The 69,525-nt window shown below is 41.8% G+C and overlaps 3 protein-coding genes across 3 annotated transcripts; 1 reads left to right on the top strand and 2 right to left on the bottom strand.

The window, feature by feature from the left end:
• Positions 1-5,238: 5,238 nt before the first annotated feature.
• Positions 5,239-33,307, top strand: jph1b (junctophilin 1b). The gene is made up of 7 exons (XM_080778386.1): positions 5,239-5,891; positions 13,902-14,649; positions 19,978-20,096; positions 23,840-24,085; positions 24,402-24,829; positions 25,223-25,319; positions 26,597-33,307. The coding sequence occupies exons 1-6, from the start codon at positions 5,513-5,515 to the stop codon at positions 25,301-25,303; spliced, it is 2,001 nt and encodes a 666-aa protein (XP_080634512.1). The 5' UTR covers positions 5,239-5,512; the 3' UTR covers positions 25,304-25,319; positions 26,597-33,307.
• Positions 33,308-46,107: 12,800 nt separating this feature from the next.
• Positions 46,108-47,970, bottom strand: LOC308326330 (transmembrane protein 70, mitochondrial-like). The gene is made up of 3 exons (XM_080779136.1): positions 47,686-47,970; positions 47,181-47,304; positions 46,108-46,945 (listed from the first exon to the last, which is right to left on the bottom strand). Exons 1-3 carry the CDS (start codon positions 47,869-47,871, stop codon positions 46,512-46,514), a joined length of 744 nt encoding a protein of 247 aa, XP_080635262.1. The 5' UTR covers positions 47,872-47,970; the 3' UTR covers positions 46,108-46,511.
• A 7,287-nt stretch (positions 47,971-55,257) lies between these two features.
• Positions 55,258-57,082, bottom strand: LOC308326331 (transmembrane protein 70, mitochondrial-like). Its single transcript, XM_080779137.1, has 3 exons — positions 56,818-57,082; positions 56,312-56,444; positions 55,258-56,071 (listed from the first exon to the last, which is right to left on the bottom strand). Exons 1-3 carry the CDS (start codon positions 56,986-56,988, stop codon positions 55,647-55,649), a joined length of 729 nt encoding a protein of 242 aa, XP_080635263.1. The 5' UTR covers positions 56,989-57,082; the 3' UTR covers positions 55,258-55,646.
• Between the last annotated feature and the right edge of the window lie 12,443 nt (positions 57,083-69,525).

The raw sequence follows: 69,525 nt of genomic DNA on the forward strand, positions 1-69,525 counted from the left end.
GTGTGGCGGAGGGCGGGCCAAAGCTAAACTCATTGTGTACAACTCAGCCTGTAACTTTCTATTCCTGCAGGACTCATTTAATGATTTGAATGCTACTCACGTTCTATTTAAAGTCTCCTGAAATATTCTGTTGATTAGAAAATACTATTTTTGTCCTTCTCTGTAATGGTATCATAAACTACAATTCATTGTTGATCAAGCCCGCGAATGCAGATGGAGGTTCGAATAGGCTATTTACTGTATATGTCAAATCATATTATCAATAATAATTCTGTGATCTCAGAAGCAAAACATTCCCGGTTGTGTGCGAGCACATTTACTTACTCAATATGACAATCATTGAATCAGAACGCCCTCTCTCATGACAATAATGACAGCAGAAGTGCACAAAAAAATTATGGTATATTTGACCAAAAAGTAATTAAAAAGCCAACCCTAGAAATGCATTACTCACATGAGTTCATAACCTCTTTGCGTGTCTGATTTTAGAGAAACATGATTTGCTGTGTGCGTGCGTGCGTGCGTTCGTGCGTGCGTGCGTGCGTGTTAGAAGACCCAGATTTCTTTGCTACCATATAAAGATAAAACGCACACACGCACACACACACACACACACACACACACACACACACACACACACACACACAATTTACATACATACGGAACATGCATACACACAATTACAGGTGTAATAGAGTGTGTGCACAAACATACGAGCATCAGCAATGTACAGTACAGCATGCATTTTTGACTGGGTAATGGCTGTAGCTAGTGGGAATTTATAGGGCAGAGCATCAGTCAGGAGACAGACTGGGATGACCTGCTAAAACAACAATCTGCACAGGCTGCTCATACTTAACCTTATACTTTCTAAGCTGGCATCTGATGAGATTCCATTCACCATTGCCTGGACTTTTTTGAGCTCGCCGGCACCCTGGCCGTTGTCCTGTGTGTCTGTGTGTCTGTGCACCACTCACTTCACACGGGTGTGTTTCTGTTAGTGGTTGTTACGGACAGGCCAAGAGAGAATGAAGGGAGGGAGAGACACAAAAATAGAGTGTTGGAGTGTAGAATTTAAAACATTGGTTCTCAAAGTGGTGTCAGGGGTCCTTGAGGGTGTTTCAGGAGTCCCAACAAAACAAGGAACAGTTTAAACCTGTAACTTACATGTAGCTTAATTTGCCCAACCTACAAGCTCGTGCCGAAGGTCGTAGCGTGTAGCTCACGCTGCAAGTCGTTTTTGAAAAGGCGTTTGTGCTGACAAAACTTCTCTTGACAGATCTATTAACATGGGGTCTGGGGCTCCAACTACATTGATTATTTGATTTGCAGATCCTGACGGGCAAATATTTGAGAAGCACATTGTGTGTGTGTGTGTGTGTGTGTGTGTGTGTGTGTGTGTGTGTGTGTGTGTGTGTGTGTGTGTGTGTGTTCAGCTTTAACAATAGCAGGCTGCTGCAACAACAACATGTGACATAATGGTAATAGCCCTGCTGAACTGCTGAAATCACTCTTTCTATAAAAGTAGATGACGCAACTCACAAATGTTTACACTAGCTCACACACCAGGTCTGATAAGGGAGAGAGAGAGAGAGAGAGAGAGAGAGAGAGAGAGAGAGAGAGAGAGAGAGAGAGAGAGAGAGAGAGAGAGAGAGAGAGAGAGAGAGAGAGAGAGAGAGAGAGATGTAAGGGTGCGAGCTGCGCCTTTCTCAGAACTGTTCTCCAACAACTGACGTGACTGACGTGTGTGTTTTTCTTTTCCCTTGAGCTTGTACAGTATTTTCCTACCATTCTTAGCGTGGCCCCTGCCGCCAAGTGAAAGTGAAGATAATTATCACCTCCCTATTGGTTACAAAACAATGACCGGTTTAACTGTACTATAGCCAGATTAATACCTTGATAGAGCTGCAATTTTCTGTCATTGTAGATTAGTTATTTTATTTAGCCAGCGGATATGAGCAACAGTGTAACGTCCCAGCTATTAAAATGGCATACAGTACAGGGATTCCCTAGCATGCCTCGGGCACACAAATTGTGGTTGTTTGCTTATTGCTTATTTCTATTGTTACTTATACCATGACAATGTGTTGGGATTTGTTATGTCATGTTCGTTGTGTCAATTATTTTGAAAGTGTTGACACCATTGGAGGACAAGGTTATGGTTCATTTTGGGGATCACCCATTCACAGGTTGGTGTTGCATTATGAATACAAAGAGTGTTTATGGAGAAGATCATCATCATCAAAGGTTCAGGATTCTCCTTACAGGTACATACGAGTAAAACGTATATTTGTTCAGTTTCCTTCAGACATTGTAGCAGCATAGGTAATAATATAGCATAAATACGCCAGTACACATTGGTAAAAGCCTATAGTTTAGCTGATTTATAGATTGCTGGCATGGGAAATGCCTTAGTAAATATAGGCTACAATTGTCTGTGTTACCGAATTGAGTTATATGGCTCTGTACAATTATAGAAGTAATCTTTATGTCCACTTTGTCCTGGAAAGTAAATGACAATTAATTCAAATATTTTGACTGATGACTTTCATCCTCACACAGTGAGACAAGGCACATGGAAATTGTTTCTCCCAACATGATAATGGCTCCACCTGCAGGACTTGATTGGTCATTGAATGAAAGGGGTCAAATTAAATACTGTATCACCATATGTGCTTCTGTGCGAATGAATGCTGCTACAGCCCATGAACCCATACCATGGCATCTTGAAGTGGTCTCCTACTAATAACTGAAGGTTAATCTATTCTTGCATCTGCGTCAGTAACTCTAATACAGGCTCTATATAAGAATATCGGCATAATAGATACCTACAACAATGTCAAAATGTAAATGTGTTGCCTTTATTTTTAAAATGGCAACAGTAACTGTTATGGATCCCAGGAGCAGCTATATTTATGGAGGTGTATTTGTTTTGTCGCCGTACATTTGCACATACGTGAAATTTGTCCTGCATTTAACTCATCCTGGCTATTTAGGAGCAGTGGGCACCATGTGGGCGCAGTGGGAGCAGTTAGGGGTTAAGTCTTGCTTATAAGGACACCTCAACACATAGACTGGGGCCTCAGGTATAGCTATATTAGATATATTCTGTTATTGGCCTAACCAATTGTAAGAGGATGGATGGACAGACTTAATCCATGTGAGGAAAATAAATATCACAAGTTGACAGAAACAATAGCCTAACTGCTTATAATATTGGCTACATTCAATGTCTTATTTACACTAGGAGGTGGTGCAAGTTCAAACATCACCAAATCACCCTGCCGAGACACAGGATATGTTTTCTCCCTTCTCCCTGGTAGCTGTGGCAGCTAGTCCATACACACACACACACACACACACACACACACACACACACACACACACACGCACACACACGCACACACACACACAGTTTTACATTTGATTTAGTACAGTAATCCAATACAGTCCATGTAGTGACGCCTTGCGGTGTTACATATATTTATAGAGCTATAAATTTGTACTCTGGCACCTCTGTTCTTGGCTTATACTATGTGACGAGTAGCATATGTTTAAGCCCTGCAACCACAGAATGTGGTCAGTGGTAACGTAATTGCATACCGGTAATTATAATTTTGCATATGAGGCCTATATATATATATATATATATATACACACACACACAGCAGATATAAAAGTTGAATCATAGTGCAAATAGTAGACCTTAATGATCATAACACCACAAAATAAACTATAATGTTTGTTATACTTCAAATCTATTGAAGTATAGTAAAAACCAGTAAGACGCCCTGAAGGCGAGAAGCGGCATCGCCTGGGTGACGGCAAACTGCTGGGCGAGCGCTGGCGCTTTGGCATGGGGGGTAAGATCAACATATGGAATGAATTCTGTAGTGTGTCTTGACAGTGTACAGGGTTTGATGAGGTCAGATCAACATATGGAATGTTAGAACAGGAAGGACGAGTGGGGAAGTATCAACATATGGAATGTCAGAACAGGTCAGCTCCATATATGGAGATCTAAGGGTTTGAGGTTTGATCTAGGACGATGATCCAACCTTCTCCATGTATGATTATCCAGGGTTAGATGAGGTCAGTGTCGTGATATTCATATATGGAGATGGCCATATACAGTATGGTGGTATGGCGTGTCACAAGCCGTGATGTCACGATGCGTGACCAGAATGCCACAGACGAAAAACAGTCTAAGTCCACACTATTGATCCATAATGTATAAATGATAGGTAAGGAATGTTCAGGACAACGAGGCCTTTTCGTGGAGGGGTCAGAATGAAATTTGGACTTTCTCATGGAGGCGTAATGTGTTTAAAGGCGTGTGTTTCTGCAGCGATCTAGCATTAATTAGGTCAGGTCTTTTTATATTAGGATTAGGCTATACACATTATACATTGTATATTAAATTGCATTGTTTTTTTATGCTTTGATTTTTTTGGGGGGGGGGGGGCGCTAGCCACAATGTATGTGTATTAATTTAAACAGGATTTATACAAATTACATGTTGGCTTCTTGGTTTTTAAATTCAACATCACAAAAGGAATAAACTTTGTAGGCCCTACTATAGGCTCCATCTGGTGTCTGTCCAGAATATCTGGACTAAGACATGGGCATGCATTCAAAGCAGTACTAATTTTGCGTATGTCTCAAGTTTCCTAACCTGACCATGTCGATTAGAAATGAGAGCGAGCAGTCCCACCCAGTACCAGAGGATGTCGCTAATATGCAATTTATTCTATTGAGTCTTCAGCAGTCAGCACAGCACACCTGTTTGATCCAATACAAGTGTTGAACTGACTGTATGTTATTAGTAGGCTACATTACAGTAGGCTATTTTATGACACTTTTGTAAATCATTTCTAACTTGATTGTCTCAGCGGGTAGTTCTCCCCCTCTCCGAACCTATTTCTTTCTCCTTAAAAAAAATCCATACCACTATATTATGCTGATTGATACAATAGTGGGTTGTGGGTGGTTGTGGGTTTTATAAAGCAAGCAATTATACTATCTGTATATATACATAGGCCTAAATCATCTTATTATCAATATCATCATCATATTTTGTGGATAATGTGAGTGTGACCCACATTGCTTAGTCAATGCTCGCTTATTGCTTCCGATTCCTCCACCACCACCATCATCATCATCTCTGACTCTCCTCCCTCCTTCTGTCAGGCAGACATAGAGGGGGGTGTGGGAAGTCATAAAACACACGTCAGTGGAGCGATTCTGGCAGCCGTGGCGGCCGCCTCTCACCCTCCCACGTCCCGCTCCAACAAACCAACCACCAATGCTCCCAGCGACCATCACTCATCGCTTGTCGGTGCCTCAGACCCCCGCCGAGGTCGCTCTCTCACTCGGACGCCCACTTTCGTTGCGCTCGCCGCACTTTCCCACCTTCGGACTTCGACTTGGACCACGGGAGGTATTATAACCTGCAGAATCCCCCCGGGCGCCGCGCAACTAGTGCTCCCCCTCGAACATCCTCGTTTTCTGAATGACGGGCGGCCGGTTCGATTTTGACGATGGTGGCACATACTGTGGAGGCTGGGAGGACGGCAAAGCCCACGGACACGGCCTGTGCACCGGGCCCAAGGGTCAGGGCGAGTACGCGGGCTCGTGGTCCAACGGGTTCGAGGTGGTCGGCGTGTACACCTGGCCCAGTGGGAACGTGTACCAGGGCTACTGGGCGCAGGGGAAACGCCACGGGCTCGGCGTGGAGACGAAGGGGCGGTGGATTTACCGAGGAGAGTGGACGCATGGATTTAAGGGTCGCTACGGAGTCCGACAGAGCCTGAACACGCCGGCCAGATACGAGGGGACGTGGAGTAACGGTCTGCAGGATGGATATGGTGTGGAAACGTACGGGGATGGAGGTGAGAGAGAGAGAGAGGGAGAGAGAGAGAGAGAGAGAGAGAGAGAGAGAGAGAGAGAGAGAGAGAGAGAGAGAGAGAGAGAGAGAGAGAACAGCTAGAGCAACAGTAGTGCAACATCTCAGCTGCTGCCGCCCACAGGCTCAGCTCAGCTGCATGTGGAGCCCACGCTTTTTTAATTTATATATATATATATATATATATATATATATATATATATATATATATATATATATATATATATAATGAAATTAAATAAATTGCATTTCATATTAGTTAATGTCATTTCACATGGTTTGTATTTGCTTTGGGTATTGGGTTGTAGCCTACACTGAGACAGCTTGCACTTGCACCAGCTAGTTATAACCTATAGGCTAAGTTTGTTTCCATGCAAGATTGTAACTGAACTGGTTGAGAGCACAGAGGTCATGGCTTAAAATAGAAGACTCATCGCTGAACATGGCTAGGTAGAAATAAAGTACCAAATTATTTTGTAGAATGCCATAGAGGGATTTTACACTGATTAGCATTGATCAGGTGTAGCAGGAGAATCATTTGTTTGAATTATTGGTATTTTATACAGTATCCTAACAGTAGCCTATAGAATAATAAAGTAGATCTGGATTGTTTTGTAATCAAATTACTATTCTTCAGGTTACTATGCTGTATACATGTTTGCCAACTCAATTCAAATTGTATTACAAAAAAACATGAAAATGGAAGTAAATTGCTTTAGTAGCATCTCTGACTCTGTATCAAACTATTATAGACAGTTATTATGTTGTCGTGGACATATGGTTAGGATAAGATCCTAAGGAAAACTTGCAGAAGCAAAGATTTTAAAATGTTTACTTTCATATTTTTCATGATTTTTCAAAATTGCCACAATGTTAGGCTATATATATATATATTCAACCATGGCACTAAACTCTAAAAGTAGTCTGTCAAACTAATTAGACTCTGGGTTGGGTGTGTTAGTGACTACACACCGTGACACCTGTGTGCATCAATCTAATCAATGCAAACTGCCATTCCCACACATCCTCAAGAGAAGCGTTAATTAAAGATATGCGATATAGGATTACCGGATATGTCAATTGAAGACAAGTCGAGAGCTAAACATGCAAGATACCAGAATGGTCCTTTAAGGAAATAATTTGTGTTGATAATTGACTATGGTATGTAGCTAGAGCTAGACGAAAGTTGACGTTTCCCAACAACACAACCTGCCAGAGCTTTCTCACTATGGAAGGGGGGGAGGGGGGGGCTGTCTCTCTGTCACACATTATGTCATTTCTGTCCCTGTCACTCACCTACCTCCAATCAGTATCCCCTTATTATTAATTTTTCTAGTTGGATGTGGCGTGATGCATAAACATCTTATCGGCGTTGGAAACCTCATGAACCTGGTTTGAATGGGGGTTTTTTTGGCCTCTTTACTGTACAGCTACAGCTATTAAAACCAGGAAAGCATCTATGTCATTTTAGATTTGAGCTACGGGTATATGCTATTCAAAGTTTGAGATATACCTGTGCAAACTCATATCGCATCACTGCCATGCTCATGAAAATCTCTGCAAATCTTTGAATATATATATTTAAAGTGAACATTTCAAATCTTTGCTTCTGGGGGATCCCTGGAACAATTTAATATTTTATTCCTTACCCGACGTTGATCATTGAACAATTCTAAAATATGAAATGGATCCAATCTGTGAAGCCTGCCACAGAATTTGATGGCAGGTGTCACTTTTTTGTTTTTAAATTGTGGCTACCTCATTTTGGAACGACCATCTTCATAGTTTCCAGTCCATATTTTGCCAGTAGATCTGTCCAACCTCCTGTAGAGTCTTCTAGAAGGAAAGGAGACAGGTGTAAGAGATCTGTCAGAAAGCTTATCCCCATGCAGTACCATGCCTACTTTGCCTAGTGGGAATCATGACGTCAGAGAATATGTAGTATTTATTGACTCCGCCAGGCCGAAGGCGTGGCAGAGAAGTTGTTTTGGCCTCTGTCCATCCATGTGTCCGTGTCATTTCTTCTGTGAGCAGCCAATATACGGCACTCTTGGACCACTCTACATGGTGAGTGTGGAATCGCTTTCGCGTTTGATTAAGGACTTGCTGTTATTGGCCAGTAGCCACTTTGAGTTAACCTGACTCTGCCAGATTGCGGCAGTATTTAGTTCACCAGTTCCCTCCTCCTGCCTGCATCTGGTCTCTCTCAAGCAGAAACGATGAACTAGAAGCAGTGGGACAAAAATCTGATATCTCCATAATAATTTTGAGTTGTAGTTTTGCGCCGTTGCAGCGATTCAATACGTCATCAGTCTCGCATTGCTCCCGCCTCTTGCGGCCGCATATCGCTCCGATCAGCATTTGCTGATGTTGTGCAAACATCACACAAATCACTACACATTATCTATAGTCATGTGATCAAGATCGATCTGTCTGATGTTACACATTTTATCCTGATTGGCTAAAACTGGCATCCAAAGTTTGCAGGAATGGCCCATTTTGAACAAAGTGTCTCAAATCATTGACACAGCGTTTGATCGCCGTGAAATTTTGCACGCACATAATCGCACTAGGCCAAGGAGGAAATGCCACACTACAAATTTCAAATCAGCCTCATGCATGGTGGCGCTATAACAGGCCAATTCACGTTTTCGCCTATAACTTGAACCATAAGGCATAGAATCAAAATTCCCTTTGCCTTGGATTGCTTAATTCATTACAGAACTCCCCAAATAAGCCACGCCAATTTCCACCTGACAGGTTTCCACCATGTCGCGTTTTTTCACAGTTTTTGCTACTTCTCCTACTGATTTTATCTAAACCTCAACCAAAGTGGTACACATTATCTCTGGAGTCATGTGAACAAAATGTATCTGATTCTATTCCGATTTCAAACTTTGCTGGAGGGGCCTGTTTTGCACGACATGCTACAAGCACCGCTGGACCGATCAGTGGGAAACCATGCACGCACACTCCCAGTAGACCAAGGAAGTTTTCAAATCGACCAGCACCACCATGAGACAGATTTGTAGTTATGTGATCAACACTTTTATCTGTCACATTCCATTCCGATTGGCTATGATTGGTCTCCAAAGTTTGTGAGGGTGGCTGTTTTTTTTGCACAAAATGCCACGCATCATGAATGCAGTGCCCAATTGAATTTTGCACACACATTGCCACTAAGCCAAGGAAGAACTTACAACCCAAATATGTCAGATCTGCTGATGGTGGCGATACAACAGCCTACTTCATGTTTTGGCCTATAAATCCCTAACCACACCAAAGGCGGGTCACCATGCAACTCCTTGGATCCAAACAGTTAACATTAAAACCGTCTCGACCCTTTGGTGTGGTTTGGGCCATTGAATTCCATGCGTTGAATCACTAGGGTCAACGTGCAACAGGACATATCACACCGCAGGGACAACGCTAAAACCGTCTTGACCCTGTGTTGTGGTTAGGGCTTAACTCTTGAACCGTAGGTCACACAATCAACATATTTCTTTCCCTAAACTCCTTGGATCACACAACGTAAATACAGTATAGGCCCTGTTCGTGCCAGATTACTGCCATTGTAATGACGATTTTGACCGTTTCCGTGGCAACAGCCATAATGTGTTTTCTTCAAAACACCGTTTTTGTTACTACTGCTACAGATCTTGTCCAAAACTCACACAAATTGGTACACAAGTTTTTTCACTTAAATGCTGTAAATCTAATTTAACATTGAGAGTATAAATGGACTCATTTTCTGTGTAGAGAAGTGTCAATTTATTCCTTTGCAAAGCATAAAAGCAAAGATTCTTTGTTCCATTATTTAGTAATTTGCTCTCACAAACCAACTTACTTACTAATAAGGGTTGATGAATAAGTATGCATGAACTCTAGTCAAAAAACAAGGTGCAAAAATAGTAGAATCCAGAGTAGTGCCTCTAAAGAAAGAAAGATAGCAGGTTAATAATTAAACTGCATGTGGCCAAGAAAAAAAGAAAAACGATCTGCATATAGTAAACTAGCATCTATCAAAAAGAAAGTTGACATGAAGAGATACAAGAAGAGAGAAGTTTCCAGTTCAAAAGTAAAATGATATTATAAGCAACAGGTGTGTAAGGGCGTACTACATAAACAAGATGCATTTTAGCCAAGCTGAGTACCAATTATCACTGTCTATCCCTCTGTCTGTGAGCAGAGATCTCGGGCACTGCTGGACTGATTGGCGTGAAACTGCATGCACACTCCCATGGTAGAACCTTTTTATTTTTCAAATTTGCCTCATGGTGGTGATATAAACAAGACGATTTTTGCAAAACACACTTTTTGCTAAGTGGCTCTTAGCTCCTTCAGATTTTGACCAAACCTAACACAAATTTGTACACATTATACAGTCTGCCATCATTTGATTAAGTCGTATCGTATCTGTCAGATTGAAACATTTTCATTCCTATTGGCTATATGCCTATCTTCCAGTTGCCCATTTTGCACAAAATGCCATGAATCATGAACGCATGATTCATGGCACGTGTCCAATTACCATAAAACTCTGCACGCACACTCTCAGTAGGCCACGGTAGAACCTCACACCTTTCTAGTTATGTTATGTACAGCAGTGGTTGTCAACGTTTTCAGGCCATAACTCCCAAAAATAATCATATTTAAACTGGGGACCTGCCACCTAAAGTACTTGGAATTGTAGGCAATACATTCAGTTTGACTCGGTTCCACAGATTTGTGAAAATAGCAGAGCTTGTAGATCTGCTATTTTTTGCCATTTTAGCCTCTTTCTAATATTTTTTGTTTGACCAGTTTTGATCTAGTTTGTTGATTACTTTGGATGCAGTCATGGTCTTTCTTTCTTTCTTTTTTGAGCATTAAAAAGGTCTTAAAAGTCCTTAACATGTCACTTCACTGTCAGTGGGGACCCCCTCAAAATCAACCCCTGGATGTCCCGACCCACAGGTTGAGAACCACTGGTGTACAGTATGTGTGTGCACTTGCACTGTACTGTATGTTGGGGATTTGTAGACAGATTCAAAGGACTGTTCTGTTGTGGTGTCACTGTGTATTTTGGTATTTGATTGTGTATTTTTACTTGCCACATTTTGACACATTTCTCTGTGTGGACAAAATTTGTCCACACAGAGTAGACATTTAATCTCTACTGCCGGTACACTGCACAGACAGAAGGTTAGTATGCAGTTTAGTCTATAATATGGAGATGATGGAGATCTATGGGCTAAATTATTTTCCTGTCCTTTTTCTTTTTAATCTGTTGATTTGGTTTCACTGTGAAGCCAGACATTGCGTAATAGATTTGGAATGCCTGCTAATGAATTCAAGTTGTAAAATAATTTCCAGTATGCCTATATGATTTCTTGTTCTTATTCAATGAGACAATAGAGTAGGCTTAGGCTTGGTAAGTGATTTCAGGGGTGTTCCATTTCCGAGTAATTTTTTTTCCAGGGATTTATCCAGCGTCCTCTCCATAGTCATATGCAGAAGACTTCTTTGACATAGCAAGATAGTTGTTGGAGTTATGTTTGGCTGTGCAGGCAGGCTTCCCAGCATCTCAAGTTACTTCCATCTTTTAAAATAGCACACTCTCCCTCCAACTGAAGGCATCAGGGCTACACTGAGAGGCGCAAGCCCTCTGCCAGGACTCTTAACGTTTACCTCAACTGGTCATACCGGCTGGTAGATATAAACATAAGATCACAACAGTTTTATTTCTTAGTTGCCAAAATAAGAATAGAAGCGGTGGCTAGTACTGGACAAAATTCACCAGCTTTGATGAGTGCTGATTTTGATTCCTATAGGAAAGTTCCTATGCTCAGTAAGATGGAACTTGATATTCTCAACCAACCTGGGCTTGAAGTCTCACTCATCAGCTCACTTTGTGTTCAGAAAATGGATCAACAAAAATATTTAAGATATTATAGTCCATGGGGTCAGCCACTATGTTTGTCCTCAGACCAATATCTGTCCAGGACTTTATATGGGGGGCCGGACTGCGGCGCCACCCGTAGAGCGGAGTTGCGAGAAATGTTAACCTTTTTTAACGACCAAATTAGAGAAATATCTCAATTTAAATGAACATAAGACTGTTTTCACCCCCATGCCAGCTGCTCTCCCTGCACTGCCAGGCTCAACATGGAGTATCAGTATATTCTTTTATGTGGGGATAGTTTCTCAATTTGGTCATAATAGCCTACATGTGAGACTGTCTGTCTGATTGATTGAAAAAAATATCGTATTCTCCAAATTATTTCACTGGCCAGATTACGGGTGGAGGGAGGACACACACGTGGGGCTGTCTTGGAATCATAAGGTTCCTGATCCGACATCCCATACTCCTTCTGGCTACATGTCAAGGTTCCTGTGAGAAGCCCCTGAACCCCTAACTGGCTTGCATGGTAGACTTCGCTGTTAGTGTGAATGTGCGTGTAAATGTAATGCACATTGATAAGTGCTTTGGAGGAAGGAAGTGGAACTGTGATGCACCATTCACCGCATGGATGAATGATGGATAGAAGTGTTCTAGGGTCAAAGACTATATTTAAATTGTGTCAGGGAATGAGTAGCTATCATCAGCTGAAAAGGCCATAGGTTAATTATGTAAAGAGTACATATTCTACACACAGCCACCCTGTCTTAGACTAATTCATTATAGAAATAAAGGTAACTAATGGGTCGCACACACCAAGACTGTGCTTTAGTTTTTATTCTTGCGTAATGGATCAATGACAGACGTTTCGGCTCCAGCCTTCATCACTGAAGAAGGCTGGATAGCAAGAATACAAACTAAAACGCAGTCTTGGTGTGTGCGACCCATTACCTTTATTTCTATAATGTGATTTGAACGGGTCAGAGTGCGGTGGTCACAAGAAAAGTTAGACTAATTCATTACATTTAAATTGGATGAGGTAATATGATAGTTGAATATTGCCCTTTTACTGACTATTATGAATTCCAGACTTTTATTTCTATTTTTACTTAAGTCAAACATGTGAGTAGTACTTTCTCCACCACTGGCATTGCACCATCTTTCCAAGCCTGTGCCTGCATGTGCTCATGATTCTATCAGGTTTGAAAGAGGATTGTGTATCATCATCAATCACAGACAATGTGACTGTCACGGAGTTCAGTAATATAATAGTTATATAGCACAGGGGTAGCTCCAGTTTCAGTTGCAAAATTTAACCAGATGTATTTTCATTTTCATCGATTTTCCATTGTCTTGGCTGTGTAGGGAAACAGATCACCATGAATGAATGTTGAGGGAAAAACTGCTTATTGCATTCACTGGAAATTAGGAATATTAGGCCAAAAGCCTATATTCTTGTGCAAACTGATTAAATTATCTTCTCTATAAAAAAAGTTCCAGTTACCTGCCTGTGCATAGCACAAATACGTCCATATGGCCTCACAATCCATATATGGCCATGCCCGACGTCTCAATACTGATGTGTGTTGCTGAGGTTCACATGGCCAGATACAAAGATTCACAGCATATACAGACAATCAGACATGCCATATGTCAGCGCAAATGTGTGGTGTTAAGCTGCTCTGTGTGTGTGTGTGTGTGTGTGTGTGTGTGTGTGTGTGTTGGGGGGGGTCTACATTTTAGTCTATTGGGGTACAGGTCAGCACTCTTACCTCTTTGCTCTCTAGCTTCTGTATCTGATTCATTCATTCACTCCCTTTCTTTTGGTTATTCAATCAGGTGGAAGGTTGGGACCGCTTTTATTTTTATTTATAAGGGGGAAAAAAGAAAAGGTTTTCATCCTCAAACGTTGCCTGTCAAGAAGAAGTTGCCAGCCTTCAATGATAGACAACAACACATACAGTAGTGTCCTCCCTCCCCTCCTGCCATGTGGTTCTGCCCTGGCCTTCTCTGGCCCCTGTCTGTTCTACCATAGGCTGCTACACTGCTACTTGATGTATTCTTACACATTATTCCTCCATTCAACTCATTGCCTAACTTGTGTCCTATGTGCAGGTACATATCAGGGCCAGTGGACCGGTGGGATGCGTCATGGTTACGGCGTACGTCAGAGCGTCCCGTACGGCATGGCGACCGTCATCCGCTCCCCCCTCCGCACCTCCCTCGCCTCCCTCCGCAGCGAGCAGAGCAACAGCACCGCGCTCCAGGACTCCCTGTCCTCCGACACGCCGGCTGGCACGCGCGGCGGCTTCGTGCTCAACTTCCACTCGGAGGGCGAGGGCTCGCAGAAGAAGGGCCTCTTCCGCCGCGGCTCACTCTTCGGCAGCCTCCAGCGGCTGCGCAAGTCTGACTCGCGCTCGTCCATCTCGAGCAAGCGCAGCTCGGTGCGCAGCGACGCCATGAGCCGCATCAGCAGCAGCGACGCCAACTCCACCATCAGCTTCGACGGCGGTGACGACTTCCTGCCCCTGGAGGACAACGTGGACGCCACCACCACGGAGTCGTACATGGGCGAGTGGAAGAACGACAAGCGCTGCGGCTTCGGCGTCTCGGAGCGCACCAACGGCATGAAGTACGAGGGCGAGTGGCTGAACAACAAGCGCCACGGCTACGGCTGCACCGTCTTCCCTGACGGCTCCAAGGAGGAAGGGAAGTACAAGAACAACGTGCTGGCCCGCGGCATCAAGAAGCACCTCATTCCACTGAGGAACACCAAGACCAAGCAGAAGGTGGACCGCGCCGTGGAGGGAGCCATCAGGGCCGCGGCCATCGCCAAAACCAAAGTGGAGATCGCCACTTCAAGGTAATACATCCATCTATGACCTGTATGATCTGGTGCATGCATGGGCAACTGGTGCCCGGTGGCCACATGTGGCGCCCGGGGGCCACATGTGGCGCCACATGCGGCCCCCCACCTACACTTAATGTGGCCCTCAGGTTAATATCCGAATATTGATATATTACTGATTTCAGCTGTTACAATTCCAAACATGACCCACTTTCATTATTTCAGTCTATATTAGTAGCTGAACTAAATAAAGTGCCCCTCGGTGCACAGGTCTCCACCAGGGCAGGTCCGGTTGTGGCCTCCTGGTGGCGCTATAACAGGCCAATGTGAAAAGGGTGGGATATATTCCTCAGCCTAGTCTGTGAAAGATTTAACGTAAATTGCACGCTGCGTTCATGATTTGAGGCTTTTTGTTCAAAACGGGCCAATCCTGCCAACTTTGAAAGCCAATGTTATCGGACAGATCCGGCTTGAACACACAGAAATGTTACTTTTCAGGATTACAATAAAAAAAAAAAAACAGGATTTAAATTCAAATAGCAGATCTTCAAGCTTTGTGCTTGTAGATCTGCTATTTGTGATACGACAGTATATGCAATGTGGACCTCTGCAGTGAGTGTGGAGCAATAGTGGCCCTCTCCATCTTCAACGTTTCCCACCACTACCCTGTATGATCTGGTGTACGTTGTGGGGATATGTATGAAACTTGTGTCAGCTTACATAATTTGTACTGTGTTGAAGTGTGTTCTAGTTCAAACTTCAAAGGCATTAGGGAGCTAGAAAAAAGAAAAAGAAAACTCACACATTTGAAATGTTTATTTATGTCCACATAAACAGTACAAGGATGCCTTGTACAAAGGACATAAACACTGCCTAAGTCCAGTAAAACGAGACAATAGGAGAACAGCCATAGTTACAATTCAAAGTGCATATATTGTTACATACAGTATAGTTTACATACTTGTCAGACACAGCAGACATAAATCATGGATCAAGTAAATGACGCATTCTCCACACGCACGCACACACACACACACACACACACACACACACACACACACACACACACACACACACACACACACACACACACACACACACACACACACACACACACACACACACTTTGTTTCACTTCACAGTCTATGAGTGAAGTAAAATTCTCTGTATTATCCATTTGTTATTTGTTACTGAGAGTGTACATATGCCACCAAATAGACCTGTCCATGTGTAAATGAACACTGAGGATTTGACTGTGTACAGAACAGTCTCTCAACAGTTATCTTTTACAGGCATAACACACACACACACACACATGCACACATGCATGCGTGCATGCGCACACACAGGCACACTAATCCATCCCAGAGAGTCGGGCGAGTCTTTGAAGGTTGCGGTGTGTCCATAGTTGACAAGTGTTGGTAAGAGCTTAGGAACGTGTGGAACGGTTTCAGCTTGCGTCACTTTCCCCATCATCTGGGAGGGGTGGGGAGGGGTGGAGGGGCAGAAAGAGAGAGAGACAGATACACAGAGAGAGAGCGAGAGAGAGAGGGAGAGAGTGTGCAGGTCCTATAGGCCAGAGTACATGTGTGTGAATGTCCATCTGTCTGTGAATGCATGCATGCGTGTGACTATGTTGGCTTGCCACAGCAGCACTATTTGTCTGAGTGTGTCTGGGTGTGTGTGTATACGTGGAGGCGTGTGTATTTATGCATGCGTATGACTGTGCACGGAACGGACGTGTGTGTGTGTGTGTGTGTGTGTGTGTGTGTGTGTGTGTGTGTGTGTGTGTGTGTGTGTGTGTGTGTGTGTGTGTGTGTGTGTGTGTGTGTGTGTGTGTGTGTGTGTGTGTGTGTGTGTGTGTGTGTGTGTGTGTGTGTGTGTGTGTGTGTGTGTGTGTGTGTGTGTGTGTGTGTTTGAGAAGTGGGGTCTGCCTAAATAAGGCCAGGCAGAAGGAGGCTTATGCTTATCAACAGCTGTCAGGAATACTGTCACGCACACACTGCTTCAGTTGGGTGCTTGGTCTGGTACTGCAATGTCTCTGGTTAAATCATAGAAGTCAGTGGTCCAGTCTCAAGTCTTTTGGTTTCTATTGTTGCCGCTGTTGGTTGCTCATTTAAGCCTGTAGTTTTCAAACTTTTTTGTGAAACACCTATAAGCAACATTTGCCAAAATAGTCACACCAGCTTGAAAGTGGTAAAAATGTATTCGGAAATGAGTGCACACAATACTGAGTACACAAGTACTTTTGTACACTGTATATTGCAGTAATAATGTGTGGTTGACACAGTATCCCAAGGCAATCCTGGACTAGTCTCTCGGCACACCAGTGTGCCTCGGCACACCATTTGGGAATCAGTGGTACATCATGTTCGGATTATCACTTAAGAGAGAGATATAAATGGCAGTGTTTGTTTGTTGCCAGAATCTGTGACAGGCTTCTATCTATCTATATCTGTACGTCCCTAAATGTTATGATGAATTGAAAATGGTGGACCCTATTGTAAACGAGTGTAATGCTTTATGGTGTCGTCCACAGTTAACAGTTTTGTGAGAGTTGTGCTTGAAATGTACTGTCATTCTGCAAACTGTTAATAAATACTTCAATCAATCAATCCAAAAAAAATCGCTAATCACGCTATTCCTAAACGGCAACAAATGAACTACAACCATATAATGTCCAGGATATGAAAATGAAATACAGATCATGTTGTGAGAAACATCCAGGTGTCTCATGAGTGTAACGTACCTGGCTGCCCACCACCATGGAGACTGGGATTTGAGTCCCCCGTGCCACCGGCTTGGCTGGGCGTTCCAACAAAAACAATTGAACACACAGCTGCATTTCCCCTGTGGGATCAATAAGGGGCTATCTATCTAATGGACTGTGTCTGTCTCTGTCGCTGCATTAGCAACTCGTACAGGTTGGTGTCCTGTTCAGCAATGGTGGAAAGTAACTAAGTAGCGAGCTTGGAATCCTCTTCGCGTTTGAGTAAGGACGCGCTGTGATTGGCCAGTAGCCACTTTGAGTGGCAGTCGGGGCATTAAACGCTCTTGCCAGAACATGATTTACTATTTTGTCGTACTATCGGGTCGCAACGCGCACAGGGCTGAGTCGGCTAAGCGAACTTCGCAACGTTCGACACGGCAACCAGCGTGCTTTACCGCGATCGGTGACTATCATTGTCTTAAACTGTACGTTATCCCTACTACTAGTAGAAGGGGGTGTGACCAGTTACTCAAATGCAAAGAGGATTCCATGCTCGCAACTAAGTACATTTACTCAAGCACTGTACTTAAGTGCAATTTTGAGGTAGGTGACGCGTGAAGTCCAGGGGTGCCGCAGAATACTTTGATAATATTTGGAATTTATCAATATCACCTCAGTTTAACCAATTAAACCCTCTATACTTAGTAGGACCACCAAACCTCCTTATAGGAGATCTGCAAGCTCTCAACACATCACAACATGACGTGTTGAGAGCTTGTATATCTGCTATTATTGGTGAATGTTCCCCCCAGAATAGTAATGCTGGGGTTCAAGTGATTAAATGTCAAGTATGAAGTTATTTTCAATCGGTCGTAATTGAAACATATTTACATACCGTATGACATAACGTAATTCAGGGGAAACAAAAACGTTTGAGAACCACTGATCTATTACCGTAGTATATAACAATGTTATTTGTTCTATTTCTATGCACTGCCACTGACCACACACAATATATGCGCAGCTAATAATGCATGCAGCACAGTAAATGTAGGCTGATTAGTAAAGATGCATGCATAGGCATAGCAGAAAATTGGCTGCCGGTTCTTAGAAATGTAGTTTTAATTCCATCAGACCAAGACGAATTGACTGACCTTCATGAAAAACGAATTGATTTAAGCATAATAGCGTCATACATATCGTCTGTCTGTGGATTGCTTTAATTGGGGACAAAAGTTCTCTATTGTAGCCAAAAAAGCTAGCAGGGTAAATTGTTGGACGCTGAAAATAGCAGTTCAACAAACTCACTATAGGAAGTCCCTCTGTCCCTCTCTTTGTGTCTGGTGTCGTGTCACTTATGTGCATGCTCATGCAATATGTTGTCATGTTAACATCTCCCATTATGCCACTGTCTGATCCATGCACATGTGCACACATTGGTGCCTCATTGTCTCTATGTCTGTGTTGCGGGCTGCATGAAAGAGTGCATGCACAGGCGTGCATGTGCACATCATAGTTAACTCTGTGTTTTTGTCTGTTTGTGTGTTGTTGGTCACTGAGTGTGTGGACTTGTTCCACTCTACGCTGTAGCTTCACAGACATTATGTCCCGTACCATGCATTCACAAACAAATATGAAATAACATAGTTGTCATAACATAGAAAGTTAGAAACATAATTTGGTTATTTGTTATCCTTGACCTACTGTCAGCGTGCACAAATAAATTGGCGTTGCAAGATCCGACAAATATACACAGACACAAATCTGAGAGTCTGCAGAGAAGATTACTACATTACAGTAACTACATTTAATTTGGTGTAAAGCAGCACATTTCCTGTTTCTCTCAATGATTCAGCTCTTCGGTCCATCTGTTGGAGGTGTTTCTGTAGATGGTGGCTTGTTCAATTAATTATAGAGGACAATGTAGTTCCGGCATCTCATTGTCATATTCAACTCCTTTCACAACTGGCATTGATTAGTGAACAAAAAGGTCCATTTCCTGTCTGTCTGTGACCCACACACAGCTCGTTCACTTGTTGTTCGCTTACATGTCTGTCTGTCTGTCTGTCTGTCTGTCTGTCTGTCTGTCTGTCTGTCTGTCTGTCTGTCTGTCTGTCTGTCTGTCTGTCTGTCTGTCTGTCTGTCTGTCTGTCTGTCAGGTTTTTTCCCACCCTACTTTTCCATTGAGAATTTTTAACCCTGGTGTTTGGTAGGACACATGATGGTGCCTGAAGAAGCTAATAAGTCAAATATATCCCCTGGCCATGGAAGGATTCCCTTCAGAATGAGCGGTAGATATTTGGGTTAATTCCCACATAGAAGATCTCGGTTTGAACCCCAGGTGTTAATAGTTGCACTTACTTCTCTCTGTCGGGAGAGGACATAAAAAGGTAAAAAATGCATTTGTAAATATATAAACTGGGCTGGACTGGATTTGCATTTAGAAAATGGTTAATGTTGGCACAAATTGCACATAACAAACCTTTTTAGTTTCTTCTTCCACTCTGCTTTACATTTCCAAACAAATACTGTCTCATGGCTGTGTTGTCTCTTAGTCTATAACACTTGCAGTTAGATAAATGGCAGCCACTGTTGGACATGACATGACGTGTGTGTGCGCGTGTCTTTCACAGGACAGCCCATGCTCGTGTCAAAGGGGATGCTGCAGACCAGGCAGCCGGGTCTGCTAGTCAGGACTCAGACATCTCCAGAGCCGTGTCCAGGGAGCTCTCCCCAAGTTTCCACCAGCCAGGTACGTAACACATGCCATACGTAGAGTAGACCACTCTTTCTATTTTGTATAATCTCCCCCTTTTCTTCTGCTATCTTGTTGAGCTAGCTTTCTTATTTATACATGCAGATTCAGGCAGGCGACATCAGCACATCTCTGCTGTACACTTACTGTACATGCATGCTGTACATACAACATATACAGTACATGCATAGAATAGTAAGAATACATTATGTAGGCTAATCCATTTGTGCACAGTATGAGCACAGGGTGTTATATGTCTATACAAGTATATGTTATACCTTAGAATAGACCTATTTGACACGAGCGTCAACGAGCACTAGCTGAAAACACACACACACACACACACACACACACACACACACACACACACACACACACACACACACACACTGCAGGAGTCTGTCTAATTTCTCTCCAAAAGACCTTGAATATGATAGAATATAATTTAGGATTACTGTCATTATGATAATCTGGCACTTTATATATCGCACACATCAAACCTGTAACTTTCTCTCTTTTTTTTCTTTTTTTTCTTATCCCAAGGGCCACTAGGGGGCCCTTGGGCCGCCAGTTGAATAGCCCTGATATAGCCTATATAAAAAAAACCTGCCACTGGCAAAATATATAGTGTAAATAGAACTTTACCAAAACAAGAGGCTGAGATGTTAAAGGTCACTTCACTGTAATACAAAATAGATATCTCAGCAAGAGCCACTGCAACCAGATCTGTGTGAGCTCCAATGGAGGTCCTGGCATGTTGCCTGGTAGCTCCACATAAACCCGGGTTGGAAGTGGTGGACTATAGCTTTGCTCTGGGCAAATACTGTTGTAATACGTGACAATTACTCACATGGAACGCACACTGGGCAAGACCTACACTGTTGAGTGCCTCAACGGAAGTGCTGGAATTTGGCGGAAGCGGAAACGTGACAACTTCCAGGGGAAGTTCAAACGCTGGCCAAGCCCCGCTTCTGGCTAGGCTAGGCACTCGTGAGACTCGTGACCAGGCAGAAGAGAAAAGCTGGGACCAAGGCTACTTGGAACCCTAGTGTCTTGTGAGCTTGTAGATCAGTTGTTGTTGTAGATTGTAGATGGTTGCTTTTTGACTGCTGGCTGCTTCAGAGGGGGGAAAGGGGTCGGGGGGAGTATAGAGTATAGAGTCTACTCTACGTATATATAGCATAGAGACTCCAGTCAACGCCAAGGAGATGGGGCCAAATCCTTCAGAAAGGAATCTGCCTTCACTCCACAGACTTCATGGTAATCCTAAGGATGCTATCAGTATAATCTTAATGTTTTTTAACATGAACCTTAATGTGTCCTAAAACAGCATTTTGAAATAGGCCTACAATTTGTTTTTACCATGGCAATTGAGATTTTATTGATCAAATTGACAAATTACATTTACGCTACGTCATACGTTTAATAAAGAGTATTGTCAAGTTATCTTGGAAAGACATTTTCTCAAAACGAACTCTGCATTGTGGAGAGCCAAATTTGTCCAGCAGGCCCTACAGTGGGCTCGGTGAAGTTCTGAGCCCAACATGTGACCCGGACCCGGGCTTGGTAACAAGACCTTGCGGTCTTGTTACCATTCGGGTCCTATGCACAAAAATATGGAATCTATATACAGGTGGGAGCAGAAGAAAGTCGGAGGGGGGATAAAGAGGTAGGGGTCATCACCTCCTCCCCCTTTGACCTGCTGACAGGTGAAATTTCAGGCCTGTTTTAAAGGAAGCCAGTGATCTGCTTGTTTTGGGGGAAGGGGTCAGGGGATTCCACACTTGAGTGGCAGTGTTGTGGAAGAGGAATTTACAGTATTTGTTTTAAAAGTGGGTGGCACCAGATCATTGTTCACGCTCCCTCTAATATTGTGGCTGCGGATGTTGCTCACTTTTTTGAGGTAATTATTCAAGTTAATGGGTATTGAAGGCATGAGTTGTACCGGTATTTACAATTTTGCATGTCAGACCCATTTTCAATTGCTTGACTCTATCTTCTACCCGGAGCCAGCATATGCTATCAAAATGCGCTGCACAAAAGTGGGTCATGGGCCCCAGGCCTAGAAGAAGTCGAATTAGTTTGTTTTATGATGTTTGGAGCTTAGTCTTCTGTGCCATTGAGATGTTAGAGAACCAGGATGTGCAAGCATAATAAAAAATGGGCAGTAAAAGGGCTCCTGCTAAAGTCTTGAGAGCAATTTTGTTAACAAAAGAGGAAATTCTGCCCAAGTATCTTGTCATTTGATTTACTCTTGTGATTGCCCTTGTTGCCATGCTTTCACCTGTCAGTTTATTGTCAAGGATACAGCCTAGATATGTAACCTCTTCTTTGCAAGAGATTACTATGTCGTCGACTCTGACCTTAAAATCATTGACCCTACTAAGGGAATGGTTGGACCCAAAAAGAATGGATTCCGTTTTACCAAGATGCAATGAGAGTTTGTTATCGGTAAGCCAAGTTCGGGTTTTGGTGAGTTCTGAGTTTGGTGAGTTCTGGTGATTTGTGAACTGAAAGCCTCCTCAACCCACGTTTCTTTTTGCTTACGGGTCCATTTGGTTTCATTTTACACTCTCAAGAGTTAATTTACAAGAAGTCTACACAATTAGAGAATGGAGAAGAATTGTTATTTTGATCAACGTTTGATATCTCTCCTATGGTACAAACATCAATCCAGCATGGAAATGTGGACATATTCTTTAATTTTGGGTCTGCAAGGCTAAATCTCATCAAATGGTTGTCTGTGGCTCAAATGCAGAATAAATAATGGGCCTTGATATGAAAAGGGTTGAAATCCCCTGTGGGGTATATCAGTGATGTTGGCGGGGTCTTATAGTTCTGGTGTCCGGTCTCCGGTGGTAGGATAGCACTGCTGCGGGGCCTCATCAGTGACCCAGAGCATGCAGGGAATGCCTGGAAGCCTTTTACAGGTTTCATAAACTGAGGGAGGGCCGAGGGGCCACTTTGAAAGCTCAGCGAGGTCGGGCAAATGCCTCCACTGTGAAATCATGGAGGCCGATACCGGCATCCTAACCATGAACTAACTGACAGTGGATAAAACCTTGAATTATGGTTCAGGCTAAAAGTGACAGGTAGACAAACATGATATCAGGTATTATGGACGGGTTAGGTTTAATAATCACATTAAAGTTAGCCTTAAATGACCGTATGACAGTATGACCTAAGAATGGATGGAAGAATGGTAAACGTGTGTACTATCAGGGTTATAAACTTACTTTTGGCCAGCTGGCTTAATGGTCTCAGAATCAATGTAGCCGGCGGGTACAGCTGTTGCTTCTGTCGAAACCGTATTCATAGGTCACCGATTTCAATGTAATGCAACACAGGAACCCCTGCTAGTGTTTTTGGTCGTCCAACAGTTTCTCAACCACTCGGCGGGAGGAGACTCGAAAATAGCAGATCCGGTCTGATAAGCAGCCTTATATATAACTCTGTGGGAGCAGCGGCGATAGTGCTGACGGTGCGCTGAACGCACACTCGTTCATTCACTGGCAAAAAGTGTCACTCTTGATTGTGTTACAAGCGCAAGCAGGGGGCCCTTTGATTTGGTGTAGCTCCACGGCCCTCTGAGGGGTTGATCCGTCACTGCACGCATGCACACACGCACAAAGTTGTGTATATTGATTGACACGGGCACAGCATCAGTGCTTGACAATATATGACAATGCCACCAGCTAAACATTTTCTTTGAGAAAGCCTGTACTTCCATGTTATTCCAGGCCCCGACTACATACGACAGAAATACAATGAGCCATTGGAGGTGCAGGAGGTTCCCGTGGAGAAGGAGAAATCTCCGTCGGGGAGCCCCCATTTCTATCGCAAGGGCACGACACCCGACTCATCTCCAACTCAGACCCCCACTTCATCACCTCCCCCTGCCAAGAAGGAAATCATTGTCGTGGAACCTCCTGCTGTTGTGGCCCCTAAGCCCTCTGCGGCCCCTGCTGCCCAGAACCACAGTGCAGGTAGGCTTCAACTGGGATGTCTGCTGTCAAATGATCTGCTGAGGGAATGAAAAACACTACTCTTAAAGTGATCCTAAATGTCATTGACCTGATGACAAAAACATCAATTAATCAGCAACAAACAATCTTTGTCTCTTTGCCCACTTTACACAGCCTGACAAATCAGTTGGGCAATATTCTTCTGCTAAAAATAAATTATTATTAGAATTATTCTTTTACATTATTTGTTTTTTATGTTGTTTATATATGTCCTTTCGTCTTTTCTCAATTTTCTTCACTCCTCATCCTCTGTCCTTATTTTTGCTCTATGTTGCAGGCCTACCCAGGGTGCCATCGAAGCTGTCTCTCAAACAGGAAGGGCGAAAACCAGAGCCTCCTCCAGCTCCCAAACCAGCCGCCCCTGCCGCCACTAGTGTCCCGAGCAATGGGCAAATTCACTCCCACAGCTCCCACAGCTACTATGTCAACACTGCTAGTGTCAAGCAACCACCGCCGGATGAGCCAAGCGGCGTGGAGGAGGACTTCCACCCGTCGTGCCTCGCTCGCTTACCGCCATCCGCGAAGCTCCTGGCGCCGAGCGCGTCGCCTGCACCGCCCCGTGTGCCGGCACCTTCACCGGCTCCGGCTAAAGAGAGCGTCAAAGCGCCGTTGAAAAAACAAGATTCACACAAACCAAAGAGCCTTGCGGAAACCAAGAAAGCCAGCATGGAAATGACCACCAACGATATTGTGGTGGAGGAGACAGTGAGTGTCATCTCAACCATATTTTTATATAATCAATGTGGGAACATTACCAGTGTGTTATATGTTGACCACAAGTGCCTGCACAGCAAAATCCTCAGTGTTTACCTGAACTAAAATAGGCCCTTATACTGTAGGTCATGTTTTGCACTCGCAGCAGCTCGGACTATCCAAATGTAATTTTTAATGAAAGTGCTGATGGCTCACCAGGTACATGTAGACCACGATACTATTAAGTCATTTAAAAAGTACAGACAGAGGGATAAATTGTCTTGTAAGTTGGAAAGCTTCTTGGGGAGACCATGATGACATTACTGTAGGCTATGTACCGGTATGCATTATCCACACTAATCTAAGAAAAATCCTAATCATGTTAAACTATTCTCCTACTTCCAGGGTCCCAACTCTATCCTGGTGGCTCTTGTCATGCTGCTGAATGTTGGACTAGCAATCATTTTTGTCCATTTTCTCACCTGACCTAATCTGAATGAAGGTAAGGGTATTTTTTTTCTTCAGTAGTGAAAAGCAGACAGATGCATTTGTATTTTAATAATTATAATAATAATAATAATTGCGACCAAAGGCCGCACACTGTATATGGTGCCCAGGTCTCGTGACATCATCAGGGATGGAGATGTGGAGACCCTTTTAGTTTTAGTTCACTGGTGTCATCACTATTGGCCAGCAACTCTACATCTGACCTCAAACACTTAGATCTCCAGAACCTGTTCTGACATTGCATATTTTCCCCATCCATCCTTCCTCTTCGACTGATACCTTTAGACGAGCCTGCCCCAAAGTTATTAGTGCAGCCGCACCCGGCAGCCGGCTTTAGTCGCCCTCAGGCGTCTTACTGGTAATAATAATAATAAGAGGGACATCCATGATGTCTTTATGATGTTGTGACCTTTAAATAATGTAAATAAAACTTTTACACAGTGACTTTTACAGTCATTTCTGATATAGTACATTTCTCTTCTCACTGATTACGATGCCATATGCTAACGTTCTTGTGGTTTGAAAGTTAAAATAATAGCATGTGTCAGCTATAATCGGCTCACTTCTATTTCAATGTTTCATTATCATTTTATCGATTTATGAATATATATTCGACTAGCATTGACTATTGCTAAATGTCAATGCTAGTTGAATACACATTGTTGGATTAGCCGACTACAAGTGATGCGTTGTGTGCTTGCTTATACAAAATACACGTACAGTATATGTAAGGAAATCCAATTCCATACAGTGTTCCATATGTACATTGTGCAAATAATTTCCCAGCATCCAGCATTTAACTAGCCTGACACGCAGTCTGAATTTTCATGTCGTTTCACTTCATTATTCAGAACATATACATTTTTATTTTTGAATGGGTGTGGGTAGCGATTCAGGGCTGGAGCCAGGCTAGCATTTAACAGGAATTCAGTAAAAGTACCACCCTGGCCTCTGCACGCACAGTGCATTCATATTGATTTCATTATATTACTATGTTGAATTATATTTTACTTGACATTTCAGTTATCTAGTAAAATGGTAAGTAGTGTGATGCTAAATATCACTCCAAAGATAAGCTTCACAACTATTTGACATATTTGAGCATGGGCATTGAGCAGCATAGGTAAATATGATGGTCCCAATATTCTGATAATGATTATATTTCCATTTGATTCGTGTTAATTCCCATTCATTCCATTACAGATTTTCAATCGTTCGACCTTGCCTAACATTTGCTAAATATAATTGTGCTCCTGTCTCTTCTCTCTGCAGTGGACTCATCCAAGCTAGCAGCCTAGGCCCCGAACTCTTAGCAGTTACGTCAACCACTGGGGCCTTTAAATATGGCGCCGGTCAGAATGGCAGACACAGGCAAAAAATGGAGGACTGAAAATAGACAGGAGGAGGAGGACGAGGGGTAAGAAGAGGAGGAAAACACATACGGGGGAGGGGGGTGGGGGTGACAGAGGAAAAAGAAAGCAGAGAGAGGGAGAGAGAGAGAGACAGAGAGAGAGAGAAAGATGAGACCACCAGTCCTCCCCCGCGCATGGACTGACTGATTGACTTTCGGTGCCTGAGGTCGAGTCTGATTGGACGGGCCATGATTTGTGACTCCACTCCAGAGGGCTGTGAAAGCTGAAGCAAGCAAGTCGTGGGAAGAGGCAAGCTTAAAAAAAGAGGAAGAAGAAGAAAAAAGCATAGGTGTGTGTGGAGTTGGGTGGGTGGGTAGGAAGGAGGGAGGGAGGCTGGAAGGAGAAAAAAAAGGGATGGAAAGTACATAATATTTGTGTATGTGTGCCAATGTCATGGCATCTACGTCAACTCGTAAGGTGCACATTAGTCTGCGCCTACACGTCTGTGCGTGCGTGCATGTTCATGTGTGTGTGTGTGTGTGTGTGTGTGTGTGTGTGTGTGTGTGTGTGTGTGTGTGTGTGTGTGTGTGTGTGTGCGTGTGTCTGTGGTACTGGTGGTGGATTGGATATGTTCGGAGATGCACTTTTAGCTGATGGAAGCCGACAGCTGCCTTACTCTTTTACTGACTGACGTAGTACCCGGGCAGAAGGGCCAATGGGGGGGGCTGCCTAGGAAGGAATGCGAGGTGATATGGGTGGTCTCTCTCGTTCTCTGAGAGTGCCTCTATCTCGCTCTATCAGTTTATCAATATATGTTGTATCTACCTGTCTCTGTCTGTGGGTCATAGCACTTGTCAGTTGCAGATTTAGACAATGCCAGTTGCAGTTCAGACAATCTCTATTTTATCTTTTTGGTTTGTTTCTGAAACATGAATTGACGTTAGTTGCTGATTATTTTGGAAATGACAGATGATTACGTGCTCAACATTTTGTGTCAGTAGTGTATAGCTCATTATATTGCTGCTCACGCAAGCAAATTCCATAGTCAGTATTACGCTAATGACAGCAATCATTTTTGTAAGAGTAAATTCTTCAAATGGCACACCTGTCATTTTGGAACCAAACTAATTTTTTTGTAATGAATGAATGGAAGAATCTGTTTGACTTGACCCTGCTTGCATGAACTTTGATCTTTAAAATGCTCGATTACAGTTTATTTTTGTATTTGTCAGCTTACTGGTTCCACATTCAGTGCGTTGGCACGCACAGCAGGAGCATGGTTTTATTTGGCACACTTAATTATTCTGTTTGTTTTTCCTGAGTTGGTTTACGTATCCTGTTAACAACCGGTCGGATAAACTTTCATCCAAGGATTATGAAAGCATTATACACCTCATCTGGTTCAAATGTTGGTTTTTGTAGTACTGTATGCCATAGCACACAGTACATACAGCATGCAGTTTTAACGTTAATATGATAATGGAAAAAGCTAAATATTCCAAAGTTGAGATGGTTTACTTTACATCATAACTGTCACTTTTAGAAAGAGTGTGAGTGAACTGGACAACTACAGGTATATCATAGTGCTTTCCTTTGATACGCTAAAGTGGTATTTGAATTCAGAAGATCAGAAGAAGGTTACATTATGGTCAAACCAGATACAACTGCTGCACATGCTTAACGCACAGAGGAAAGATAGCACATTGATGACATACTACTTCAGTCTACTTGACACTACTAGACAGGATGTCACACACACACACACACACACACACACACACAAACACACACACACACACACACACACACACACACACACACACACACACACACACACACACACACACCAAAATAACCACGTTGTACCCTTTTAGGTGCCTTGGCCTCCTGGACATTTATAATACCTAATTATTACTCGCTTTGTGAAAACATCTGTTATTTTCAGTAAGCAATGGTGCCGTGAGATGCAAGTCTAAATTGAGTTTAAGACACTGCAATGAGTAGTTTCAGAACTATGTGTTCCAGCCAAGTAATAGAGTAGCTGGTTAGGTAATGGATCTTATGGTATCAACTTGTCTAGTAACAAAGGAGCTACAGCATTGTCTCCATTGTTTAGTGTCAGATATACTGTACAGTACAGTATACTCTAAACATTGTGTAAAAGCTTTGTAATGCCTTTGAGGATGATCTTTTCTCTGACCGAGTAACATCTTAAATGTAACCTCCAAAGGCCATTCAAGTGTGGAAATACCCACTGTCCCTTCAAGTTAGCGGTTTGTACTGTACAAGGATAGTAGCACTCTCCCTCTGTAGAATATGATGTGATACTATGCAATCTCATGTGAATCAGTAAGTACAGCACAATGCCTACCTTTGGTACTTAGCTTGACATATTGTGTGCAATAATGTGTGATATGAAATAGCTGTTGCTCGGATGTTTGCACCAAAATATGCAACGTTTGGTAAAATAGCTCGGAAACGCCATCAACCAACGTGAATGCCGTGAACCTCCTCATTAGTGTTTAGCAATTGCTCTGTTTTGCCCGGATTTGACTGAGGGACAATTCACTTGGTGCCATCAGACTCAGTCAATCACAGAAGAGTACTTCTGAATAGATTTCAAGTAGTAATTTTACCGGTAAATCATTCTTTAAGCCGTGCTAGCCATCTTAGGGAAGGACATGAGGGACTATTCAGAAACACAACGCAAGGGCCATTATGATTGAATCATTGAAGTATATTCTTGAATGCTGTGCATTAACAGCCACATCAAGGAAACCTCTTTGTATGTCTACTGTATGTAGCTATGGGTTACTGTTACAGTCTCAATCTGGATACAGCTTGCAGATCATTTATGTTGCACTTTGTTGCAGCCTCTGTTTAACAAAGCCGGGTTGATAGTGCAGCTTTCCGAACTACTGCAGGCACCTGTTGACAGAAGCCAAAGTAGCTCCAATCATATATCACACATGACTTTCGCCACCATATATATTTTGCTGTATTTACAATATTTTGTTCTAATCACAATACTTGATTTATTATATTTCTTTGCTATATTTTGTTCGATTTTGCTGTGCTAGAAAGTTTAACTGAGATATTTATGTATGAATGCTATTTAATATTGACGGCAGTAGAATTATTATTTAAAGCTCTTCTCATGAGAAGACATGAACATTTTAATAGTTTAAACATGACAGCAGTAATGTATAACAATGGTCTAATGGTTAATTTCTCATTATTGTCAATAAGATGCCAACACTTCTATTTATTTATTTTGAGATATACTGTTCATATTGGAATTCATAGTCATTAATGAGCCAATGCCTCCATTACAATGTGAATAAATTTGTTTATTATTTTGTTCACATATTGTTAACATTTGAAGCAAGAATACAGGGTTTTCATTTAAACATTTCTTTCATTGTTTTTTTTATTTATTTGATTCGGGCGTCATTTCGTTTTCTTTGTTCAGTTATTTTACACTCATTGGCCAGGAAAAACAAACCTAGTTTTTACAAGGAAGGAATACAAAAAACTACAAAGCCATTTTGTACATCATGCATGCTATTTGTCAATAGAATGACAAATTTTCCTCTTCACTGCATGGTCGAACATAATGAAATATTTCTGATAGTATGAATGTAATGCCTTCCCCAACTCTCACACTGAATGAAGTATTTCATGCTAACTGCATGTTACTCATATAGCCTACAGTATGCTATCACTAATCAAAGCAAACAACGAGGAGGTTGAGGACCTGTGATGCCAGAAATCTTATGTTGTGCAAAAAGAATGGTTTCGATTTGAGAAATTGTTAAGATGTTCTTAGTAGCCAGTGTTGGTAGCCGGCGACTTAAATGACGAACTGGCTTTTGAAATTGCCCACTACTAAGTTTATTTAAGTATTTGGCTGAATGTTTTTAGAAATTATATGAAGACTTAATGAGGATTATAGTTTACTTAAGAGGAAGAAAGAAAAATCATTGTCTTAAATGCGTTTTAACCCTATTTGCTGGATCTAGCATACAGTTTATTTATCTTTCATGTAATATCTTTTTAGTGTCTTGTTTTGCATGCGTATATTGGTTGAAGTTTTGTGTTGTCAACCTGTATTTAGGATGTCAGATTAAATTATGAACTGTATAGCGATTGTGTAATCAACCATCTTATTTATATTGACAGTTTATTAGTGGAAGGAAAATGCTAGTGTTTAAACTTTTTCATCTTATTTATTTCTTGGCTCATTTCTATAATTTGTCCATTGCTTCAGACTGACCTATAGGCTGTTCAAACTATGCAGCACATGATTAGAGTTAACCACTTTCAAAGTTCCATTCCTATAGTTCCAACCCTATCAGCAGACATCCTCTTCATTCCATCGTTGAGAACTTGCTTTTCTGCCTGGAGATAGTTTCCCAATGCTTTTCAATTCATCCTTTTGATATTTGGCAGGGAACTATGAGCTAGAACTGGGATTCACTGTAGGCTACTCTGTTGGACAAATGCTAGGATTGCTAATTGTTAAATGTCATTCCATACAGTGCTCACAGTTTACACTAGTGATACGGAAAATGGTACACTTGGAACATCATCTCCCTCTTGTAACTACTACAGTATACATACTGTAATTCCTTAAATTGGCCTGTGTGTCCTTTTAAAAAATGGCAACATCAACATTACACACTTGCTTGAGCTAGTCGTATTAATTGTATGTTGTACCTACAATTATGTGGCCTTTCTTTGCTCAGTCTGGGTGCATTGGTCATTCTACAGTATAGGTGCATGGTTAATGTGCTACAGTATGAGCACAACACTAGTCTATACGTTTCCATTCATGGTAAAGCTGTCAAGTTCTGGATGTGACCTTTCCGATTAATGGCATAAAGCACAGCAAAAGCTAAGGAGTGACTTAAGAGATCTTGTAAACGGATGTGATACAGTAAAAGAAATAGCAGAGTATTGGGTTAGGATTTAGATTGTGTTGCAAAGACCGTATTGATTGAAATGTATCATCCACACGTTGCCTGAAGTGAAATTTGAACAAGGTTAGTGTAGTGACATCTGATATACACTGGTGAGAATGTTTTCCTTCATAAAATATACCACAGATTTATTTGGATTGATAATCATGATCATGGACATGTTTATTTATGTTTAGGTAGTAACATAATTTAGTGTTTCTTACCCTTTCGCATGGCATAGTCGTTGGTCAGATTAATTATTTGAAAGTGTAGATTTTTCGGAGTTCCAAATTCAAATCTTATATGTCAGACAGTTACCGGTACTTGCATTCTGACAGTAAGATGTACTGTATCAGAGTCGGGCCTGTATTGGATAAGATCGTTTTGGTTGACTCTAGCCAATACAGCAAAGATGATCTTTTGGACAGCTATTCTTAGAAAGGTCTAATCTTAGACAGGTAACCTGAAGATGTTTAGTCAGGAAAATGTCAGGATGTGAGGAAGCATGAGGAAGAAATACATTAAGGTTAGGTGCAGCATGTTTCGAGAGAAAACAGCAATGGACATTTGATTTCAAGTTAATGTTGATTATGTTCTTATTTTTTATGAATGATTGTATCTTGAAATGCTTTGAGAAGAGATTGGGGTAATGATAAACGTTTGGTTAGAGGTAGGTTACAAGCTAGGACTCATTCTGCAGTCACTCATTTAAATATTCTACAGGAGGACAAAGCAGAAATGAATACCGTAAATGTTGAAGAGATGCAGATAACGCTGACAGTAGCTATTTACCTAAAAGCTGGTGTTGAGTCCAGACTTTCACTGAAGGATAGTTTTCAGAATAAGATCAGGATTATAAACCACATTAACCCTGGCTTCCCTATTTTAGGCAAATGTTCAAATATACATTTTGTGAATTTATTTTAAAACACGTTTCAAAAATAGAGAAATGGCATATCTACAAGCCCACACATTATGAGCTTGTACATCAGCTATTTCTTTGCTATATGAATACAACAAAGTATAGGGCTTAAGTGGGTAATCCATGTCTGTGCAACTGGTAGGCCTATTAATTTATTATTTGTATTATTATATATATTATTTTTTACAGTCAAGCTAGAAGATTCAAGCTGCTGTATGCCTTAGGAACTGGCTCTCATAGAGTTCATTTTTATTGTCCAAAATGCATGTGTGCAGCTGTGTATATGGCTATTTTCTACTGGTATCAAATTGTGCCATCATCTGGTTCTGTGCTAAAATGACAAGCTGTTATGACTACTGCTGAGAGAATGGTAGCCCCCCCCCCTTCTGCCCCATGTAGTATTGTTTTGTATTTCTATTTTTTTTTTTTTTTTTTTCTCGAACAATGTGTATGGTTTTTAACTCCTTTTTACAGAATATCTTTGGATAGCCTATTTTTCTAGAATAAAATAAAAGTTCCTTAATCTGTATTTTGGATAGCTATAGCTATATATTGGTGCCAAACACAGCTTGATCATTTCATTGGTTGGAATTGGGAAATGTTAAGGTATAAAGACAATTAACACATCAGTGGTGTGATATTTATTTTAAGACCAGACCACAATGCTCGTTGTAAATGTTATATATTTTTTGTTTTAGTTTCCCCCCCGCTGTCGTTTCCATGGAGATTATTAAAAAGTTTGTTTACATTTTATGTTTCCTGTCTGTGTTGAGAACCCCCCCCCCCCCCCCTCTCTCTCAATTCATAATCATCATCCGCAGACTAATTCGGGTTAAAGGCAATTTCCACCTACACACACACATAGTATCACTTCCACTGGAAACCACCTGAAATCCATTGAGATCATAGTCTTAAAACACATTCCCGGGCCGTAGGTGCACACAGTGATCCAACGGTGGAGACGAAAAGTGAGGAATTCCCCCTTGCTTAAGTTGATCTTGCCCACAGTGGCGGGGCGTACTGTTCCATTAGAGACTCTCTAAGTCTGAAGTGTGAAAGTTGGCTCTGCCCTCTGGGATAGCTGGTGTTATCCTGCGACCAAAATAGTTCTGTGGACCGACAGCTGTCCCTGCTTGCTTGGAGACTGCTGCGTAGGACTGTGTGCACAGACATTTGGGGTTGGGAGGGTCACACAGACGCGTGCACAAAGAGTGCACCTCAGATTATTTTAGACCGGGGACAGAGTGCGATTGTTTAAGTAGGGTTGGTCTTAGCGCTTTCTTCAAAGGGCATCCTATCTTGTCTTGATGTGAAGCTATGTGAACATGATAGTAGCTCGGTGTTTCTAGGAATGTATTCAAGGAGAGCACTCTGTGTACTTACAGGGTGAAAAGGGCCATCTGCCCTCTAGAAAGGGAATTCAAACTGTGTTGGGAATGGGATACTTTGGTCAAAACTGTTTGAAATTGGTAAAAAAAAATAAAAATAAAAAAAGGAACCTGCAATGAAATAAGGAGATACAAGGGTTATTTCTGCCCAACACCGACAATATGCAATTTTCAATGCCAGACTCTCTCACACTCATCCATAATTTAGCCAAACTTGATCACTTCTGTGACAAGATATCACACCTATCTTAAGTGGTTTATCATTATCTTATCGCCGATCATTCCAAAGGTACAGGAGATTAGTTGAACACGAACGGACAGACGGACGGATGGACGAACGAAAGAGGGAGAAAGACCTAGCATGGCTCAATTACAGCTACAGTAAGGTAACAAAAAGAAATCGATGTTCAATGTTCAATTGTTTGCATTGTATACTAAAACAGACTGTAGTAGTTACTGTACATAAAATTCAAGTATATATTAGTGCTGCTGCTTTCATTAAAATTAGAGAGGAAAAAATAAGCAATCAAGTCAATAATCTCCATCTGGTGAAAAATGTAAGCTGTACTATGCAATATTTCTATTAGTCACAATGTTTGACAATAATGTTCTGTATTTGAAACACCCCCCCCCCCCCCCTCCACTTTCTAAAACATGTCAAAATCCATCACGACTCTAAACTCCTCACCACTTTTCGTTCCTCTCCTCAAGCTCCTGACAGATTTGTTGAAACACTTGCTGTTGAAAATCTGCTCAACCCCATGCTTCCCACTATTGTACATCGTGGCAGATTCTCCAGCACAAGATATGTTACTGTAATAATAGCAAGCTAGCATACATATCAGCCCTCATTCACACCTACCAAGTACACCTACAGTACAGTACTCGATTGGCCCCTGAAGAGCTCCAGCAGGTTCCATGATAGGCAACCAGCACATTTCTGAACACAGTTTGGGATAGTACAGTAACTCCCCGGCCCCCATCCAATCACAGTGTCACTCTGCCAGTCAGTCTGTCATGTCAAGAGAGGATTAGGGTAAACTTAGTCCACACTATACAGTTTGGGAGGTATTTCAGTGTGAGAATCGCCAAGGTCAAACAGGCGTTGGTTTCAGGCTACGGTCGGCATGTGAACGAGAGACAGTGTCAAACCTCAAACATCTCCTGATGCACACACCCTCTCCTATTTCACAAGTCATCACTTCTTCAGCCATCACTACTTCATACCATACGCATTTACTTTTCATTCGGTTTTCACAGAACAAAATGCGGCCAAGCAGGACTTATTTTTTATGGTCAGAGAAGTGTGCACGGCCGGTCAGGGCATCCGGGTCCCTGCCCAAGACTGTGGGGCCTGGGGTTTGAATCCTCCACAGTGCCTGCAGCTTGACAGGGCATTCCAAACATCCCCATGGGGGCCCGGGGGGATCTTTGCCGCTGCACTAGTGACTCCTACAGGTTGGTCGAGGGTGCTTGAGAGAGGAACTTTCCTCTGCATGTGTATAACGCCCTTCCAGATGACAATGTGAGACGTCTTGAATACCAATAAATACATCTTGTGACTGGTTTCGTTTTATACAATAACACACTGCATTCATGTCTCGTAACGTATAGTGGCAGTGAATCTAGTGTGATTTTTTGAAAATAGCAGATCTCTGTTGCTTCCTCTTTCTCTCAATACCCCCCTCTCTCTCAGTTCTCCTCCCTCACATGTTTGTCTTTCATGGCTCCCTCCTCTCCTCAAACATGCTCATCCAGTAACACACACATGCAAAAAGCATGATGCACACACCAGCATGTGCACATGCCAGCACAGATACTACGTTACTAACTAGTATAGACACACACACACACACACACACACACACACACACACACACACACACACACACACACACACACACACACACACACACACACACACACACACAGAGAGAGAGAGAGCACACACACTTTGTGTGTCATTAGATGAAGATGGATAGCTGTTCTGGGTCAGGGCTCTGAGGTCAGTGCGACGCGGGGCACCTGCTGCCCTGCGTCACTGACGGCAACACTGCACCAGATAATTTACAGAGTGCCAAAAATAGCAGATCTACAAGCTCGCCACCCAGTGCTTGTAGATCGGCTATTTTCAGCACGCAACTTCTGCATACTGCACACGCACGGGCACGCACACACACACACACGCACACACACGCACACACACACGCACACACACACACACACACACACACACACACACACACACACACACACCACTTTCACCACTTGAAAACTGAAATACCTTAATTAATCCACTAACTAGCATTGATATGAATATGTATTCGTTTATATGTCATTAATGTTCAAAAGTATACTTGTCACTATTAACAATGGGAGCTTCATTCACATTGTTCATTTTAATTAAATGTCTAAAGAACACTGTTTGTGTATACAGCTGTACAGGGCTGTCCATTTAATGAAACCCACATTGATCATTTTTTGTTTAACATTATCTTGCTGGAATATGCTTACTGGACTGGTACATACAATGTTCAAAAGGAGGCCCACACAGCTCTTAGCCACGATGCAAACATGTATTAAAAGGTACAGGAAAAACAAATTCTATATAGTCTTCCTCAGGGTTTACTGGTATGACACTATAGACTAGAGTTCTCATACTTTTCTCTTGACTCCGTATAGTACTTTGACATTTGTGTTAAGAGAGAGCTAGAGATATAGATATGTGAGCAATGCATGTACATTACAGTATGTTTCCTTTGCACTCATGCATCCCTGTCCAGTTGAGGAAGAGTAGTAATCAGATATACTGCTCACAGTTCGCTTAATGAATGACAACACAGAGCAGCTGAAGACGTCCATTCTCACGTCCTGAATAATAACCCCTGACTTACATATATATATATATATATATATATATATATATATATATATATATATGGCTCTTTTCAAGCAGACACCACAGAGTGCTGTCCAAAAATACATTACACAACTATTCTTCCTTCCATCCACCCACCCACCCACCCACCCACCCATCCATCCATCCATCCATCCATCCATCCACCCACCCACCCATCCATCCATCCATCCATCCACCCACCCACCCACCCATCCATCCACCCACCCACCCACCCATCCATCCATCCATCCACACACCCATGCACCCATCCATCCGTGCGTGCGTGTGTGTGTGCGTGCGTGTGCCTGTGTGTCACACACATTGCACTGGTATTTTCTCCCTTGGCAGATCCCACCAATCTGAAAATAATGTCCACATGTTGCACGCCTAACCAGAGTACATGACTCCGCAATTTCCATTTCCGCAATTTCCTCAATTGCCATTTCCGCAATTTCCGCAATTTCCATTTCCGCAATTACCATTTCCGCAATTTCCATTTCCGCAATTTCCGCAATTACAATTTCCGCAATTTCCGCAATTTCCGCAATTTCCATTTCCATTAATTTCCATTTAATTAATGGCAGCTGGGTTTCATCATTCAAATAAAATAGAATTCTGTCCGTTTAGCTATAAAATTATGTCAGGGAATAGGGATACACAGTATATGTCTTTCATTTGCATTGCATCTCCCCCCCCCCCCCAAGCTTTTATTTTCGTTCGAGTAATAGTACAACTCTAATAGTATTACTTATAATAATGTAATTAAAGATAACTTCATTCAGATTTATTTATTTTTATTTCATTTTCCAGATTTTTTTTTCTTCTTTTTTTTAGATTTTCATTGGTGGGCCAGTCATAATGGTCCCGCGGGCCTGATGTGGCCCGCGGGCCTGAGGTTGAGTATCACTGGACTACAACATGGAATTACCAGTTGAAGATGTCACAGAGTGGACAACAACCACACACAAGCTGGAAAGGATTCCAGTTTATTCCATAAAGCATAATTATGCATTTCAGAACATTAGGCAACATATGTGTGTGTACTGTACATACAATTTACCACCGAGTGTACAAATGTAATGAAATGGACCTGTACTGTGCCAGTACAGTGGAGCATGCTAATCTAGTAGTTAGGCCTATTAAAACACATAGTTCAAAATAGTCTTAATGCATTACATAATGTAAAAGAATGTAGCAAGGGCAGTGTACATATACAGTATTATGCAACACGGTAACAAGCTATTAAGAAATATGTGTGTGGGTGAAAGTTTTATATACAAAAGCAGTATAGCTGCCCCACTCACAGAGAAGCCTCTCGCTCCTACTAAAGACTAATAAAGAATGTAAAGAACTAGTAAAGAATGCTTGTACACAGACAGACTTGAATCATATATTGAGAGGCCTATTTTTTAGTAACAATATTCACCAAATTAGGTACACATGCACTTGGGAGTCATGTGACACATGGCCATAGAGAGACAGAGAGACACAGTTTGATGTTACTGCATCAGTGCAACCAACAATTTGAAATACAATAATATAATTTCTGTGCCTCTATCATAGGTTGACAGATTTGCGCTCCAATATTACAATCTACTTGTAATGCGAGTGTTTTGACCCACAACCCACCAGGTTGACCTACAGGTCATTCGGGTTCGGTGGGTCAACCCCCTAATCGCATAACTAACACCTACCTAAACTATACTAATAAGACATATACACCCACCTCATCCCTGCATTCTGCCTCCGACCTACACAGTCCTGGGTAGCCCACCTGGCCTGGTGGAGGTATGCACTCCATGGTTTGTTGTTATCTATGTATCTACAGTACTTTGTATAGGTTTAACGCAGGGCAGTTTATCAACCTTTTGGTGGAGGTACAACAGTGGCTGGACTAACCCAGTGACCTCAGCAATCAACATATGTATAGCTGTAACCAATTTCATTTTATATGATAACAAGTGGCCTTGACTGGCAAAAATTACAATAGCAATGTCGTACACAAAATAAGTTCCCAAAAATGACACCATGATCACACAGATGATGGTGAATGCCCTCCTCTTCATGTTGTTGTCCTTCTTGATCCCCGTCTCGCCTGGCACAGGCTGTCTCAGAGCCCTGAGAACGGAAAGGCTGCAGAACAGCATCACTGACATGAAAAATAGGCATTCACCCAAATGAACATAAAAAGAGAATTCACCATAACCCAACTGCATGTATAACAGCGAAGCTCCAATGATGACCAACCAGGCCAACACAGTGCAAGCCACCCTGTACCTGAGCGGTTTGTACTTGAGGAATTGCACTGGGTGCACCACTGCCATGAATCGCTCTACACAGATGCAGCTCTGGAAGGTGGGTCGGCCAGTATACAGAAAGCCATCGAGGAAGTACAATAAGGGGCTGTACAGTAATTCCTTGATCCAAAGAAGAACAAAACACAAGCTGAAGAGGATTTCGCATACGCTCAGATTGAGTGTGAAGAACTCTGAGGCCATTGTGCCAGCTGCTCCGGACAACACCAGCCACAGAATGCAGCCATTGCCGGGGACCGCAAAGACCATGTTGACTGTTGTGCTGGTGATGTGTAAGATCTCCATGATGCTGAGGGAAGACTCGTTTGACACGTTCATTTTCCTGGAAGCTTTGAACTCCACTTTCTAGTTTCACAATGTAGTAAAGTCTTTGGGTGGGACAGACAAATGGACAGACAGGAGAGTAAAAGACAGAGTCAGAGATAAAGACACTTGACTATACTGTACAACATGATACTAAATTAAAACACCATTACACACACTAGGGCAGTATTATTTTTATTACCAAATACCTCAACATTGTTAATGTGAAAATAAATAATTACGAATCAGAATCTGTTTTGTTTGTCCCATTTTACAGGTGTAAGCAGTGGGTGAATTTAATTTCTTGTGCGTGCTCCATTGTTTTTTTGTATTTCGTGAAAAGAGAGAGGATAGAGGAAGGGAGGTGGAAGAGGTGGAAAATCATATACATTTTGTCTTTTCTTCTTGGAAACATAAAATAAAATGAAAATAAAATATCTACAAGCTCATAATGCATCGCACTGCTTAAGTAATTGAAACCACGATAAGACGACCAGGGGTGTAGCATCGGAAAAGCAATCACTGTGGCCCCACACACATTTCCTTATTGTTTTTATGTGTAATCCAGGCTTTTGAGGTCCCCACACCCTGGAGCCCTAGTAAGTGTGTATCACTTTTCCCTCCAATCCGACACCCCTGAAGACGACACTTATGCTTTATCATGATAATAACACAATATCCAAAATCCCACATAATATCTAGTCACAATATTTATATAATATCAATATATTGCCCAGCCCTAAATCACACATAATGTTAGATATAAATGTGCAATCAGACCTTGACCTGTGAAGTCCTCTTGCCTCTGTGATCTGCTGTAGTGTCCACACATGCAATGTATTACGTACCACCTTTTGAAGGCTGGAGATGCAAAATAGTTCTCATATTCTGACAGGGCATCAGAGACAATTTGAAAACTCTGCGGCGTTAAGAAAATATTGCTATCAGTTACGGTCATGCTATGAGTTATGGCCCCATATCAGAAATAAGAGAAAATCTAAGATGTATTGAAAATGCGAGTATGTAGATCAGTGGTTTTCAACCAGTGGTCCAGGGACCAACAGTGGTCCTTGAGGAGGTTCCAGGTGGTCCCCAGCTAAATGATGGAGAATTGGTAACCAAATGGACCCTTATTAGATCTTTAACTCTTGAGAGCGTAAAATGGACCCCATTACGGTTCCATTTGGTTTAATTTTGCGCTCTCAAGAGTAAAATTATTGTTAAACATCTGCATTATGACATTTACAAGAAGTCTACACAATTAGAGAATGTAGAAGAATTGTTATTTTGATCAATGTTTGCCTGTTATCTCACCACATCATACGAATAATGGAATTGTGGACATAATCTTATCCAACAACAACTAAATATTCTTTAGTTTTGGGTCTGAGAGGCTAAAAATGGTGGTCCGTGGCTCAAATGCAGAATGAAACAATGAGCCCCCATATATGGTGCCCAGGTCTCATGTGACATAATCAGGGATGGGAATAATCAGGGATAAATGGAGATCCCTGATGTCATCAATATATATGGATACTGTATATGTCAGAACTAACTAAACGTCATTCAAACGACATTTAGTAACTGAACTAAATGTCAGTATATGTTGATCCTTCCCCATCCATCCTTCCTCTTCGATGTCTCCCTTTTGACTGATACCTGTCCATTTAAACTCTAGACGGGTCTGCCCCAAAGTTATTTGTGCAGCCTCGCCCGGCAGCCGGCGAAAACTAGAGTTGAAAATTAAGGCCCAGGCCAAACCTGCAAACTTTGAAAGCCAATGTTAGCCAATTAAGATGGAATAGGAAATATCAGACAAATCCGTTTTGAGCACATGATTATAGAGATAGGCCTACTGCTACTGTGAGTAATGATTTGTGGTATTTTTGGACAAAATCTGGAGGAGTAATATAAAAAAATATGTTTTACATTTACATGTCAAAGGTTTGTCCAATTGGCCTCTAGGGAGTGTGCATGTAATGTTTCACACCTATGGTGCAGTTACAGGTAAAAGTGGTGAAAAGCTGCCTGGCCACTCTGGAAAATGTGGGGCATCCAGGGAGAGTATGTGCAAAGTTTAGCATCAACCAGGTTAATGGTGCCAGAGATTAGCTGGTACTGGTAACACACACACACACACACACACACACACACACACACAGAGTGCAAAACATACTCTCCCTAATGCCTTCGGCTGGTGGAGACAAAAATATGTTATTGTCATAATTATACTCCCTGTCAATTTGCTGCGCTCCAAAGAAAGTTGACACACCGTGAATGCATATTATTGGTACACACTCTCTAAAAGCAGGAAGCTAGGCTATAAACCCCCCCCCCCCCACACACACACACACACACACACAGACAGGTGTGTGTCTGTGTGTTGGAAGTAACATAGTGAAATTAACTACTTATAACAATTCCTGATGGAATAGAGTACTACTTCACTGAAAAAACTGCTGAGTCACACGTAGTTAATCTTCATACAACTGCATTGGTCAATTTTCTTTCTGTGTTTAGGTGAGTGTTAGCTCTAAGCAGTAGAAGGCTATGGACCAGAGCTAGGTGAGTGTGAGTTAGGAGTTAGCTACCTACAGTTAGCTGCTTAGCATTAACATTTACATGCAATAGAGCTGAGTGTAAAGTCACTTTTATTATTTTACTTGGTAAACAAAAACTAGTCAGGCTAAAGCGCTTTTGTGTGCTGTGAAGTGAATATGTGGAGCTGTGTTTCATTGTAAAGGCTGGCAACATGCAGGCATGGTAGACTAAAGCATATGTATCTATTTCATTTGTGGTAGGCTAAAAGGAATTGTGGTGTACAGGTAGGCCTAATGTATGCTGTGTTGTCATTTCTTAATTTACCATTATGGCAGTATAATCATTACACAAATTACAGTAAAAAAACAAAATGTAAAATTAGATGTCAATGTCAAAGAAAAGAAAATCCCCCTGCACAATTTAGAGTTAGTTGATATCTCATTTGGTTTAGAAGCAATTGAAAATACAAATTACAAATAAAGTTGAGTACTTTGTTGACAGCTGTGGTTGAATATCTGTCCAATATAAAACTAACTATATACTAGGCTGTACATGTATGCTGTGGCTGCTGTTTTATAGTGAGTTGTTGTGACAGGTTACATTATACAAGTATGTTTTTGTTTGTCTGCTTACTGTTGATGCTAATTTACTTACTTATACTTACTTACTTATGGTGTCCCACCACCCAAACTACTCCAGACAATAGAAGCCATGCAAGTACAATAGCCACCCCAGATGGCAACAGTGAGGAGTTTGACATCCTGACAGTGGTGTTGCAGGCCCAGAGGGACACCCTTATGCTTGCATGGAGCGTACGTTCTGGAAGGCATGGCCAGTGTGTGGAAGTCCAAATCGCCCCCACAATCAAGCTCAGCTTCTTCTCAGCCCTGTAGACTCTGTTCTCCTATACAACTATGAAAGCTGACGTCTGCTCTCCAGAAGGTGACGCCGCTGGAGGGCTCATCCGAGGAGCTAGGAACATGGTAGGAACCCTTTTTTCCTTCTTCCTTGTTGGCTGCTGCTTGTGTTGTATGTTGTGTGTAAGCTGTTAACCCAATCGTGTATGTCTTGGTCACTTCGACATACGTTAGTCCGACATATACGTACCAATAGTCCGACATACCTGGCCGGTTAAGACTCACCCCTGTTGGCTCCGATATGTGTTGCCAGTTAAGACACGTACGTGGCCGGTTAAGACTCACCCGTGGCTCCGAAATGGGCTGCCGGTTAAGACGCATACATGGCCGGTTAAGACTCACCCATGTCTAACGTGTACCGTGTTTCCTAAGAGCTGTTCAGAGCTGTTCAGTATTACTTGACAAACAATGACAAAGGAAAATAAGACATGATGTGGACATGATCCTTTCTTTGCATATAATTCAGCTGAAAACACAATGCAAGTGTACACTGAAATGCAAAAATATCATAATAAAATAGGCTGGTGGAAAGTGATGTATGTCCCTGTCAACTTATGTTGATGCAGGGTGTCAACTGTATTCAAAGTAATGTGTGTGTGTGTGTGTGTGTGTGTGTGTGTGTGTGTGTGTGTGTGTGTGTGTGTGTGTGTGTGTGTGTGTCGGCAGCATCATCAATCATCGTCGTTAACATACAGTAGGCTATACAAGTTACCCTAGGTGGCATTTCCTAACTTCTTTTATTTATTTATTTTGCCAAGTTGAACAAGCTAGCAACTGGCTCTCTAGCATAACAGTCTGTGTTTTGGGTGGCTAGAATCTTTGATAAACCTGCTGGCACAATCTATGTCCTACAGTCCTGAATGGAGGGAAGCTCAAATCGAGGTCAGTACAGTTCCCATACCAGGCAGTAATCGGCCAGTAATACAGATGGACTGCATGTCCGTTCGGCTGTCATTGATTTCGATGCATTCCATCGAACGTTGGGCTTCAGTAGTCCAGCTTGCCTACCAGTGTGAGGAATCTGTCAGCTGATGCACATTTCCTTTCCTTCTTTGCATAGCCCCGTTTGGGACCATAGAGCTATGGGTTGGGACTGATGGCTGTGCCGTCATGTGCTTTATCTGTATGGATGTGTCTCACCTGTATCTCTTTATCTGTATGGATGTGTCTCACCTGTATCTCTTTATCTGTATGGATGTATCTCACCTGTATCTCTTGGCTTTAATGGCTGTGAGCCTTCAAAAGGCTGTAATTGTCTCCATCAGGCCGAAGGCATGGGGAGAGAGTAGCCTACTGTATGTTTTGTGTCTGCGTGCGTGTCCGTCCTTCCTTCTGTCCGTCCGTTACCAGCTAATCTCCGGCACCGTTGGCCAGATCCATGCCAATCTTTACACACACACTCCCTGGATGCCAATGTCGAACCTCTGCCCCAAATATTCCTCAACGACCTGTTATAGCGCCATCATGAGGCCGATTTAGGCAAAACACATTTCTGTAGATTACTTATTACACATTTTATCCATACATCACACAATTCGATATACACTATTTCCATAGTCATGTGATCAACACGGATCTGCACCATTTCCCATCTTCCATCCTTATTGGCTAAGATTGGCTTCCAAAGCTCACATGATTTGTCCGTTTCAAACAAAATGCCACAAATCACAAACGCAGTGTGCAATTTCCGTGAAATTATGCACGCACATTTCCACTAGGCCGAGGATGACATGCCACAATTTTTTTCTCCAAATCAGCCTCATGGTGGCGCTATAACAGGGCAATTCCAGTTTTTACCTAACTGCATTGATCTGTATACAACTTATGTATGCGCACTCCCTGGAAAAACATTTTCCCTGCATCCCTCCACATCTGCCGGTTATAGCGCCACCATGAGGCTGATTTCTGGAAAACACATTGTATATGTTTGCACAGATTTCATCCAAATCTCACGCAAATCGGTACACATGATCTCTGTAGTCATGTGATCAAGACGAGTCTGTTGGATTTCTCAGATTCTACACTGATTGGCTAAGATTGCCTTCCAAAGTTTTCAGGAGTGGCCCGTTTTGTACAAAATGCTGCACATGTCCTGCTCATCCAGAATTCTATCCTCAGAGATGCTATGAGTGATCTTGATCTGCATTTCCTCAAATGAAGAAAATTGTTGCAAAAAACAAAAAAACATTTTTATATTACTGCTGAACATTTTGCCAAACATCACACACACTCCTATACTCCTGGTGGAGACCTGTGCCCAGAAGGGCTCTTTTTCTAGTTTTGTCTATTTCTATTCTGTCTTGCATTGAGACAGAGTACAGTACATGCAAGCTTCAACTGGATTTATTGTATTTTTGGTTATTTTATAAAAGCATGGAATTACATAGAGAACTGTGTAACCGCAGCCTGGACCCGTCTGCAGCTTACTGTACGGCAAACTATTTCTACAAACTTGGTGGCCCATTCATGAACATTATGCTATTTTAAATAGCATAATGTTCGTGAATGGGTCATTCACAAACATTATGAATAATATCCATAATTTTCATTTTAATTGAATTCAAATTACTGGATTCAGGGATGCTAATATTAGGGTTGGGTAATCTGTTAATCAGATTCCAAGATTATGCATACTGGCTCTTACAAATAAGAGCCTAACCACTCAAAATGTTTGCTTGTTTCATCTTCTATGGGTTTTGAAAATGAAGTAATCTAAAAGCATCAGTTTTGATCCAGTTGAGTCCGAATTTGATAATAAATATCTATTTGTTAATCAACTAAATCCTCTGCGTGTTACTGAGTGCACTAGAGCAGGTTCCCAAACATTTTATCTTGAGACCCAAAACAGAAATATGATCTCCCTACAAGATCTATTTTCACAACTTCTTCATTATAGATGGCATGGCATGGCTGATGGGAATTACGATTTTACCTTCCTATTATTGCTAGGTCTGTCTGGTATTAAATGTCATGTACAGTATGTTCTCCAATTGGTACACTTTGGAGAGGAGACATTATAATTATCTGAGCTGGGAAATTATAGTTTAAGCCCAGAGGTCATGCCACCCCTGGTGGACAAATATATAATTAGCATGTCACTATGAAAACAATTATGAAGGTATAGTATCTCAAACCAAGTTACAAAACCATAGCAACATTGTTAGAACTGAAAATAGTTTCTTTAATAACTGTTTCAGAGTGACTTGATATTCTAGTTAAGGACCAGTAAACTAGTAACTTCCACTTAATTCCAAAACTTCACTCCAAACATGACAGTAGATTGACACTGTACTAAATGGTTTTGTTCATGCAGTATGCCAATATTATATAGTGTAATGATTTGGCTCATTATCCATATACTGTCTATAGAATACAACATGTGACCTACGGTGGCACCCTGCAGGTCATGTTCAAACGTGCATCCTTTTCCCACAGATAAAATGTTTGAACATCTTGGAACTACTGACAGAAAATACTGAGTAGCAAAAACAATTGATGTGAATTACAGTAAAACCTTATACAAAAATAAACGTATTCGTTGGTCCACATTTATTTAGGTAATTAACTACACACTTTTTATTTATTTGGCTTATTTATCCAAGTCATCATCGTCAAAGCTGAACGGCTGATCATAGCCCATGAGGTGGTTGTAGTCTCGGGGGAGGGGGAAAAGGTCCGGGTTTACGAGGAGTCCCATCTTGTTAGCATAAAAGCTTGTGAACATGCCGGTGACACTCGGCACCTTCACCTGTTTCTGGTGGAACACGGTCTTCTTCTCCATGAGGAGGATGTTGTAGGTGACGGCTGTGTAGGTGTCTGTGTCGGCGTCATGGGAGAGTCGAACCACGTAGCCCTTGGTGACGACGTGTAGAAGGACGGGCGTGATGAAGGTGAATATTCCCACGACGCCGCAGGCCAACGCCTGTATGGCCAGGCTCTGGTGCGCCAGGTTGGTGTTGATCAAGATGTGAGGCATCAGACACAGGCTCACCATGCTGCTGCCATAGCTGAACAGCTTCACCCCTGAGTGAGTGACAGACAGGCAGAGAGACAGCAAGAGAAATGGAATAAAATAAGAGGTGGGAATGGGGAAAAGTAATGTGCATTGTATTACCACCTGTTGCACTGGCATTGCTATAGGTACTGTACTGTTTACTGTAAGTAAACAGGTCACATCACACATTGACGGCTTGTAGATTGGATATTTTGCCACATGACAAAGTATGAAATGGAGTGGTTCAACTTCAAACATACGTACCGCGTACAGCTCTGGCGATGTTGCCTGTGTAAACTAAGTTTCCTTCACTGGAGCAGTGAGAGGAGGACGTGGATAGACAGCGCACAGGGGGCACACACACGGGCTGCACAGAGCTGGCCTGCACCTGTACACACAAATGTCACAATCAGCATCAAAATTTACTGTTTCCCAAACAACAGTTCCATTTTGAGGTCATGGAACCATTTTTTATTTAAGTGTATACATTTCTTTTCACTATTTTTTTAAATAGTTGGAGATACGTTTTAAATGTACTAACTCTTAATAAAGTAATCAATAATCAATCAATGCTACTACTGATCAGGCATATACAATCAATAGCCGATGGCCTGTCAACAGCTATTGACAGCTAAAGCTAAATTAAACTAAGTTAAACCAGCAGTTGCATTCAAATATGCTGGGTACTAGCCTGCACAGAATAATAACAGTCCTCTCGTAAAAACAACAACCTTCAGCTAATTCAATAAGAGTTATAACATCACAATGCCTTGTTGTTGGTCACGTTGAGAATCGACCTTCTTCTGACAGCTGCAGCATGACAGAACGAGTGTCTGTGGTGGCTCTCTGACAGTCCTCTGCAACACGCAACAACATATGATCTTCCATTGTTATTTCTAAAAAGTGACTGAGTAACAGGACGCAGTCCTCCCCGTACAATGCTAAGTGCAAACATTATGGAGTGAATCAGAGTTACAAACTATAGCTCTAGCTGCTGTAGCTAACTGATGGAGCTGAATGAATCGATTCAATCTTGTGCTTCCTCCTACTCCTAGTCTTGTTCTTGTTCGTTTGCAGCTCAGTATAGTATAGATGCATGTGGACGGTTCTGCTGCCCTCCACTGGTTGCATTGGCACATCTCTGATGCTGGTCACTTGTGACGATCGATGAGCTCTATCAGCCAGGTCCGAATATGGAGATTGTGATGTCAGAAAAGATATGACAATTAAGTGATCATATTATATACGTGAAGAATGTGATGTGAGTGACGTGAGTCAGCCTTCGCTACAAACACAAAGCTATTACATCTCTGGCTAAAAATATTTTTAAATTAAATTTTAGCTCACAACGTGTTGCGATTTGACGTGGGCAGTGGAGGTAAACCCCCAAAAATATTTGTTTCTTATTTATTGGCACAGATAGACAGACTATTATGTTAATTATGTTAGTATAGGCTTACAGAACGTTAAATAAAGCTGTAATGTGTTGTTCTCTCCACTGGAGGGGGCAGTGGTCATGTTTATCAGTATTAAAATGTATTTCAGGAAGGGATAATCATCCAGCAGGCATGGGAATCATTCAAGACAAGACTTGACCTATGGTGTGATAAAGTTATGGTGCGAATAGTGTTTTTTATTTACTTTATTAGTCAGAAATGTAAACAGCACGTCGTACAGTCGGACATTAAGGCTAAAAGGATAGGTCCTGGGGACTTGTTTCCATTGTGGTCCTATGTATTCAAGCACCTGTTCTTGCACTTTCTTTATCATTATGACATTGAACATGCACTTTGTGCTAAAGTGTCTTTTTATTTGATCTATAGTTAGTTGCTGAACTCAATTGTCAGGGATTCTGTTTAACCCTTAGTAACCTTTCTTATTTCTGTGTGAGTGCATGTCTGTGTCCTAAAGAAACCTTGTCTGTACTAACGGACAGCTTTTCAACATTGTATAAATATTATCAGTAGACTGGAACAACGCTGTGTCATGGATGAAGTCATGTTACTCTTGACCTTAGGTGGATGAAGTCATGTTACTCTTGACCTTAGGTCAAGAGTAACATGACTTCATCCATGACACAGCGTTGTTCCAGTCTACTGATAATATTTATACAATGTTGAAAAGCTGTCTGTTAGTACAGACAAGGTTTCTTTAGGACACAGACATGCACTCACACAGAAATAAGAAAGGTTACTAAGGGTTAAAGTGAAATATCCCTTTCACACATGTTTGCGGTCATTTTAACGTCTGCTCTGGCGCTTGTGAGGACCCCAAACCGTTTTTTAAGCTGCTTGTTCCAGTATTTACATATTTTGCATTCATTTAACCTGACACGCCCCCTTCCTATATAAAGTTATAAACCCATTGTAACATCAAAATCCATTTTAACCATGATGGATTAATTGAAAACACCCATCCCCACCCATTTCATCATGACTTAATTTATGTGACGTGTCAAACTATAGGGGGGTTTCATGATTCATCCATTCCAAGCATTAGTTTGGCACAAAAACACTCGTTGGCCTATAAACGGCCATAGCCACTATGACCTCATCACATTTGCGATGAGAACTATGGCATCAGAGACTAAAATTTGAAAACTCTGCAGCCTTAAGAAAATATTGCTATCAGTTACGGTCATGCTATCAGTTCAATCAATCAATCAATCAATCAATCAATCTTTATTTGTCACATACATATTTAAAAAAGTAGTATATTTAAAATGCAGTGAAATGTATGTAGGTCAGCCCCACAGAAGTGAGCAGTAAAACAGGACAAGAGGACTAAAAGCTCAAAAAATCTACCATTTAAAACACTTCCAGTTACGGCCACTACACTTCCAGTTACGGCCAGTACACTTCCAGTTACGGCCAGTACACTTCCAGTTACGGCCAGTACACTTCCAGTTACGGCCCCATGATGAGTTATCAGAAATAAGAGTGAATTGTAGGTTGAGGAAATCTAAGATGTATTGAAACTGCATGTAGATCAGTGGTTTTCAACCAATGGTCCAGGGACCACCAGTGGTCCTTGAGGAGGTTCCACGTGGTCCCCAGCTAAATGATGGAGAATTGGTAACCAAATGGACCCTTATTAGATCTTTAACTCTTGAGAGCGTGAAATGGACCCCATTACGGGTCCATTTGGTTTAATGTTGCGCTCTCAAGAGTTAAATTATTGTTAAACATCTGCATTATGGAATTTACAAGAAGTCTACACAATTAGAAAAAATATTCTTTAGATTTGGGTCTGAGAGGCTAAAAATGGTGGTCTCGCGACATCATGTGACAATCAGGGATGGAGATCCGCAATTAAGCCCATAAATGGAGATCCCTGATGTCATCAATATTAGTATATGGATATATGTCAGAACCTGTTGTGACTTTCCATATTTGATCCTTCCCATCCATCCTTCCTCTTCGATGTCTCCCTTTTGACTGATACCTGTCCATTTAAACTCTAGACCAGGGGTGGGCAACTTTAATGATGGCGAGGGCCAATATATTTCCACACTCACTCCAGAGGGGCCACAGTACTGTACATATTACTGTCATAGCAAAATTAGCCGATCTACAAGCTCACAACGAGTCTCAATGCGACACGTTTTGAGCTTGTAGATCAGCTATTTTTGCTATATTTGAATTGAAAACCTGATTTTTTTTTTTGCTATTGGAATCCTGAAAAGTAACCTTTTTATTGAATTTCAAATGCATTTAGTTATAGTTATTGTTATCTTTATGAACTGTTAACGTAACTACATTGGACACAAAAAGATAAACATTTTAATACTAGTCATTTAGTACTAGTCATTTAATACTAGTCATGAAGTCATTAAAGCGGGTTTGGAATTGTAAACAGCTGAAATCAATACTATATCAGTATTCTGATATTAACATGCAGGCCGCATTAAGTGAAGGTGGGGGCCGCATGTGGCCCCCGGGCCGCCAGTTGCCCACCCCTGCTCTAGACGGGCCTGCCCCAAAGTTATTTGTGCAGCCTCGCCCGGCAGCCGGCGAAAACTAGAGTTGAAAATTAAGGCCCAGGCCAAACCTGCAAACTTTGAAAGCCAATGTTAGCCAATTAAGATGGAATAGGAAATATCGGACAAATCCGTTTTGACCACATGATTATAGAGATACGGTGTAACGATATGTTATTTTTTGACAACATTTTTGGAGTAATATAAAAAAATGTGTCTTACATTTACATGTCAAAGGTTTGTCCTTGGCCTCTAGGGAGTGTTCATGCAATGTTTCACGCAGATCGGTGCAGTTATAGGTAAAAGTGGTGAAAAGCTGCCTCATGGTGGCGCTATAACAGGCCAATCTGTCAAATTTGGGGCAGAGGTTCATCGTTGGCAACCAAGGAGAGTATGTGCAAAGTTTAGCATCAACCAGGTAAATGGTGCCGGAGATTAGCTGCTATAAAATCCTGTTTTCACTGCACCATCCCCCCCACCACACACACACACACACACACACACACACACACACACACACACACACACACACACACACACACACACACACACACACACACACACACACACACACACACAGACAGGTGTGTTTGTTTGACACCTTATATTTGGAAGTAACATAGTGAAATAAACTACTTACAATTCCTTTAATTATACAATTCCTGATGGAACTACAGTAGAGTACTACTTCACTGAAAAAACTGCTGAGTCACACAGAGTTCATTCATCTTCATACAACTGCATTGGTCGTTTTCTTTCTGTGTTTAGGTGAGTGTGAGTTAGGAGTTAGCTACCTACAGTTAGCTGCTTAGGAGCATAACATATATGCAATAGAGCTGAGTGTAAAGTCACTTTTATTATTTTACTTGGTAAAACAAAAACTAGGACAGGCTAAAGCACTTTTCTGTGCTGTGAAGTGAATATGTGAAGCTGTGTTTCATTGTAAAGGCTGGCAACATGCAGACATAGTATAAAAGCATTATTTATGTATCTATTTCAGTTGTGGTAAAAGGAAGAAGTATCCTATGTGGTTAAATCTGTACAGGTAGGCCTACTGTATGCTGTGTTGTCATTTATTTTACCATTATGGCAGTAATCATTACACAAATTACAGTAATAAAAACATAAAATGTAAAAATTAGATATCAATGTAAAAGAAAAGACAGTCCCCCTGCACAATTTAGAGTTTGTTGATATCTCATTTGGTTTAGAAGCAATTGAAAATTCAAATTACAAATAAAGTTGAGCGCTTTGTTGACAGCTGTGGTTGAATATCTGTCAATTATCCAATATAAAGCTAACTTTATACTAGGCTGTACATGTATGCTGTGGCTTCTGTTTTATAGTGAGTTGTTGTGACAGCTGGTTACATTATACAAGTTAGTATGTTTTTGTTTGTCTGCTTACTGTTAATGCTAATTTACTTACTTATACTTACTTACTTACTTACTTACAGTGTCCCACCACCCAAACTACTCCGGACAATAGAAGCCATGCAAGTACAATAGCCATGGTGATGACCCCAAATGGGAACAGTGAGGAGTTTGACATCCTGACAGGGGTGTTGCAGGCCCAGAGGGACACCCTTATGCTTGCATGGAGCGTATGTTCTGGAAGGCATGGCCAGTGTGTGGAAGTCCAAATCGCCCCCACAATCAAGCTCAGCTTCTTCTCAGCCCTGTAGACTCTGTTCTCCTATACAACTATGAAAGCTGAAGTCTGCTCTCCAGAAGTCCGCCCTGCATGGCCACTGGGCTGCAGCGGCCAAGGACAGCTAGTCACTCACTGCCATTGACACTGGAAGCTCCCAGCAGGGGGGAAAGTACCTGCGAGCTAGCCAAATGTATGGAGGATCAAAGATGACTGGAGACGCCACTGGAGGGCTCATCCGAGGAGCTATAGGAACATGGTAGGAACCCTTTTTTCCTTCTTCCTTGTTGGCTGCTGCTTGTGTTGTATGTTGTGTGTAAGCTGTTAACCCAATGGCAATGAAACATGTTTTGGCTCTGGAATGCTAATGTGAATTGTTTGTAGTTGTGATTGTAACTGTACCGTTAGGATTTCGGGTAGGGTGTCGGACTATTGCGTGTCGGACTGTTAGTAGGCTATGTTGGACCAAAGATTAGCACCACTCTTTAAAGTCCAAGGTAGAGGTTTTTGGCTCTGACATAACAGAGCCATCAAATCCAAATTTGAAGACTAATGTGTTGAGGTTGAAGGTTGTGAGTTGTGACAGGTTGGATAGTGGTTCACCTCTGCCCGGCCTTTTCCTAAGAGCTGTTCAGAGCTATTCAGTATTACTTGAAAAACAATGACAAAGGAAAATAAGACATGATGTGGACATGATCCTTTCTTTGCATATAATTCAGCTGAAAACACAATGCAAGTGTACACTGAAATGCAAAAATATCATAATAGAATAGGCTGGTGGAAAGTGATGTAAGTGTGTATGGCCCTGTCAACTAATGTTGATGCTGTGTGTGTGTGTGTGTGTGTGTGTGTGTGAGTGTGAGTGGCGGCATCATCAATCATCGTCGTTAACATACATTATACAAGTTACCCTAGGTGGCATTTCCTAACTTTTTTTATTTATTTTGTCCAGGGGAACAAGCTAGTCTATGTTTTGGGTGGTTAGAATCTTTGATAAACCTGCTGCTGTACTTTATACCTCATACTTTAAATGCTTAGTATGAGGTATAAATTACAGCAGCAATTGTGTTCATAAAACACTGAAAGATTGGGTATTGGGTAAGACTGACGTTATGTATCTTTCAGGACCTTTCACTGCTTTGTCTCAGCCACCACGGTGGATATTTTGAGTTTGACATTCCGTTTTTTTTATTTTTTATGTTGCCACTACTGTTGGAGCAGCCATAAACTACACGGGTTCATCCCGATGTTCTGGGCATCTTTGTAATGTTAGTGTTTAGTAAAAAACAGGTAAAAGAGTAACGTTTGAGGCAGACTAACATCAGTTACTCTGCCGTTCACTATAGTAGAAGAGGTGCACCTGGTGAGGGTTAAACCCCGCAGCTATGTCGAGTCTGCCTACAGGAAATACGTAAGCTGCGACCATGAGACCCGCTCCTGGATTCGTCTATCTCATGCAAATCGGTACACATGATCTCTGTAGTCATGTGATCAAGACGAGTCTGTTGGATTTCGCAGATTCTACATTGATTGGCTAAGATTGCCTTCCAACGTTTTCAGGAGTGGCCTGCTCATCTAGAATTCTATCCTCAAAGATGCTATGAGTGATCTGGATCTGCATTTCCTCAACAAAATGAAGAAAATTGTTGCAAAAAACTAAAAAACATTTTTATATTACTCCTGAACATTTTGCCAAACATCACACACACACTCCTATACTCCTGGTGGAGATTCTAGTTTTGTCTATTTCTATTCTGTCTTGCATTGAGACAGAGTACAGTACATGCAAGCTTCAGCTGGATTTATTGTATTTTTGGTTATTTTATAAAAGCATGGAATTACATAGAGAACTGTGTAACCGCAGCCTGGACCCGTCTGCAGCTTACTGTATGGCAAACTATTTCTACAAACTTGGTGGCCCTTTCATGAACATTATGCTATTTTAAATAGCATAATGTTCGTGAATGGGTCATTCACAAACATTATGAATAATATCCATAATTTTTATTTTTATTGAATTCAAATTACTGGATTAAGGGAAGCTATTATTAGGGTTGGGTAATCTGTTAATCAGATTCCAAGATTATGCATACTGGCTCTTACAAATAAGAGCCTAACCACTCAAAATGTTTGCTTGTTTCAATACATCTATGGGTTTTGAAAATGAAGTAATCTAAAAGCATCAGTTTTGATCCAGTTGAGTCCGAATTTCATAATTGATATTTATCTATTTGTTAATCAACTAAATCCTCTGCGTGTTACTGAGTGCACTAGAGCAGGTTCCCAGACATTTTATCTTGAGACCCAAAACAGAAATATGATCTCCCTACAAGATCTATTTTCACAACTTCTTCATTATAGATGGCATGGCTGGCTGATGGGAATTACGATTTTACCTTCCAATTATTGCTAGGTCTGTCTGGTATTAAATGTCATGTACAGTATGTTATCCAATTTTGGAGAGACATTATAATTATCTGAGCTAGCATTTTAAAAGTATTTTCTGATATACAGTAGTGGGAAATTATAGAGTAAAAGTGTAAGCCCAGAGGTCATGCCACCCCCTGGTGGACAAATATAAAATTAGCATGTCACTATGAAAACAATTATGAAGGTATCTCAAACAAAACCATAGCAACATTGTTAGAACTGAAAATAGTTTCTTTAATAACTGTTTCAGAGTGACTTGATATTCTAGTTAAGGACCAGTAAACTAGTAACTTCCACTTTATTCCAAAACTTCACTTCACTCCAAACATTACAGTAGATTGAGTAGTAACACTGTACTGTACTAAATGGTTTTGTTCATGCAGTACGCCAATATTATATAGTGTAATGATTTGGCTCATTATCCATATACTGTCTATAGAATAAAAAATGTGACTTACGACCCTGCAGGTCATGTTCAAACGTGCATCCTTTAATGTTTGAACATCAACTACTGACAGAAAATACTGAGTAGTAGAAAAACAATTGAAGTGAATTACAGTAAAACCTTATAAAGAAATAAACCTATTCTTTCGATGTCCAGTTGTCCACATTTATTTAGGTAATTAACTACAGTTTTCAGTCAAAAGATTTTAACTTTTTATTTATTTGGCTTATTTATCCAAGTCATCATTGTCAAAGCTGAACGGCTGATCATAGCCCATGAGGTGGTTGTAGTCTCGGGGGAGGTGGAAAAGGTCCGGGTTTACGAGGAGTCCCATCTTGTTAGCATAAAAGCTTGTGAACATGCCGGTGACAATCTTCACCTGTTTCTGGTGGAACACAGTCTTCTTCTCCATGAGGAGGATGTCGTAGGTGACGGCTGTGTAGGTGTCTGTTTTGGCAACGTGGGAGAGTCGGACCACGTAGCCCTTGGTGACGACGTGGAGAAGGACGGGCAGCATGATGGTGAATATTCCCACGATGCCGCAGGGCAACGCCTGCATGGCCAGGCTCTGGTGAGCCAGGTTGTTGATCAGGATTTGAGGCATCAGACACAGGCTCACTATGCTGCTGCCATAACATAACAGCTTCACCCCTGAGTGAGTGACAGACAGGCAGAGAGACAGCAAGAGAAATGGAATAAAATAAGAGGTGGGAATGTGGAAAAGTAATGTGCATTGTAGTATTACCACCTGTTGCACAGTTGCACTGGCATTGCTATAGGTACTGTACTCATGTACTGTATGGTCACATCACACATTGACGGCTTGTAGATTGGATATTTTGCCACATGACAAAGTATGAAATGGAGTGGTTCAACTTCAAACATACGTACCGCGTACAGTTCTGGCGATGTTGCCTGTGTAAATTAGGTTCCCTTCAGGTTTACTCCTGAAGCAGTGAGAGGAGGACGTGGATAGACAGCGCACAGGGGGCACACACACGGGCTGCACAGAGCTGGCCTGCACCTGTACACACAAAAATGTCACAATCAGCATCAAAATGTACTGTTTCCCAAACAATGGTTCCATTTGGAAGTCATGGAACCATTTTTTTATTTAAGTGTATACATTTCTTTTCACTATTTTTTAAATAGTTGGAGATACGTTTTAAATGTACTAACTCGTAATCGATAATCAATCAATGCTACTACTGATCAGGCATATACAATCAATAGCCGATGGCCTGTCAACAGCTATTGACAGCTAAAGCTAAATTAAACTAAGTTAAACCAGCAGCTGCATTCAAATATGCTGGGTACTAGCCTGCACAGAATAATAACAGTCCTCTCGTAAAAACAACAACCTTCAGCTAATCCAATAAGAGTTATAAAGTCAATGCCTTGTTGTTGGTCACGTTGAGAATCGACCTTCTTCTGACAGCTGCAGCATGACAGTACGAGTGTCTGTGGTGGCTCTCTGACAGTCCTCTGCAACACGCAACAACATATGATCTTCCATTGTTATTGCTAAAAAGTGACTGAACAGGACGCAGTCCTCCCCGTGCAAACATTATGGAGTGAACACCACGGACCCGACCCTGACCAGTGAATCAGAGTTAGAAACTATAGCTCTAGCTGCTGTAGCTAACTGGATGGATGAAAGCCTCCCATGGCACTGTCTAGTGAGCTAATCTAGTGAGCTAATTTAAGGCTTCCGGTGGACGATCTCTTCAAAATAAGAGTACCTCTAGAGTATTGAAAAAAAGTTTAATTTGCACATTAAAACTACAAATTAAGCATTTAAATGATGCTATAAGACACACATTATGTTTCTGTGTAAAAACAAGTAATTAAATAATAATAATAATAATAATAAAGTTATCTAAATGGATAAATGCTATTCACTGGAGTGCATGGACTTCATAAAGTGGACACTGGACAAAAGACGGCTCCGCGAGGCAACTATCTGGACATACCCACGTGTCCGGGGAGATGTCCTCTACCACACCCCACTCTCCGCTAAGCGGGAGAGGTGTAAAATTCACAGCAGCAGAGCTTCTACTGGGGTCAATGCAAAAAAATGTACCGTTTCCGGACCCAGAATGGACACTGGACAAAAGACGGCTCCGCGAGGCAACTATCTGGACATACCCACGCGTCCGGGGAGATGTCCTCTACCACCCCACAGTCTCCGCTAAGCGGGAGAGGTGTAAAATTCACAGCAGCAGAGCTTCTACTGTGGTCAATGCAAAAAAATGTACCGTTTCCGGACCCAGAATGGACACTGGACAAAAGACGGCTCCGCGAGGCAACTATCTGGACATACCCACGCGTCCGGGGAGATGTCCTCTACCACCCCACAGTCTCCGCTAAGCGGGAGAGGTGTAAAATTCACAGCAGCAGAGCTTCTACTGTGGTCAATGCAAAAAAATGTACCGTTTCCGGACCCAGAATGGACACTGCACAAAAGACGGCTCCGCGAGGCAACTATCTGGACATACCCACGTGTTTAGGGAGATGTCCTGTACCACACCCCAGTCTCCGCTAAGCGGGAGAGGTGTAAAATTCACAGCTGGAGCCCTTCTACTGGGGTCAATGCAAAAAAATTACCGTTTCCGGACCCAGAATGGACACTGGACAAAAGACGGCTCCGCGAGGCAACTATCTGGACATACCCACGTGTTCAGGGAGATGTCCTGTACCACACCCCAGTCTCCGCTAAGCGGGAGAGGTGTAAAATTCACAGCTGGAGCCCTTCTACTGGGGTCAATGCAAAAAAATTACCGTTTCCGGACCCAGAATGGACACTGGACAAAAGACGGCTCCGCGAGGCAACTATCTGGACATACCCACGCGTCCGGGGAGATGTCCTCTACCACCCCACAGTCTCCGCTAAGCGGGAGAGGTGTAAAATTCACAGCAGCAGAGCTTCTACTGTGGTCAATGCAAAAAAATGTACCGTTTCCGGACCCAGAATGGACACTGCACAAAAGACGGCTCCGCGAGGCAACTATCTGGACATACCCACGTGTTCAGGGAGATGTCCTGTACCACACCCCAGTCTCCGCTAAGCGGGAGAGGTGTAAAATTCAGAGCAGCAGACCTTCTATTGGGGTCAACACTCAAAAAAGTGCCGTTTCCAGACCCAGAATGGACACTGGACAAAGAGGCCTCCGCGAGGCAACTATCTGGACATACCCACGCGTCCGGGGAGATGTCCTCTACCACACCCCACTCTCCGCTAAGCGGGAGAGGTGTAAAATTCACAGCTGGAGCCCTTCTACTGGGGTCAATGCAAAAAAATTACCGTTTCCGGACCCAGAATGGACACTGGACAAAAGACGGCTCCGCGAGGCAACTATCTGGACATACCCACGCGTCCGGGGAGATGTCCTCTACCACCCCACAGTCTCCGCTAAGCGGGAGAGGTGTAAAATTCACAGCAGCAGAGCTTCTACTGTGGTCAATGCAAAAAAATGTACCGTTTCCGGACCCAGAATGGACACTGGACAAAAGACGGCTCCGCGAGGCAACTATCTGGACATACCCACGTGTTCAGGGAGATGTCCTGTACCACACATGTTGTACCATATTATACATTTGAGTAACGTTTGCACTTGGTACATTGCACGTCTTACCTTTTTATACATTTGAGTAATGTATGCACTTATAGGTATGTTGCACTTATAGTACCATTTTGTACTTTTGAGTGATGTTTGCACTGATTGACTTTGTAGTTTTTGCATGTTTTGCATGTGTTTGAATAATGTTTGCTGTATTAACACAGATGCGCACACACATGCAGTAAATTGATCAAATCTGTGACTACTAAACTATTAAAGTAGCTTCTCAGTCCACATTAAGACAAATTGTGATGTTTAAAAACAAATATTGTAGGGATTTGGAAACTTTTAAATGAGCGTTTTATTTCTGAAGAGTGAACAAATATTTTTTCTTCTTCTGTGTAACAGTGAATGAGAAACACCGTAAGCAAACTGTATGCCTTTTTCTTTCCATTGAATTGATTGATTGAATGATTAATTAAAAGGTATTTATTTCTAACTTTCAAAGCCTTGTCTGTATTCTTTTATTCTTTTATAAATGTAATGCTTGGAGAGGGCCACTTTATATATATAACGATCGATCGTTGTCACCTCATCTATATCTAGCCAGAAATGGCTTGGAGTAGTACAGGACAGGACAACAGAACAGGAATGTATAAACACATCACTGTAAAAATAACCTATTAGTGTAAATGGCCCATCTAACATTACCATTGTCATTCATGCGGACATTAGTGTTCAAACACCAGTAATTACCCAAATAATTAGTATTACTTTGAAATTGCATGCAGAGCCATTTTGAGCATTGACCCCAGTAGAAGGGCTCCAGCTGTTTAGTTTTAGTTTTAGTTTAGTTTATTTCGCACAATAAAAACAGTACAAAAAGGTAACATCAAAGAAAGTGAAAGAAGTGTGTGCAGGTAAGAAAAGAAACCCAGGGAGGGCTTATAAGTGGTTCTCACCAAAGTTAATATACAATTTAAACAAATAGTAATATACAAATATTAAGACAAAGTAATCAAACATAGGTATGGAAAATAACAAAAACAAAAACAAGAAATACATTATTTACACTTGTGAAGTGTGTGTGCCTGTGTGTGCGTGCGTGCGTGCGTGCGTGTATGCGCTACATTATGTTAAATTGGAGAGGGTAACTTCAAGAGGCTGGCCCTCAATCTATGTTTAAAGTTACAGAGTGAAGATGCGGAGTTGGCAATAAGTATGTGTGAATTCCAGAGTAAAGAACCTCTGACTTTTATGGAGAACTGGCTAAGAGTGGTACGGCTGAAGGGAGGATGAATATTGTCAGATTGTCTAGTATTATAATCATGAACCTGAGAGTTGGTCTTAAAATATTCTTTGAAAGTTGTAGGAAGCATATTTGGAAGGTAAGTGCATTTATATATGAAAGAACAGGATTGTACAATGTTAATGTCATAGATAGACAGTACATTTAGGTGTCCATTCTGGGTCCGGAAACGGTAATTTTTTTGCATTGACCCCAGTAGAAGGGCTCCAGCTGTGAATTTTACACCTCTCCCGCTTAGCGGAGACTGGGGTGTGGTACAGGACATCTCCCTGAACACGTGGGTATGTCCAGATAGTTGCCTCGCGGAGCCGTCTTTTGTCCAGTGTCCATTCTGGGTCCGGAAACGGTAATTTTTTTGCATTGACCCCAGTAGAAGGGCTCCAGCTGTGAATTTTACACCTCTCCCGCTTAGCGGAGACTGGGGTGTGGTACAGGACATCTCCCTGAACACGTGGGTATGTCCAGATAGTTGCCTCGCGGAGCCGTCTTTTGTCCAGTGTCCAGTCTGGGTCCGGAAACGGTATTTTTTTTGCATTGACCCCAGTAGAAGCTCTGCTGCTGTGAATTTTACACCTCTCCCGCTTAGCGGAGACTGGGGTGTGGTACAGGACATCTCCCTGAACATGTGGGTATGTCCAGATAGTTGCCTCGCGGAGCCGTCTTTTGTCCAGTGTCCAGTCTGGGTCCGGAAACGGTAAATTTTTTTGCATTGACCCCAGTAGAAGCTCTGCTGCTGTGAATTTTACACCTCTCCCGCTTAGCGGAGACTGTGGGGTGGTAGAGGACATCTCCCCGGACGCGTGGGTATGTCCAGATAGTTGCCTCGCGGAGGCCTCTTTGTCCAGTGTCCATTCTGGGTCTGGAAACGGCACTTTTTTGAGTGTTGACCCCAATAGAAGGTCTGCTGCTCTGAATTTTACACCTCTCCCGCTTAGCGGAGACTGTGGGGTGGTAGAGGACATCTCCCCGGACGCGTGGGTATGTCCAGATAGTTGCCTCGCGGAGGCCTCTTTGTCCAGTGTCCATTCTGGGTCCGGAAACGGTAATTTATTTGCATTGACCCCAGTAGAAGGGCTCCAGCTGTGAATTTTACACCTCTCCCGCTTAGCGGAGACTGTGGGGTGGTAGAGGACATCTCCCCGGACGCGTGGGTATGTCCAGATAGTTGCCTCGCGGAGGCCTCTTTGTCCAGTGTCCAGTCTGGGTCCGGAAACGGTAATTTTTTTTGCATTGACCCCAGTAGAAGCTCTGCTGCTGTGAATTTTACACCTCTCCCGCTTAGCGGAGAGTGGGGTGTGGTAGAGGACATCTCCCCGGACGCGTGGGTATGTCCAGATAGTTGCCTCGCGGAGCCGTCTTTTGTCCAGTGTCCAGTCTGGGTCCGGAAACGGTACATTTTTTTGCATTGACCCCAGTAGAAGCTCTGCTGCTGTGAATTTTACACCTCTCCCGCTTAGCGGAGAGTGGGGTGTGGTAGAGGACATCTCCCCGGACGCGTGGGTATGTCCAGATAGTTGCCTCGCCGAGCCGTCTTTTGTCCAGTGTCCAGTCTGGGTCCGGAAACGGTACATTTTTTTGCATTGACCCCAGTAGAAGCTCTGCTGCTGTGAATTTTACACCTCTCCCGCTTAGCGGAGACTGTGGGGTGGTAGAGGACATCTCCCCGGACGCGTGGGTATGTCCAGATAGTTGCCTCGCGGAGGCCTCTTTGTCCAGTGTCCATTCTGGGTCTGGAAACGGCACTTTTTTGAGTGTTGACCCCAATAGAAGGTCTGCTGCTCTGAATTTTACACCTCTCCCGCTTAGCGGAGACTGTGGGGTGGTAGAGGACATCTCCCCGGACGCGTGGGTATGTCCAGATAGTTGCCTCGCGGAGGCCTCTTTGTCCAGTGTCCATTCTGGGTCCGGAAACGGTACATTTATTTGCATTGACCCCAGTAGAAGCTCTGCTGCTGTGAATTTTACACCTCTCCCGCTTAGCGGAGACTGTGGGGTGGTAGAGGACATCTTCCCGAACGCGTGGGTATGTCCAGATAGTTGCCTCGCGGAGCCGTCTTTTGTCCAGTGTCCATTTTATAAAGTCCATGCACTCCAGTGAATAGCATTGAATTGAATTGAATTGAATTGAATAGTATTTATCCATTTAGATAACTTTTTTATGTTATTTAATTACTTATTTTTACACAGAAACATAATGTGTGTCTTTACAATAACTGTAATGTAATAATAATACTAATAATGTAATGTAATAATTATTTAAATAACGAATTAAATATCTTTATTTTATTCTGAAGGCAACCGGATGTCTTAAATTAGCTAGCTCTCAGACAGGAAGTTCTAAATTAGCTCATAAGACGGAGCCCAACCATCTTGTGCTTCGGCTGCTTCCTCCTAGTCTTGTTCGTCTGCAGCAGTGCAGTATAGAATAGATGCATGTGGACTGTTCTGCTGCCCTCCACTGGTTGCATTGGCACATCTCTGATGCTAGTCACTTGTTTTTGATTGATTGATTGAAATATTTATTAACAGTTTGCAGAATTACAGTACATTTCAAGCACAAACTCAATACAAAGACTGTTAACTGTGAGTGGACGACCCAATTAAGCATTACACTTGTTTACAACAGGGTCCACCATGTTCAATTCATCAAAACATTTAGTGACGTACAAATAGACACTTCTAGTTAAAGAACAGAACAGGAATTCATCATAAAGGGAAAAGAAACATATACAGTGAGGGGAAAGGGGGGGGATTCAGATTTTACGGGGGCCAGTTTCGAATTGCAGCCGTCCGTAGGTGCCCTTTGAGAGCTTTTGAAGGAGTCAAGGGATTCACATGTCTTAATGACTGTTGGTATAGGGCGTTCCACATTTTGGTGGCATAGGAGCGAAAATAATTTAGTCCCTTGTTTGTGCCGAATCTGGGTTGTACATGGTTTGTTGCACTCCATCTGGTGTTGTGGGTGTGGACTTCGTTTACATTAAGGAAGTATTTAGACAGGTACATGGGTATTGGTGGTGTATCGAATCTTGTGGACCAGACCCATTGCAAGATGCTGTACTCTGTCGTCGACCCTAAGCCATCCCAGCCTGTCAAAGTGGGCAGGGGTGAGGTGGGTTCGGGGGGGTGAGGCCAAGTAGGAGCCTGACCAGTTTGTTTTGGGAGGTCTGGAGCCTTGTTTTAAGGGCCAGTGAGGAGATCCTGTAAAGGAATCTTGTTCTTTGATTGACTTTTTTTGATTACGTTGGTGGCCATTTTATCACCGGAAAGATTGGCCTCCAGGATGATGCTGCCAGTCATCATATTATGGAGTTCTACATTAGCGTGATCTCAGCACTATATTATATGTCTCTGGAGTCTCCATTTATAGAGCTCTATCAGCCAGGTCCGAACATGGAGATTGTGATGTCAGAAAACAATGACAATTAAGTGATCATATTATATACGTGAAGAATGTGATGTGAGTGACGTGAGTCACAAAGCTATTACATCTCTGGCTAAAAACCTTTTCAGTTTGTTTGGTTGGCTGTTATACAAATCAATTTGGGGTTCTTGATATGGATTGGGGGGTAGGGTGGGGGGGGCAACACATTTGACGTGGGCAGTAAAAATATTTGTTTCTTATTTATTGGAACATATAGACAGACTATTATGTTATTAGGTTAATATAGGCTTACAGAACGTTAAATAAAGCTGTAATGTGTTGCTCTCTCCACTGGAGGGGGCAGTGGTCATGTTTATCAGTATTAAAATGTATTTCAGGAAGGGATAATCCATCCAGCAGGCATGGGAATCATTCAAGACAAGAGTTGACCTATGGTGTGATAAAGTTATGGTGCGAATAGTGTTTTTTATTTATACTTTATTAGTCAGAAATGTAAACAGCACGTGGTACAGTCAGACATTAAGGCTAAAAGGATAACACAAAAAAGGTCCTGGGGACTTGTTTCCATTGTGGTCCTATGTATTCAATTCATCAACATAGTAGTATAAACAATTAACACAATATTCCATCCCAAACTAACAAAGTGTTGGTTGGAATTACTGTTACAGATGGAACACACACACACACACACACACACACACACACACACACACACACACACACACCTCATTCTGAACTCTCTCACACACAAGGACTTCCTAGCTTGTTTGTCAATTCAAATTCAACTGGATCAAGCACCTGTTCTTGCACTTTGACGTTGAACATGCACTTTGTGCTAAAGTGTCTTTTTATTTGATCTATAGTTAGTTGCTGAACTCAATTGGCAGGGATTCTGTTTAACCCTTAGTAACCTTTCTTATTTCTGTGTGAGTGCATGTCTGGGCTGTGTCCTAAAGAAACCTTGTCTGTACTAACGGACAGCTTTTCAACATTGTATAAATATTATCAGTAGACTGGAACAACGCTGTGTCATGGATGAAGTCATGTTACTCTTGACCTTAAAGGGATATTTCACTTTCACACATGCGGTCATTTTAACGTCTGCTCTGGCGCTTGTGAGGACCCCAAACCGTTTTTTAAGCTGCTTGTTCCAGTATTTACATATTTTGCATTCATTTAACCTGACACGCCCCCTTCCTATATAAAGTTATAAACCCATTGTAACATCAAAATCCATTTTAACCATGATAGATTAATTGAAAACACCCATCCCCACCCATTTCATCATGACTTAATTTATGTGACGTGTCAAACTATAGGGGGGTTTCATGATTCATCCATTCCAAGCATTAGTTTGGCACAAAAACACTCGTTGGCCTATAAACGGCCATAGCTTCTCATCACATTTGCGATGAGAACTATGGCAGTTTTTAGACCAAGGAGTGTTTTTTGTGCAAAGCTAATGCTTGGAATGGATTCAGCATAATGAAAACCCCCTAGTTTGACACGTCACATGCTACTTAAAGCATGATCCAAAACAAATCCCCCTTATATAGGTCGTTAATGGTATGGTCACACATTATGTTAATTAAGAAAATTGCTCAACATATATGCAAGTTAGCATCCGGCAGTTTCTAAATGCTGGGGACCCATACTCAACATTTCTAACATGCCCAAGTTCACATTGTGTTCTATGGGAAAGTAGACTTTGAAATTACAGTATAGGTTTATTAAATATCTAAATATTGAATCAAACAACATAAAAAACTCTGTCATTATATGACCACCCTTTAAGACAGAGCAGGTGACAGTGCAGTCTGAAAGCGAGAGAATTGTAGATCTACAGTTTAACCACTTGAACGGCCAGCATGGCTATATTCTGGTGGGAGAATTCACCAAAAATTGCACTACTGTAGATCCAGATTTGGTGTAGATGGGGGGGAAACAAGAAATGATCACATACAGTAGTGATAATAGTCAGGTGAAAGAAGTGCTGTCGCCGTTGTGTTCTTGTCTCCGTTGTGTTCTCTCCCCCATATTAGTATGAAAGATTATTATTTTAGTAACGTGTACATGTTTGTGTCACAAGTTCACGACCTTGCGCCTCTCGGCCGTTGTTTGCGTTCGTTTTCCAACGTTCTGTGCGTGGTTATATCGAGTGACGTTCGGACATTGCAAACGTGAGCTCTTCCTTCTCCGTCACCCTGTTGGGCTCAGTGTGATCATGCTTCTCTGCTGCGTTGCTCTGCACTGTCTGTCTGCACTCTGCAGCCTGTGTGGCTGCCAGGGATATTTGCCTCCCCCCTCTCTTCAATGTGCAATAGATCCATGTCCAATTTATTTTATAAAGATAGCTTATCTCACTACAGTATCTGTCATGAGAACCTGTTTTAAAATTGGTTGCTACACACAGCAACAAATATAGCTTCCTCACTCCTCTCAGTCTCTCTCTCTACACACACACACACACACACACACACACACACACACACACACACACACACACACACACACACACACACACACACACACACAGGCCTACAGTAAAATGTCAAAGTGTAACTTTTGAGAAGAATTAAATGAACACTCAGGATTTTACAGCGTACGTCATAGGGGACAAAGTATGAAACGTGAAGTTATTTTCATTAACCATTGAATGGGTTCACGTGAACTTTGTTAGTTCTTCCTTTAGGCCCACCACAACCTTGACCTCAACATGCTATCTGCAAGCATGTCTTTGTAGAGGTATATGTTTCAAAAACATCAATCAATGGCCACGTGTCCCTATACTGCAGTCGCTCTTCCCGCTTGTAATCGCCTGCGAAATCTTCTGGGAACTCTGATCACCACTGCAGTGGTTCCGAAACATTTTAGCTCATGACCATTAGATGTTTGTCTGGAATCCAAACTAGTGAAAATGGCAGATCTTCAAGTTCACAATGTGTTGCTTCGCGCCACGTTATGAGCTTGTAGATGTGCTATTTTAACTATTTAAATGGACATTTTTTGAAACATGCTTTTAATGGATTTACTCAAGACGCATACAGATTGGTCCCAAACATGAGTCCATGACCCTCTGTTTGGGAAACAGTGCACTACTGTACATTAAAAAGTGGTTCTCAGTCTAGGGAAGAGTCTGAGGGATTCCAAGGGGTCCCCACATCAAAATAAGTGAGAAATATAATTAAGTTTGAGATTATAATTGAATTGATCGATATACACAGATGCACACATGCAGACAGACCTGACCACTGCAGACGAAAAGCTACACAGGGTGCACGGCCAAGTCTTTTCAAAAGGGCATGACCTCTGTGACTTGGAACCACGTTCAGTGATGATAGTGTTGGGCCTGTTGGCTTATTACTGTAGACACAAACAAACTCTCTGGATAGAACATTGATAAGATAAGCCCATCAAACATAGTCAAAATTTGACTGTATGTTTGATGGGCTTATCTGATCAATGTTCTATCCCTTATATTCTTTATAAAACTAAAAGAATATGTAAAAATCTTGCATAGTGCAGCTTTATGGCAATACACTGTGTTTAGCAAGTTATCTTATCCTTCAGGGTAAGCATAACACAGATAAGCATTTATTTTATTTCTTGTCTGGGGAATAGTCTGATTTCCTTAATGTGCACAATGCGTGATGAGGTGTGCATTTATCAGAGGTATAGTGAACGGCAAAGAATGGCTTGAGTTAGTGTAGTCCGATGCTGTGAGAGATGTATGTGTGTTTGCACGCATCAACTTCTGTGTCCTTGGTCAACAGCTCCTGAACAGTTAGCTAGATAAGACACTGTTTGCCTTTGATTCAGCAAACTCATTCAGCTCATAGATGGGCATGGGCACAACAAATAATGGACTAGTTGTCGCTGTACTGGCATCTTCTGAACGTTAGTAAAACCTTGGGGTGCAACTGGAGCTACTACACTCTACATCTTTCTATAGAGCGTGTTGCATGTAATGACAATGTTTTTTTGCGTATGAAAAGGCACACTGCAGAATTCACACTAGAGTGAATTCTAGTAATAATAATAATAATAATAGTAATAATAGTAATAATAATAATTGAGAGCTCAGCTTCTTCAAACTTTTCAGTAAGTGAATTATTGAATTTCATTCAACCAAAATATCTTCTTGGGAATGAATCCTTTGCGAATGACACAACAATTTGCTCCAGACAGAGAAAAGGGAGTTGCAAAAATCTATGATGATGAAATCTATGATGATGAAATCTATGATGAAAGCAAGATTTTGATAGACCTTAATTGCTTAATTGTACTGGACCATGACCCTATACTGTTTGTAATGTTAGTGTTGTAGCAACAGAAGGTGTGACTTAAACCAGGGGTGTCAAACTAATAATGTTATAGTTCACGGACCGATAAAGGCAAAAAGGAAACGAAGGCCAGACCAGCTCTACATGCAATGTGCACGAATGCACATAGCTTTTCTTTAGCATCTGGGACACGAATATACAGTGTCTGGGATACTGTAGACAAACACATGCAGATCAACACAAATCCACACGTATACAGAACACGCACGTGGACGCAGTGGTAATCTCTACAGTATCAGTTACACCTATCACCATTCACCACTGGGGCAATTAGCACCCTAAATGACTATGATGCTTAGATGTGTCCATCCATAGCCATGTAGTCTGAGGTTGTTCAGAAGTGTCTGCTCTTTAGAGAGGTTACTGGAGAGCGTACGCACTCCGCAGTGTCTGGACAAGAGAGGCTACTGAAGGGCATGGTGGGTGGGGTTACTCTTGGTCAAGTATGTTGAGTTGAATTCCACTCGGATAACCTAAAACCAATATTGTTAGATTGACGTTCACAAATCACGATAGCCTGAAAAAACAGCCTGTAATGCATGAGAAAATGTTGAGATAAAGATCAGTATTTTTGATGGTATTTTCCTTCTTCCTAATCGGAAGATGCCTTTATTAGAAGTAGTTTATCTTAGTTTAGTTAAGATACAAATCTTTTGTGTCATTTTTCATTGGGCATTTTAGGAAAACTAAAGAACAGATTATAGACACTTTGAGTTGAGTTGGGTTGGTTGGTGCCAATAGGAGAAAATGTCCCCATACGTGCTGGTCTTAAGGGCCTTTCACACTGAGAACTTAACGCTAACTATAACTATGTAGTTCAACAGCGTATTCGTTATAGTTGGTGTGAACTCTGCCATTGACTTTTTAAAACTATATTTTTATAGTTATAGTGCTCAGTGTGAATGACCCTTTACACTGTGTTAATTTAACAGGTCCAGTTGGTTACATGTGCAAATGCAAACATTGTAGAGAGTATTTACAAAGTCTCAATGGTCAACAGATATGCTAGAGATAAAACACGGGTGTACAAATGTATTGATTTAATGTGTTTATACATCAACACACTGACGTAGATTCACACTCAAAAGCACAGATTTCATCAGCAAGAGATTTCCTCATACAGCAGTGTGCACGTTTGGGTTATGTATGCTATTAAATTCACAGTTATGCATGAGACGTGCAACAATTAATAGAACAAATCTATTTAATTGATTATACAAATAATAATGAATAAATAACAAAATAATATATATATATATTATTATTATTTTTTTAAATTAAAATAATGAATATATTAGGAAATAAAATAAATAAATAGTAGCAGCCCCATTCACATAGGCCTACTCAGATTGTACTGTGTAAATTGCAATGGTCAGAAACGGTATAACACTTGTTCCCTGTATGCAACATAACAGCACACATAGTTAGGGATGTCCCATCACATTCTTTTGCTCCCGATCCGATCATTTGATTTTGAGCATCTGCTGATACCGATTTTTCCCGATCCG

Source organism: Protomyctophum bolini (genome assembly GCF_963924005.1).
Source record: "Protomyctophum bolini genome assembly, chromosome: 12".
Lineage (NCBI taxonomy): Eukaryota > Metazoa > Chordata > Actinopteri > Myctophiformes > Myctophidae > Protomyctophum > Protomyctophum bolini.

Excerpts from the sequence above, each read along its gene's own strand:
- jph1b (XM_080778386.1), top strand. The coding sequence starts at position 5,513 with ATGACGGGCGGCCGGTTCGATTTTGACGATGGTGGCACATACTGTGGA. Across the intron at positions 24,086-24,401 it reads TGCCCAGAACCACAGTGCAG|GCCTACCCAGGGTGCCATCG; the intron begins GTAGGCTTCAAC and ends TCTATGTTGCAG. Across the intron at positions 24,830-25,222 it reads ATATTGTGGTGGAGGAGACA|GGTCCCAACTCTATCCTGGT; the intron begins GTGAGTGTCATC and ends TCCTACTTCCAG.
- LOC308326330 (XM_080779136.1), bottom strand. The coding sequence starts at position 47,871 with ATGTTTGCACTTAGCATTGTACGGGGAGGACTGCGTCCTGTTACTCAG. Across the intron at positions 47,305-47,685 it reads TCAACGTGACCAACAACAAG|GTGCAGGCCAGCTCTGTGCA; the intron begins GCATTGTGATGT and ends TTGTGTGTACAG. Across the intron at positions 46,946-47,180 it reads CATCGCCAGAGCTGTACGCG|GGGTGAAGCTGTTCAGCTAT; the intron begins GTACGTATGTTT and ends TCACTCACTCAG.
- LOC308326331 (XM_080779137.1), bottom strand. The coding sequence starts at position 56,988 with ATGTTTGCACGGGGAGGACTGCGTCCTGTTCAGTCACTTTTTAGCAAT. Across the intron at positions 56,445-56,817 it reads TCAACGTGACCAACAACAAG|GTGCAGGCCAGCTCTGTGCA; the intron begins GCATTGACTTTA and ends TTGTGTGTACAG. Across the intron at positions 56,072-56,311 it reads CATCGCCAGAACTGTACGCG|GGGTGAAGCTGTTATGTTAT; the intron begins GTACGTATGTTT and ends TCACTCACTCAG.